The sequence below is a fragment of the Dasypus novemcinctus genome, chromosome 4, assembly GCF_030445035.2.
Source record: "Dasypus novemcinctus isolate mDasNov1 chromosome 4, mDasNov1.1.hap2, whole genome shotgun sequence".
In the NCBI taxonomy this organism is placed as follows: Eukaryota; Metazoa; Chordata; class Mammalia; order Cingulata; family Dasypodidae; genus Dasypus; species Dasypus novemcinctus.
In genome coordinates this window covers 85,688,290-85,760,378 of record NC_080676.1, presented here as the reverse complement: position 1 = coordinate 85,760,378, position 72,089 = coordinate 85,688,290, and the positions used below count along the sequence as shown (strand labels likewise).

Genomic DNA, 72,089 nt, shown 5'->3' with positions numbered 1-72,089 from the left:
ACCTTAACACTCTAGGAGGGTGAGGTCTGGAGCTTGGTTGCCACCCAGATGCTTGATGAGGATGGAACCAAGAAAACGATCATTGGGCAAGCCTGTGGAAAGTGTGGGTCACCATGATGCCCCAGGGAGAAGAAACCACTATCTTAAGAATGACTCTCAGATTTCAAAATCTAATGAAGTATGCCCTACAGGTTCACGGAACTGTGGGGAACCCATGACTCATGATTCCCTCCCAGTTTCTCTTTATGGTAATGCAAATGTTTATCCTTGTCTGTCCATTTGTATATTGGAAACAGATAAATTGTTTTGTAAGTTTCAGAGATTTACAGCTAGACAATATTTTGCCCCAAGACCAACGTATTTCTATAAACTGACTGTGATGTGATTTTGTACTTAGCATTGCTGCTGAAATAAGGTGTTTTGAATATTGTAATGTCTTTTTGGAATACAGAGGATGGAGTGTGGCAGTTTGATATTGTTTATGAATTCCAAAAATAGATATTGAAATAAGTTTGTAAACTGGTCTGTTCCACTGGGCATATAAGATTGTATTAACTGCAGAGATTTCACTTTTACTTGATTAAATTATGATTAGTGCTCTAATTGGGCCATGTCAGTAGAACCTTGAGTCTCTGCCTCAGTGGGTGGGAACTCACAGAGAAAAGGATATGGTAGAGGAGAGAGTTGGAGTTTTGATGCTGGAGCCCCAGGAAGTAAACACACAGGAGAAGAACACAGAGGAATATTGATGGCTTCATAGATACAACAGAGGTGTTGGGAAGAAAGAGAGCCAGATAAGCTACAGCTGACCTTGTAGAAAAAACAGAGCAGGTGAGCTCAGATAGAAATGAGCCCCAGGAGAGAGAGAAGACATCCTAGTCTACAGCTGAGATTGGTAGAAGCTGGGACAATGGAGACTTACTAGGAAGAGGAAGGCTGAACCCTTGCAGACATTGGCAGCCATATTGCTCCAACACATGGTGAATGACTTCAGGTGAGAATGTACCTCTTATGGTACCTTGAGTTGGACTCTTTACGGCTTTATAACTATAAGCTTCTATCCCAAATAAATACCCTTTATAAAAGCCACTAGAGTTCAGGTACTTGCATCAGTACCCATTTGGCTGACTAATATAGGTGCCATGTCTACTCAGAAGGGAAAAAGTAGTCTTTCTAACAAATGGGGCTTGAAAAAATGGATACTCATATATAAAAGAAAGGAGATGTACCACTACCTCATACCATCTACAACAGTTAACTCAAATCACTTCAAATACCTAAATATTAGAACCAAAACCATGCAATACCTAGAAGAAAACATTTCTAAGCATCTTCAAGACCTTGTGTGAGGTAATGATTTTTTAGACTTTATAATCAAAGCACAAGCAATAAAAGAAATAATAGATAAATGGGAACTCATCAAATAATTGTTTTCAAAGGACTTCTTTATGAAGATTTAAAGACCACCTAAAGAATGGGAGATGATATCTTGAAACCAATATCTGATAAGACTTTAATAGCCAGAATATAAAAATACCTGAGAAGTGAACAACAAAAAGACAAACAATCCAATTAAAAAAAATAGGCAGGGGAGCAGCTGTAGCTCAGTGGTTGGACACCTGCTTCCCATGTATGTATGATGTCCTAGATTCAATCTCCAGGAACTCCTTAAAAAAAATAGGCAAAAGACTTGAATAGACATTTCTCTGAAGAATTATAAATGGACAATAAGCACATGAAAAGATGCTCAATGTTATTAATCTTAAGGAAATGCAAATCAGAACTACAGTGAGGTACCATTTCACACACACAAGAATAACTACTATTCAAAAAATGGAAAAAAAGCAAGTGTTGGAGACAATATGGAAAAATAAGAGCACTTATTTATTGTTAATGGGAATATAAAATAATACAGTTGTTGAAAACAGTATGGTGGTTCCTCAGAAAAGTAAAGAATTGCCATATGATCTGAAAATTTTACTTTTTGTTAAATACCCAAAAGATTTAAAAGCAGGAATTCCAAGAGATAGTTTGCACACCAATCTTCATAGCAGCATTCCTCACAATTGCCTAAAGATGGAAGAAATCCAAGTGTCTATCAAGAGATGAATGAACATACAAAATGTGGTAAATTCATATGATAGAATAATATTCAGCTATAAAAGGAATTAAGTTCTAATGCATGCAACAGTAAGGCTGAATCTTGAAGACATTATGTTGAGTGAAATGAGCTAGACATGGAAGGGCAAATAATGTGTGATCTCACAGATATGATTTAATTAGAGGAAGCAGAACCATAGGGTCATAAACTAAAATATAGGTTACAAAGGGCTAACAAGGGAGTAGGGAATGGGTAGTTAATGTTTAATTGTATTGCATTTCTATTTGGGATGGTGGAATACTTTTGGTAATGGATGGTGGTGATGGTAGTACATCATTTTAAATGTAATTAACACCCTGTATTTGTCAGTCAAAGGGGTGCTGATGCAAAATATCAGAAATTTGGTTGGTTTTTATAAAGGGTATTTATTTGGAGTAGGAGCTTACAGATATCAGGCCATAAAGCATAAATTACTTCTCTCACCAAAGTCTATTTTCACATGTTGGAGCAAGATGGCTACCAATGTCTGTGAGGGTCCAGGCTTCCCAGGTTCCTCCCTTCCAGGGTCTTGCTTCTCTCTTTGTTCAAAGTTCCTTTCTTCCCAAGGCTTGCTTCTTCCCAGGCTCAGGGTTCCTCTCTTCCTGGAGCTGGCTTCTCTTTCCTCTTTGAGTTACTTTCCAGGGCTCCAGCTTAAGCCTTCAGCATCAAACTCCAACATCAAAAACCCTCAACTCTTTCCTTTGCCATGCCTTTTATCTGTGAGGCCTCACCCACCAAGGAGGACCCACCCACTTGGTCAGTGGGGACTCAACTCCCTAATGATGTGGCCCAATCAAAGCCCTAATTATAACTTAATCATGCCCAGGTACAGACCAGATTACAAACATAATCCAATATCTATTTTTGGAATTAATAACTATATCAAACTTCTATACACCCCTTATTGTATACTTGAAAGTGGATAAAGTGGGACATTTTAGGTTGTAGGTACCTTACCAGCATGAAAATTTTAAAAAATAACAACATAGAATTATAGAACACAAACAGTGAACCGAATATAAACTACGGAGTACTTTTAATGGTATAATTATAATATTGTTTCATTAGTTGTAATGGTAGTACTACACTAATGTGAAGTGTTAATAATAGGGAAAAGTCATGTGGGTAAAGGGTGTTATATGGGAACTCTGTATTTTCTGCATGATTTTTCTGTAAATCTAATAAAAAAGGATTTTCCAAGGTTTTTTAGGACATAAAAATATGGAGTTAAATTTAAACATAAAACAATAAAATGTTTTAGAAATAAACTTAGAAGAAAATCTTCAGGATGCAAGTGTAGGCAAAGTTCTTAGTCTTGACATCAAAGCATGATTCATAAAAGGAAAAAATGATAAAGTGTACTTTATCAAATTAAATTTTGCTCTACAAAATCTCCTGTTTAGAGGATATAAAGGTAAGCTACAGAGTGGGAGGAAATATTTGAATGCCAGACTTCCAATGAAGGGCCAGTATCTAGAATATATAAAGAATCTTCAAAACTCAACTGTATGAAAGCAAATAATTCAATTAGTACAAGGGCAAAAGACATGAAAAGACATTTCACAGGATAAAATTTTCAAATGTCAAATATACACATGACTGGATGTTCAACATCAGTAGCCACTAAGAAAATGCAAATTAAAACCAAAAGATATAATTACATACATACTAGAAAAGCTGAAATAAGTTTTTCAACTTGTTTATTGTCAACACTATAAGGCTGGAAAGATGTGGAGAAACTGGATCACTCATACATTGCTCTTGGGAATATAAAATGTTATAGCTAATCACTTTGGTAGTTTCTAAAAATAGTAAACATGCTTCTGCCTTATAACCCAGCAGTTGTGCACCTGGGCATTTATCATAGAGACTTAAGAGTGATGTTCATGCAAAACTTACATATTAATGTTTATTATAACTTTATTCACAATAGCAAAAAATTGGAAACCACCCAGATCCCTTTAAATGAGTGAATGGTTAAATGAACTGTGGTACATTCATGTTATAGAATACTAGTCAGCAATAAAAAGGAACACACTATTGATATACACAACACAGATATATCTCTAGAGAATAATGCTGAATGAAAAAAGCCAATCCTCAAAGGGTGCATACTGAATGATTCCATTTCTATAGCATTCTCAAAATGACAAAATTATAGAAATGGAAAAGATAATAGTGGTTGCCTGGTGTTAAATAGACAGTGGATTCAGGAGAGAAGAGTATATGGCCATGTTTTAGTTTCATAGCTCAAAGCATTACCATGAAATGGGTTTGGCTTAAACAATGGGAATTTATTTGCTTAAGGTTAGAGTCCAGGGAAATGTCCAATTCAAGGTATCATCATGGTGATGCTTTCTTCCCAAAGAAAAAGGCTGCCAGTGATCCTTGGCTTCGTCTGCTACAAAGCAAGGAATGTGGGAATGTCTGCTCGTCTCTCCTCTCTTCTGGGTTCCATTGATTTCTGCTTCTTGCTTCTGTGGCATTCATTCTCTCTGTGTGTATGCATATTGTTTATAAAGGTCTCAGTAATAAGATTAAGACCCATCGTAAATGAGGTAGATCACACCTTAACTGAAGTAGCCCCATCAGAAGATCCTACTTACAATGGATTTACACCAACAGGAATGGAGTAGATTTAAGACATGGTTTTCTTGGGTACATTCAGCTTTAAACCATCAAAGGCCATAAAAGGGTAAAATGAGAATCCTTGTGGCGATAGAAAAGTTCTCTATCTTTATTGTATCAAAGTTAATATCCTGGTTGTGATGTAGTATTTTAATTTAACAAGATGTTAACATTGATGGAAACTGGGTACAAGGAATCTTTCTGTATTATTTCCATCTGTCTATTTACAGATCTCAAAATAAAAAGGTTTTAAATTATGTAGCTTATATGCAATAAATACTATGTATCCAATACTCTCTCTTTAAATTCCTAAAATATGGAGTAGAAAAATTAATCTTAGTATGTTTTTACCTGGTTTCAAATGTTCTAGTCTTACATTCTCAACTAATATAAGCTTCTTGAGAGGACACATCAAGTTGCAGGTAGTACAGTGCAGAGTACTTGGTAGGGATTCAGGAAATGTTTTATTGAATCATTAGGCTATTTGCTTCAATTTGTTTTACCTGCATAGACAAACTACACCTGCAGAATTGTTACACTCAGCTCTTTTTGCCTCTTTGCAGTTCTGTAGCATTTTGGCATTACTGGGCTTCTTCCTCCTTAAAATTCTTTTTTTTCTTGACATCTGAGACACATTAGTCTTTTGAGTACCCTAGTTCTTTCAACTATCTTATGATTCATTCTCTGGTCCTTCATCTTTCCAAACTCTAAATTTTACTTAAATAATTTTTGCATTGACTTCTTTCTTTTTCCTCTAATTTCTACTGATAATCTCAACCATGTTTCTGACATTTCTAAAAAGACATCCTTGCAGAGGGCCTCCTAATTTTTGGTTTCAGGTCAGGCCAAGCTCATAGTCCCTTATTTCTAGCTGCCAGGTGAACATCACCATTTGAACTTCCCCATGGCACTTCTAACTAAACATTCTTCAAAAAGAACATATCTTTTCTCAGCTCATTACCCACATTCCTTTCTTCTCTTGCGCCCCCTATTTCTCATAAGGGCTTCACCATCCTCAATAAAAAGAGCCCCATATGTTCAGTTTTGAAAGTGACCAGGAAAAAATTCAGATTTTCACCAGTAAAGCTTGCTAACTCTTTTCTGTACTGAATAGGACTTCCCCTTCTGACAGCCCAGAGATTATGAACATGGGCTTTGGAGTTATACAACTCTGATTTCAAGACAAAAGCCTATGGTTCATCCTATTTGTATTGGATACCCGAAATGTCCTCCATCACATCATCTTGGACCACCTATTAATTGCAGCCATTGCCACAGCAAACAGCTGCTCAGAGGTGTAAGCTGACAGGGCCTCCAGTCAACTTCACCACAAATCTCTCATTTCCTGTGTCTCACAGGACTCCCACGCCTTGTGGGACTGCCTGCAGAAATTGCCCACAATTCTGACACAAGCATATGGGGCAACTTTTGACCAATGGGAGTCAGTGGATAAATATCCACCTCTTTTGTCTATCAGGCAGACATTTCTGTGAACTATTCTCCACAGATCTTCAGAGAATCCCCAAGAGGAACAAGACCCTGTTGCCTACAGCAATAAACAGTTCAACCATCCATTCTTAAATTGGCAGTTCCTTTCTGGTCTCACTCTTCTCAGGTCACCGTTACGTTCTTAAGGATACGTTTCAAAAATAAACTATATGCATTCTGGCACATTATCTCAGGGGACTCAAGGCTAAGGACCCACCCTTTGGAATGTCAATGTAGGCTACTTACATTTTATTTTATAAAAGGAGACACTGAAAGATTTCAATCTATATGCATGTCGTAGGACAAACTGGATAGTAAAAATTAGGGAAGACTTTTGTACTAGTCAGGTAGTGAGAACCCAAACAATTGGATAATAATGTAGGTATTGTAATATGGGACATTGTGTGGGACTTGGGGGACGATCTAATATTGCTGTGGAAGTTTGGAGAGGTAGCTGACAACGATATTTTGCAGCTTTGATTCTGAGAAACTAGATACCTTTAATATAATAAGAAAGGCAGAAGGAGAAGCCCAGCTGAGGTGAAGAGGGATATGGAGGTAGAAGACAGTGCTTCCATTTTTGGCATACCTGATTCATTAAAAATAAAACCTAGAGACATGAGTGCAAATTGGAATTTTTGTGTGATTGGGCAGGTAACATGGAACCCATTAATTTAGTTGGAAAAGAAAGCATGATGTGAAAAGGGCAGAACTCATCCTCTGCCTGTAACTAATGAATCTGCATTTGAAAAAGCATGCTCACTCCCTTAAGCCTCAGATGGATAGAGAGGAACCAATTAGGTAAATTGGGTGAAATTCAGATAAGGAATTTATGAGAATGGAGGATTGGCTTTGAGCAAAGATGAAAGGAAAGAAATATACTTAGCTAGACTAAGTGATGATTAAGTGGGATTTAATGATAAGGAAATCATATTTTAAAAGTGAAGCTTCAAAGAAGAAATAAAGTCATGCAAAGAAAAAAATATACATTGTACCAGTTTTATTATAAAACTTGGAAAATATTTTTATATAATAAAATGGGAGAGGTTTTTATTAACATGTCAACAAGGTGAGTAACCATAAGAGAAACATGAACACATTGGGTAACAGAATAAAAAAAATGTTACCATTAAAAAATAAAGGAAAAATTAAAATAGGAAAAGTATTGTGCAATATTTGATGGGTAAAGTATTAGCATACAAAAGGTATAAAATGTTCCTAATAGTAAAAAAGGAACAATCTAATTTTAAAATGGGAAAATTACCTGAAAAGACACTATATTATAGAAAACAAATGACCAATATATCTTTGAAAAGATACCCAAATTCAGTAATAATCATAGTATGCATATTAAAACTATAAAATATTTTTTACTTATCAAGTTGAAAAAGTTTTGAGAGACCCCAAAATACTTAGTTTTGGTAAAGGTACAGGGAAATTGGTACTCTTACACGTTAATGAAGGGATAAAATGGGCCTGGCCTCTTTAAAGCCAATTTGGAAATAATTTTCAAAAATTTAAATGTGCATATAAATTGATTCAGTCAATTAATGTGTAAGAATTTATCCTACTTCTACAAATACTTAAAGAAATAAATACAATGATATTTGCTGCAGAATTGTTTGGTTGGTGAAAAATTAGATACCACCTAAATGTCCATTATTAATTAGTTAAATTAATGATAGAATGGGATACTTTGTGGCCATTAAAAAGAATGAGGTAGATTTCTTTCAAATTTTAATGATCTAGGAGGATGCTCATGACATATTTTTTAATTGGGAAAAAGAGAATGACAAAACAGTGCTAACAGTTGTTTTTTAAAAATAAACAATACATATATATTCATTAAAAAAACTTAACCCTGCTTAGCTTTAGTAGGTGAGATTATGGGTGACTTTTACTTCCACTTTAGACATATTTGTATCTTTTGAAATGCTTATAATGTGAATGTATTTCTTTCAAAAATATATTTTTTTAAATGGGGCATTAGAAATCCTAGTTGGAAAAACAAAGCAAAGCAAAGCAAAGCAAAGCAAAGGCAGATGCTCCAGGAATTGCTGCAGGACAAATGGAAAACTACTATTGAGAAAATGCTTATAAGTATGAGATGCTTGGGGCAGACATGAAACTTCATGTAGTTACTATTTTTTAAAGATCAGTAATCTCATGAAAGAGTTTTAGCTTGGTAAATTAGGTCTGCTATACTTTTGATTTGACATTTGGAGTTTCCATTGGAATTTTGTAATATAAAGTAACTTATTATTTTTCCAAGGCAAACTTGGAAAAGTTTGAGTTAGGTACTGAAAAGCTGGTATATGAGAGCAAGTCCCTTACTATGAGTGAGATTTGCTCAAGGACAAACATCTTCATTTCACCAAGGCTTTGACTTTTAAAAAAATTGTACATACTGTAGCTCATTAAGTAATAAATTCTCACTTTGTGAAAATGGCATTTAAGAGGAAAATAAGGAATTTGCAAATGAGACTATTCCCTCATGAATATTGTTAGGTCATCATGTCAGCCTTTAGATTAGAAGGAAAGAGTCATATTTCTGTGGTTTAGCTATTATTTGTGTTTTTCTGGCATCTGCCTGTTGCAATCAACTTACAATAGTTCTGCATGAAGGGAAAGCGACATATAACTTTATCAAATAAAAGGACAGAGAGAGAAACACAAGAGAGGAGCTAAAGATGGGACCAGGGAACTCACAGCTTCTGGAACTGAGAGCCTCCACCCTAGTTTCCACATGTATTTATTTGGAAACTAATGAGCACCTGTTTGCTATCAGAACTGCAACATCATTTACAATAACAGGAAGCAACAGCAACATCTACAATAACAGCAAACAACTGCAACATCTTCTACAATAACAGGAAGCAACTTGCAACATTATCTACAATAATAGGAAGCAACAAATAGGTAAGCCAGTTTCCCAAAACACCTGCCTCCCTGTTTTCTCCTGCTTCTGGTGAAAGATCCTTTTTCCCTGGCTACACATATGAGCACATTGTCAAGATTTAGACAACCTAACACCTCATTTTCCTGATCACAGTAATTAATTAAGGCTCAGGACAATCAGAATCTGTCTTAGATTGGGTTCTTCAGAAGTAGATCCTGAGATGAGTGGTATGAAAGGAATTTATTAGGAAATTTTCCCAAGAAAATTCTAGAGGAGAGTTGAAGAATGTGAAAGTGATCCTGGGAAGGAAAGAAGGCCACAGAAGGGTACTGCAGCATCAGAGTTCCATGAAGGTACTGGGCCAGGGTCCCAAGACCATCTTCAGTTCGATGAGTCACTAGAAAGACTCACAAGCTTCAACATATAGTCATACTCATGGTTATGATTTATTATAGCAAATGGATACAAAGCAAAACCAGCACAGGGAGAAGGTGCATAAGGAAAAGTCCAGAGGAAACCAGGAACAAGATTCCAGTACTCTTCTCCCAGTGGTGTAACATAGGACACACTTAACTACTCCAGTAGTGAACTCTGACAACACATGTGAAATGTTACCAACTTGGGAAGTTCACTAGAGACTAAGTGTCCAGGGTTTTTATCAGGGACTTGTCATATAGGTACCCTCTGCCTAGCATGTGTAAAAGTTCCAGTCTCCCAGAAGGAAAGAAGGGGCTCAGCATCAACCAGATTGTTTGCACAAATAGTTTAGGCACAATAAATTACTCAGGGAATCATAGGAACCCTCCTGAATTCCAAGTTCCCAGTGGCCACTCAAGGACCAACCCTAGAAACAGGCTCTTTTTTGCACAGATCCCTTTGGCTCAATCCCACAGGAAAACTGAAAACTGTGTCAGTAACATCTCAGTGTTGCATCAGGGAGCTATAGTTTATTTCCACCTCTTCCAGTCATTGTTTAAAAGTTACCTGCCAGTGGCATAGATTTCCAGGTACTTCTGGAAATCTGTGTGTGCAGACCGAGCCAGTTCCAGCTGCCTAAGGAAGGGCAAGTCCTCTGACAAAGAGATGCAGGTGCCAGCTGTTTGGAGAGGGACAGGACACTGGAAGATGTGTGCATGAGAAAATGGACCTGACCCTGAGGGGTATATGTTTGAAGTGCTGACAACATTTGCTACAGAGAGTCTCCCTGGGATTATTTTTTATTTTTTCTTTTCTCTCCCCTTCCCTGCCCACCCCGCCCTGCGCCACTGCCCCAGTTTTCTGCTGAACCTGGGATAGTGGACCCATCCCCTTGAAATGGGTAAGCTGGAATAATGCGAGCCTGAAGCTCTCACCATTTGGAGAAGACCCATCTACAGTGGCAGAAAATGAAATCTGCACTCAGAGAAAAGCCAAGAGGAGAATGGGATCGAAAATCTTGACATTGTTTTAGGTCCCACTTGAAGCCAACCCTAACATCAATGCCACTACTTCTCTTAAATTAGCCAATACATTCCTTTTTTTTTGATACTACTAATTTAAGTTAGGCTTTGTGACTAGCAACTGTTCAAGAAAATACTGGCCAATATACCCTGTATGTTATCGACTGAGATGAACAGATCATGAGTACCAAATTCAGTGATATCCGATGGTTTTATTTCCTTTTGAAGAGTAGGAACCCGGTTTAATAAATGTTGCCATCTAAGGTATTTCCTAAAACAGATGTCCACAAACTATGTCCACAGGCTAAATCAGACCTCCCCCATCCCCTCTCTGTTTTCATACCACCCACAAGCTAATAATATTTTTACATTTTTAGATGGTTGGGAAAAAATAAAAAGAACAGTAATATTCTGTGACACATAAAAATTACATGAAATTCAAATTCCACCTTTCATAAATAAAGGTTTTAATTTCATGAATAAAAAATGTATGGAAATGTGTTTCTCTCTTGCTATAGAAGTACGTACATCATATCCTTAATCTTGACCTTTTCTGGACCTTTTCAAAAAATATTTGCTAATCTCTGTCCTAGAACAATGAGTGTAAAATTATCTAACCCTTCTTGAGGGAAGGGATTGGGTCTTATTTTTTATAAATAATTATGTATAATAATACTGAAGAGTTCTCTGCAAACAGAAACATGGAAGAGATTGGACTGACAAAACAGGATGGCATGTAATGCCTTGCCCTGATGGTGGCAGTGGGAGGGTGGCTTATGACAGTGACCACCATCCTGACAATGGACGACTACAATGATTCTGAATGAAATGTTACCAGTTTGCTCTTCAAAGCATAGGTAGGGAGAGGAGAATTGAAGAAACCCCTCCTTTTTATTTCCAAGTTTAAGGAGTCATTTGATTACTGAGGCTTTATAAAAGATAACCGAATCTAAGATTCTGACAGCTCCAAAATCAGAGGTTCATGTATAAATTAGCCCCTATTTTAAATGTAGATATGCCTCTGAGGGTATTTCTCAGGGAGCATCTCAGTCGTTTATACCCCAGTATGAATAGTATTCACCATGATAGATTCACTTTTTGTTCAGCTGTTACGGGGAAAGTAAGATGTAAACAGAAGAAGAATGGGAGAGAGAAAAATAAAGTGTAATCTTGGACCCTGATACATTTTGGAGGAGGGTGCCCCCGAATATAGACCCACATTTGTGGGCTTTGATTTTTGTCAACCTTAGTGCTGTGCCTAAAAGTGAGAGGAAATAGTGGAATGAAGAGTTTACTTTAAGATGTTGGAGAAGGACTCAGAAAGAAATGTGGACAGTAACAAGAAAACTTGCTTCACATCACAACTTATTGTTTTTAACTTTATTTCAACTTCAAAAAATAAAATAACAGACCAAAGGAAATTTAACAAATTATGAAAGCATTAATTTTAAAAATTCTGTCCAGGCACAGTTATCCTATTTAATCCTAAGAGCAAACTCAATTGTTTTTCCTGTGTTCTGAAAGATGAGCAAAATTGGTTAAGTGACATGACCAAGGTCTCCTTGTTAATGAAGAAAATGAAAAAACAAAAACAAAACTTCATCATATTCACATCTCATAAAACTAAGTCCCATATTTTTTCTTTTTGAACTTTAGCATTGATATAGTACTTTTTTGCTTTTGTTACCAAAAAATAAGTATTATAATATCATTATTAACTATCTTCCATAAGTTATATTAGTTGTATTTTACCCATGTTTCACCATACTCTTAAAACCTTGTAATAGAGGAACATTCTTTTATTTGTATTATTAACCACAATCTTCATCTACCACCAAAATCACTATATTATACAGTCCCTAGGTTATTCTCCAGCTTTCTTTTAATTAACATTAACCTCCCTACATTACCCCTTTCAGCCACAATCATATTTATAAAGCAGCAGTTAGATGGTAACATATAACTCTCATTATATGTTACCATCAACTCTATCAATTTCCACACATTTACAATCTTATTTAACATTCTACATACATTCAACATTAGCCTCCCCTTCTCAATCCACATTCTGTCCCCTACTAATCTATATTCTATACTTTAACTCCGTAAGTTTACTCATCATGCATATTTCATATCAGTCAGACCAACAATATTAGTTCTTTTTGTGTCTGGCTAATTTCACTTAACATAACATCCTCAAGGTTCATCCATGTTGTTATATGCATCCTGAATTCATTTTTTCTCAAAACTGAATAGTATTCCATCATATGTATATACCACATTTTGTTTATCGATTCATTGGTGGACAGGGACTTAGACTGTTTCCATCTTGGAGCAATTGTGAAAAAAGCCACTATGAACACTGGTGTGCAAATAGCTGTTCACATTTTTGCTTCAGTTCTTCTGAATATATTCCTTGTAGTAGGATTGCCAGATCATACAGCAGCTCTATATTTAGCTTCCTAAGGAAACGCCAAACTGTATTCCACAGAAGTTGCACCATTTTATATTCCCAAAAACAGCAAAAGAGTGTTTCTATTTCTTTGCATTCTCTTCAGCACTGGTAGTTTTTAAAATAATGGCCATTCTGTAAGGCATGAAATGATATCCATTGTAGTTTTGATCTGCATTTCCTAAACAGTTAGTTACCTCTCAGTTTTATCGAGAGACTAGCTTTCCTTTTATGCCTATGAAATTCATGTTGCCTGCGTGTAACTAGAAAGCAATGGGCATCTGCTATTATCTTAATTTTGAAGCAGAAGATACTTCAATAGATATGGAGTGGATTCATTTACATTTTATCATATATATCTATGATTGCATCATGTCCTTTTTAAGGTGATTACTTGAGATTAATAATGTTTTAAAAGGCTTTAATGCTCGATTACTTTCAAGGAAAAGCTCTTATCATTATGCAGTGGAAGACAGAAGCAGAGCTGGTAAATGAAGATAGGAAACCATAAACACAATGATTCTTCCTATTTTCTCAGTCACCTGATGGAAGGAGCTCTTTGTGATCTATAATGTGGAAGAGATCTAGATCAGTTTCTCAAAGGGGTCTCCGTGGCTTAGCAGACACTTACTAAATGACAATCTTAATTTAGGGAATCTAGTATGTCTTAGGTTCAATTCCAAACTAAGGTTTTCTGTATAGTTCTTTCAACACAGCCGTATGAAGAGCCAACCATTTTCCAAGCACTGTCCTCTATATTGGACACAGTAGTAAGCAAGATAGAGAGAGGGCTTGACTGCATCATGCCATCATCTGCCTGCCATCCTGTTCCTTTATAGAATGCCACCTCCCTCCCCCAGTCTTCAGCAATTAGTTGATATCTAGCATTAGCACATTTTCAGTCTTCAATACATGTTTATTATATTAATGCCCACCTCAGACTGCTCTGTTAAATAAATGAATTATGAAACTGGGTTCAGCAGGGTGAAGATAGAGACATTTTATAATGGTAACAGCTAATTTTATTAAACATTTAATAAGGGGCAGGGCATATACTAAGTGGTTCACTTGCATTATTCCATGTCTTCCTCTGTGAGGTAGGTAGTACATTCCTCCCATTATACAGATGAAGAGCCAGATGCTTAGAGTCACTTGACCAAGGTCACACCATGAGTGAGTAGCAGAACAGGTGTTTCAACACATTTCTGATTAATTTTAAAGTCATACAGAGGAAATACTGCCTGTCTATAAGATTATTGCCAGGTGCTACTTGGCTCTCATACAAATTTGTGTCTTACAAGACATTAGAATTAGCTAAAAGATCATTGATTGGGCAAATCAGTTGAGAGATTCCATTCTACCTAGATGGAAGGGCAGACACTGAAGAGGTAGAACTTATGTAGGGGTGGGGCTGAGTGGAAGAGCACATCCAGAATGAAGAAACTTTCTTGACAACACTGATGGGCCATGTTGGAAAGACAGAGAAATGAGGGTTAGATAGATTAATGCCATATGTGGAAATCCTTGAAAGTATTACATAAGAGTTTGAATTTAAAGCAGCAGACACTAAAGTGCCATTATTCTTACAATAAAGCAATTTGCAGGATATTCTGGGTTGGCCAAGATTGTGTGGTTAAGTTGGTTTTGGGGAGTGGTGTTTGTTCGAGATGAAGAGTGTACACAAGTGGGAGGAGAGAAGGGAAATTTAGTAGGAAAGCTTTGGGTTCATTGAAGTCAAGGTGAATTTCAGATGTCAGTGGCAGGTTCTACAAGTCAGTATGCTCAGTATACAGTTTGAATTAAGATACAATAGTTGGACTGATCAGCATTGGATTTGGGACTTGGGGACTATATCGAGATGTTAGTTGAAGACAAATTAAGGGTAGACAAAGAAGAGCAGTAGGCTGAGGCAATAGCTTTGGTGGGAAGCCTCAGTTTGGTCATGGAAGGTGTGAGAAAAGCCAGCAAAGAATACAAAGAATCAATCATCAAGATTTGAAAATAAAGGAAAACCATGTGTTAGAAACCAAGAGACAGACAAACATTAGGAAGAAGCAGGTGCTCAAGACTCTCAGGAACCACAAAGAGGTCAGAAGGATGAAAACTGAGGAGAGACTGGATTTGATAAACAGAAGGTCATTGGTGACACTTGAGAAATTAATTCAATAACATGGGAGGGGTAGGACAGACTACAGGAAGTGCTTAGGCAGGATTGTTAAGGCAATTAACATGGTTCCAAGCTTAAGAGCTTTGGCAGGAAGAGAGAGAAGTGATATGGTCTAATATACCTCTTGTTTCATAATAAAAACCAAAAGAAACATAAGATTCATCTAAGAGAATTTCACTTTCCAGCAACATTTGCTGGAACCTCTATAATCTTTGGGGCGAGAGAAAACAGTAGTAGAAATGTGTTTTTTACTACCAACAAACTCAACAGTTTCTAAGTTGCTTTTCCACCAGCATTAACTTTACATTTTTCTTAACTTGTCATCTTCCTGTGCTAACAGTAGGAAGAAGCAAAACAACATGCTAATCTACTAAGATAAAAGTGGAATCCCCAAGACTGTTGATCTACATGATTTCTCTGGAGGCTCTTCAATGGCAACAGAGTGTCTAATGTTGAGGGACCAGAGGAATCAGACGGCAGGGTGCCTGCCAGCTCTCCCTGGGACAGAAATAGGCTATGAGATAAAAAGAGGTTTAATGTGGTAGCATTCTGCACTATGTGGGTGTGGAGGGAAGCAGGACTCCTCTGATGGAAGGGGAGTTTGGATGCTGTGTGACTGTAGTAGATAATGATGTTAGAAATGAATCATTTCAAAACATGATATATTTTCCCCATATACTGTGCCAAGGTAGCAGGTTGTTTAATTGTGTAAGATCTAACACTGAGCAGCTCCTTTTCTCTCACCTTCCAAAAATGCTTATGCTTTCAAAGAGAAAAGTTGGCATCAGTTTCCATTCACTTGAAAGGACGAAGAAAGGTTATCGTAGGGATATATTGATCTTTGGAAAGGTCAGACGCAGATCCATAGGTTAAGGGTCTACTTCCGAATAGCCAAGATGTTCCTTTAGGAGGTGAACCACAGGAAGAAACAAGAAAAAACAAAAGAATGCTGCAACTAAAATTAGCTAGGTTTCTTTGCTTTTCTTTCTAGAGAACAACTTAATATTATCTTCATTTACTTTAAAATTAGAATCAGAGTTCAAACAATGTATTCAGTAATTACAAGAAACAATTAGAAATATATTTCAGTTTCATAGTGTCATAATGAAGCCTTGAAGTTAGGAAAAGAGAAAAACATAGAGAAGGTCAAGGGAGGTAGATAAAAGGGGGAAGAGAGACGCCAGAAGCTGGAGTGAACAGGCTAAGAAAAAGAAAACAGGAATGGAAAGGGAAATTAAAGAAAACATGAATGGGGGAAAGAAAAGGAATAGAGGAAGAGGAGTGTGGGGAAAAATGGAGAGAAAGAAATTTACATATATGTAGATGTAAATTTTGTATATATAATCTTCAGGGAATATCTACTATGTTCCCAGAACAATATGAAGAGCTAAAAAAAAGGAAGATAAGCAAAGCAATGGCAAAGAAGTTCTGAAAAATCAAATCTAAGCATGTTATGAGATAAGTCTTTGGGTTGGAGGTTATGTACCTTTTTTACACAATGCTCTTTGCCTGGTCAAGAGCATCTGGATAAGAATGCCTACAGGTCATTACCCTTCAAAATTAGAATTAGTTTACCACAGTCCTCATTTTATTTTCAAAGTTCAAAGTAAATTTTTGAAATAAAGTTTTATTTTCTTTTAGGATCTTTGAAATTTCTTAAGTGTAATGGAATGACTACTTTTAGAGGCTTACTTTGGAATCCCAGGGATACTGGACAAGTTACTGGAGGAAGTCATTTGACATCCAGAAAACAAGATTGTTGCAGTCCCCCACCTCTGATGGTTTATTTTTGGAACCTATTGGAAGCTATTATTTCATTATTTTTGGAACCTATTGGAAGCTATTATTTCATTATTTTGGAACCTATTGGAAGCTATTATTTCATTATGCTGAGCTCTTCTCATCTCCCCACCATTGTACATTTAAGTCCCTCCACTCCTTTTTGTGCTTTAGGTATGTCTTGTGGGAATAATACCCAACTGGATGCATCCATCTATCCATCTTCCCTAAAGCAATACCTACTCAAGTTCATAGCTGTTTAATTGATTTTCTCAACATGCCACAGGATTCCAGAGGGAGTACATTGATTTCTGAGCTAACCAACCTAAGTTACCTCATCCAAAACTGAGCCAAATCAATCAGCATGCTGCACATACTACATCTCAACTCTAGCTCAGTTGCTGAAAATGGATGCGCATATTATTCTACACTTTACTTGGTTCCTTCTAAAATGGTTGCACCAAGGTCAACCACCACCTGCTGAAGTATTGAAATATCATGCTCTCCCATTTTAAAGACTAATGTAATACAAGTTCCTTGGGTAAATGATTTTGTTATCTATTAGATGACTTCCCCCAAAATGTGGAAAAATAGTGCCCCTTTTAATATGCACAGTGACCTAATGCCATATGTCTGTGAAATAATCTCCTTAAAAATTGGATACACGTAACTTCCAGTTTACTGCATATATTTATGTATATATATATGTTTTTATGGCTGAATTCTCTCTCTTGGCCTTTGAGAGATAGCACACCTGCCTGTACTTTTGGCTAATGAAATTAGCACATTTCATTGCAAATATTCTTAGTCATTGAGGATTTTCCATGTTATCCTAAGATGAATGTGCATTGTCAAACCTGTTTTTTTCATTGTGGCCTTTTCCCCTGTTGTTTATTTTGTCTTCTGGGAATAATTTTGGGCCCATATGGCTGACAAAAACTTTGCACATAATGGTCCTTCTTTGAAACAATTCTAGTACTATGTCACTGAATTTTTTAAAAGATTTATTTATTTTTTTCTCTCCCTTTGCCCTGCCCCGCCCCAGTTGTCTGTTCTCTGTGTCTATTTGCTGTGTGTTCTTTGTCCGCTTCTGTTATTGTCAGCGGCATGGGAATCTGTGTTTCTTTTTGTTGTGTCAGCTCTCCATGTGTGCGGGGCCATTCCTGGGCAGGCTGCACTTTTCTTTCACACTGGGCGGCTCTCCTTACGGGGCGCACTCCTTGAGCGTGGGGCTCCTCTGCGCCGGGACACCCCTGCGTGGCAGGGCACTCCTTGCGCTCATCAGCACTGCACATGGGCCAGCTGCACACAGGTCAAGGAGGCCCGGGGGTTTGAACTGCAGACCTCCCATGTGGTAGATGGACACCCTAACCACTGGGCCAAGTCCGCTTCCCATGCCACTGAATTTTAACATACAGGTTTTACAGAGGCTTCTGTAGTCATCTTAAAGGAAACAATCAAGAAAAAAAGGGCAAAGGACAGCAGACATTTAGGAATTGTTAGAAATTTATATTACGAAAGGCTTCATAAATGCCGAACAGTTATATGTAAGGTACTGGAAGAAACTGTGGCTGAAGAGATGAAGTGGCTTTAGGAGCAGTTCCCAATGAAAGATGAAGAGACCACACGTCCACAGGGACTAAGTTATAATATTGCACTCTAACACTGCTTTGCTTAGTGCAGATTCAGTTAGCAGTTCTAGCTTCAGATATGCATTTCCCAGTCTACATAGATTATGCCTCTAGAGGAGGGATTGGAAAATGACAGCCTGACAGACAAATTCAGCCCATTGCCTGTATTTATAAATAAAGTTTTACTGGAACACAGTCATGTCACTTTTTAACATATTTCCCATGGCTGCTTTCATTCTATAATGACAGTGCTGTGTAGTTTTGACAGAGAATGTATGACCCACAAGCCTAAAATATTTAGTATCTGAACTTTTACAGAGAACATTTGCCAATCCCTGTTCTAAACATGTACAAAAATGGGCTAAAGAAATGCTTGGACATAGAAATTAGAGAAGAATTTCATTAAGATTCTTAGTACTAGTGCATTTTTTTAAAAAGACTTATTTATTTCTCTCCCTTTCTACCCCCCACCCCCACCCCAGTTGTCTGTTCTCTGTGTCCATTCGCTGTGTGTTCTTTGTCCGCTTCTATTGTCATCGGCACCAGACTGTGTTTCTTTTTGTTGCGTCAGCGATCCGTGTGTGCGGTGCCATTCCTGGGCAGGCTGTACCCTCCCTCATGCTGGCCGGCTCTTCCCATGGGGAGTACCTCCCGCACGTGTGGCTCCGCCGTGTGGGGACACCCCTGCGTAGCACGGCACTCCCCGCGCGAATCAGCACTGCGCATGGGCCAGTTCCACCCGGGTCAAGGTGGCCCAGGGCTTGAACCGCTGACCTCCCATGTGGTAGACGGTCACCCCAACCACTGGGCCAAGTCTGCTTCCCTAGTCAGTGCATTAATTTAGGATGCACCTTACCTTGAAAAGTCTCAGCAGTAGATGGGATGGTAGAAATAATTTAGTCTAAATCCCTATTCTACGAATGATTGACCCACTTAAGAAAACTGAGAGAACAACCTACTTATAAATACAAGAAAATGTGATATAAAGAGAAACCAAAAATGCTTTTGCTGGGGTTTAATATACTAATTATAAACCATTCTTCAGCTCTAATTTATTTATTTCAGTGGGTCCAGTGCTGGGCAAATACGTTGCCAAATTTGAGTTCCTCTGGATAACCAAAATCCATAAAGCTCAATTTCTTTTATGTGTTATAATCCAAAATTTTGTAGTCATATTCTCTTTCCCCCAGAAACTCTGAATGAGTGTTTTGTTTTAATAAAAAGATGAAATTCTATTCTCCATCTTATATATCTGGTGGTCTTTCTACAATTCTACAGTGTAGGGAACTGTAAGGCTTTACTGGTAGAAAGGTAATAAGAATCAGGGCACAATTCAGTCTTAATTGCCAAAGATGATAACAAGTTGGCATGTTTATGTACACAGTTTTGGGAAAACATTGGGATTTGGAGAAATGTACAATGCTTATATTTTTTGTGCAATGCTTTAATTTTCCTTTTGCGGTTTCATTAACTGTCATTTCCAGGTGACTTAAATTGTCTAGGGACATAAGATCACACACAGACACAGAGCATACATACACCTTGGATAGCTCCTAAAATATACTTAACATATTAGCTTTAAGAGAAAAAGGTATTATTAAAAATTAAATTACATAATTACAATATTATAAGTTATTTATTTTTGTTGGTTTTCAATTTTTATTACAACCAGAATGATAAAGTGATGATCTCTAAGCTAATGTATATCTCTTAGTAGAATTGCAAATCATTCAAAGAAAAGAATTAGGAAAAAACAAGAATGAAAACAAAGTACATGAATTCATTGATTACATCTGTTGTTTTCTCATTCTGGGATCAGTTACTGTCTTCATTTACAGCTTCTTTCTCTGATTTATTGTATTTATTGAGTTCTGAAAAGTCAGCTTTTGCTTGGAAAACAGCTTTCCTCAATCAGCCAATATATTTTTCTGAATTTTACATACGACCACAAAATAGCCCCATTTCTTCCATGTGCTAACTAAGATGTAAAACTGTAAGGTAAATGAGGAGCAGAGGAGATAGTTGTTTTTGGAAGCGAATTATGCTAAATCCTACCTCACTCTCTTAGTCTGGTACCTTTAAAATGCCCTATGTTTGTATCCTAAATCCAAAGATGTCATTTCTTTTGAAATCAGGTAAATGTAGTCTTAGTGTCATCATTACTTATGTAAAACCTGTTTTCGAATAATGAAGATGTGATGATGTCAAAGAGGGTATCTATTGTGATGATCCAGAAGATGGAATAAGAACAAGTAGTGCTGACAGTTACTGAGAAAATGAAAGAATTTTCTAGGAGTTAGATCTCGGGCTGCTTTATGAGTTAATGGATTCTTTAACCCAGCAAATGTTCAAGCAGAGGCTTGATAATTTTTGCCAGAGATGTAAAGATGATTCTTGCCTGCCGTAACGGTTTGAATTTTGTGAATCCCAACAAGCAAAAGATTATGCTTGAAATAAATCCATTCCTTTGGGTGTGAGACCCATTTGACTGGATTATGTCAGCAGAGCATGATTCATGTTGAGTCTGCACCCCTTGCTGGGTCTGATGCAAATGGACTCAGTCAGACAGAGGGGTGGGGAAAAGGAAACTGTCATATTTGATTCTGCAATGTGAGAGAGAGGATTGCTCAAGCACAGGGCCCCCAGTGGCTGGGCCCACAGAGCAGCTCAAGAGGAGACCAGCCCTGCTATATGCCTGATAACTTACTGCTGAGCTTGGGGAGAGAGTTGAACAGCTGAGACTGATACAGGCAGCCTGGAAAGAGACAAGCCGTATGCCAGCTTGCAGCTGAAATTGTGAAGGAAGTAGAGCAGCTGAGCCTGAGAGAGAAAGCCCAGAGGGGAAGGCAGAGGCCAGGCAGAGATGGCCCACCATCTTGCTTCAACACATGGTAGCTGACTTTGTGAGAAAGCACCTCCTATGGTGACTTGAGTTGGACTTTTCATGGCATTGGTGCTGTAAGATTTTACCCCAAATAAATACCCTTAATAAAAGCCAACACATTTCTGGTAGTTTGCATTGGTAGTGCTTTGGCAAACTAAAACATCTGCACTGAGCAACATGCTGGCCAAAGACCTTTTGTCTTTCAGCTAACTAATATTCCATAGTTTCATGTTTATTGATTTTAGTTCTTGGGATAAATAAAATTTTAGTTACATGTATTTGCTTTCGCGTACTGAATAATGAGAAGTGAAACCCTTATGAAACAAACACAAATAATCCGGGTGTCAGCTGAGACAGATTCTCAGAATGAGTTGTTTATTACTCAACAGAAATCACTGAGAAAAATACACTGTCTGATTCAGATATTATGAAAAACTTGGTTGTAATTTAAGAAAGTTCTGCAGGTAAACCTAGATAACATGATCACTAGCAAATATTCCTTTAATAAATATTTATTTGTGTCTCTTTTATGTGAGGTGTTGTAGACTCTGGGAAGCCAATGGTAAAGGAGAAAGACACAATCTTCTGTAGCATATAATCTAGTAGACTATTCTATATGATTAATTAACAATCAAGTGAATAAAAATAATTGCAAAATACGATAAATATCAAGAAGGAGTGCAACATTGCACTAATATTAAAAATAATGAGCACTGGGTGTGCCACCTTAATTAGAGTAGTTTGGAAAGTGCTTTCTGAGGAAGTGAGATCTAAAAGACCTAGGGCAAACATTCCAGGCTGTAGGAACAGGAGGTGCAAAAGTGCCAAGGTGAGAGGTTGGAGATAGTGAATGAAGGCCAGAGCAGGAGAAGCCTGGTGAGCAACGGCACAAGAGACAAAGAGGACACTGGAGTCACGGGCACAGGGAGAATATCATGGGGCCTTGGTAAAGCTTTGAAGTGTGTTCTAGGTGCAATACAAGGCTATAGAAAAATATCAAGCAGAGGATTTATATGACCTGATTTGCATTTCAAGAAGATAACTCTGGATACTGCTGTAATGAAATGCAAGGGAACAGGAACAAGGGAAGCAAGGGGGTGGTTAGGAAGCTGTTGCCCTAATTCCATAAAGTGAGCCTTAATTCCATAAAGTGATGGGGGCCTGGTATAAAGGGAGGAAGGGACAGAGAGAAGAAGGGACAGGTCAGGGGTGGACTCAACATGACTTGGGAAAGGAAGGTGACAGAAAAGACTGCTCACTATGCTTTACAATACATTAATAAACTCCCAAAGAATTGGGGGGGGAGGCGTGGGGAGGAATTGTTTTTTAGTCTTTTTTCTTGCTACTCTGTTTTATTTTCTTCATTTTATTCTTATTTTTGATTTTTGATAAATCGTTTTGTGTTTTACTAGAGAGTGAGGATCTGTTTTTCTTTCATGTCTTATTGAAGACAGTGTGACAATATCTATAAATATGTTGCTTTGGGGGTTTTATTTGGATCTTCTTAACTATTAGGTTGCATGATGTTGCCAAACAGGTGTTGCCCATTCTGAGTAAAGTGAAGGTTTTTGTCTGCTTTTATCTGATTTGCCTGCTCAGGAAACTACCTGGATACTTTGTCTCTTCTTTATCTGATGGGGAAAACTATTTTCCCAGTTCTCCAAGGTGAGAACCTGGCAGGAAAGGAGGTGGGGGAAGGCAAGAATGGGGCCAAACTCCTAGAACAGGCATGCACAGGAGGGTCTGACGCGGGTCACAACAGAGCAAGGAAACCTCATTTTACTAAATTTGTGGCTGAGATTCAGAGATGGAGCTGCAACAAGAATGATGTGATACTCATATGCTGATGTAAGATAACCACAGGAAAATAAACTTATAAATGGACGTTAAGTGGTATCTATTGTGAAAATGGATCAGCAATGCAGATCATTATGCAAACATTAAACTATAGTAGGAGCACATTTAATAATGGTTTTCCCTCGAGTTAGTGGTGATTTTATCAAGAATGACTTCTAAAGGTTATGAAGAGATGGGAACAAAGCTAAATATCGCTTGCTCTCCTTCATTTGGTCTTTCTGAAATTATGGCCTTTAATAAGGAGGTATTATTGTCTCCCCCCACCAAGTTCTTTTGTGGTTTCCACGATCATGAAGAGAGAAAACAACTAGAACTCAACTTCTTTTATTTTTCTATCCTGAAGTTTATAAGAAAACTAGGTGATGAATAACTTGCTTCTAATCTCAGTTGTGGAAGAAAGGATTTTATTTTTACTGCCCACTTATTTTATAGCTTTTTGAGTGTGGGTGCAAAAAGAGCAAGAGTCTTCCCAACCAGCTTGAATTCAAAACTTAATAAAAAATAATCAAAAAGCAAGAGAGAATCCCGAAGTCTTTTGTGAAAATGGTAGTGCCTTCTGGTGGTAACAATTAATGTTATTAATCAGAGTAGTGAGTGTATTGCTTGTTGTACTGAACATGGAGGTTATAAAATTCTAATAATATGAATAGACCAAGACCTAAGTCCAGTGAAATAATCCAAAGATGGGAAAACAAAGGAAAAAAAGAGAAAGAAATCAGGAATCAGAGATCTGAATAATACCTAAAGTAGCACATTCTAGATAATAATGTTAACTAGCAACTAACTAGCTTTTTAAAGGTTTGATGTGTTTTCATGCACATATATTTTAATTATAAAATTATATCCATATTATGAATGCACATTTATAGTTTTTATATTTTTACTATTTATTCTAAAATTGCTCATTAACATTAGGTAATTTTAAAAATTTAATTAATTTCATTGTTCCTTTTTCTTATCTTCCTTCTATTCTTAGTTAGACTTATTCTCTGGTCAGGCTTTTGACTCCTTTGTAAACATCAGTACTTCTCTGCTGGAGAATTATCCAATGCTATCCATTATATCTGCCCACTCTCAGAACGTTTATATATAGGTAAGTGATGATATTCCCTATAAATTCCAAATGCTAAGTAAGCACAAAGATAGCTGCTGATTAGTCATATCCTTGGCATCTTTAATAAAAGACTCATTTAAAAGTGCCTGTAAAAGTTTAGACAAATCTAGTCCAGAATAAGTTACAACTATTTCTTTATGAAAGTCATAGCCCAACTGCCAGTAGTTGCGGACTCTTCCTATGACTTCATCTGAAGAGTATTGAGCTTGTTGAATTAGTTATCCACTGCTGTGTGACAACAGTACAACAAACTCAGCAGCTGAAAACCACACACATTAACTATCTCACAGATTTTGTGGGTCAGGAATCTGAGCATGGCTTAGCTGGATCCTCAAAAAGGCAGCATCTGAGGCTCAGCTAGGGAAGGATCTGCTTCCATCCTCACGTGGTTGTGGGCAGCATTCAGTTTCTTGTGGACCACCAGACTGAGGGCCTCAGGCTGTTGCTGGCTGTCCGCTGGAGGCCACGCTCATATTCTTGCCACATGGCCCTCTCCACACACAGCTCACAGCAGGACAGCTTGCATCTTCAGAGCCACAAGAGAGAAAGGACCTCCTAGCAAGAGAGGCATAGTTACCTTATGTCAGGAAAACACATAAACATACTTACATATATCCCATTACCTTGGCTGTACTCTATTGGTTAAAAGTAAGTCACAATTCCCATCCATACTCAAAGACAGGACACTACACAAAAACATGAATACCAGTAGGCAGACACCATAGAGGCTACTCTAGAGTCTGTGTGCCACACTTGTTTACCCCTATCCTGCGGATGCTGAAAACGTTACTTAATTTTTCTTCATTTGTTGTTTTCTTCTTATGCAATGAACTTTGACTGCAGTTCACGATATATCCTTAAGCTCCAAAACTTAAAATTAGAGCAATTTCCATACAAATCATGATTTAATGGCAAGAATGTTCTATAGCTTGATTTTAGCTTCAATGCATTGTATTTATTATGTTTATTACATATTTCCTACCTTTCTAATTGAATTGTAAGTAATTTTTCTTTTTCTACATCCTGCATACTATCAACAACATTTTAGCTTCCAATTTATATTTAAGAAAGTACCACTTTGCTTATGTGTCTTATTGCAATTGCTCCTCATTTGGAAATTGACTCAGTCTTCAGCCTCCTCCTCCTTCTTTCTGGCACCTTTCCCAGTTCTCCCCTTCAAAATCAGACATACTTGCAAATTTCCTTCACAATCCCTTTTCATAGCTGATACTGTCATCACTTTGCCACTTCACCCTGACTTCTCTCTCCAAGGTTGTTGGGTTTTTCCCCTCAAAAAGAAGGACTGTGATTATTCTGTGTAGTTCTCAAAGACAGAATGAAGATTAATAGTTGGAAGTCAGAGTAAGAAAAATTGTAACTCAGTTTGTGGAAGACCTTTCTAATAACTATAACTATGTGACAGTCCCTGGACCGGCCCAGGTAGAGCTGGCCATTTGTCAGTGCCCCTGGAGAAGGAATAGCAGCATTGCAGGAGCATGCTTTAGAGGGCTGCTTCCTTCCAGATCCCTCTAACTCTTAAGAGTCCATCATTCAGAGACCTTTTTTTCTCCCTAAACATATTTTTTTCCATCTTTTTCTCCAAAGTCTAAGTAAAAATAAAATAAAATTAAACTTCCTTGGCATAGCCTCCAAATTAACATCTTCAGGATGCTTGTGTTTCTCCTTCTGTGCCCTACACTTTGTCTTTGCACTTTGGACTTTGTTCCTGTCCATCCAGGGTTTATGTCCCTCCTGTTATCACCAGTGCTGTCAGCTACTAGGGCTATGATTAGTTTTAGCTGCATCCCAAATTTCATTTTTATTTTCCACTTTCATTTTATGGTTAGCATGAACTGACATGGAAATATGAAGGACTACATTGGCATTAAAATTAAAGGGAAACCTTGCCTTATCCCCATAATCTCTTAAATTTCTTTTCCCATCTACTCATCCACCAAGTTTAAATACAATTTATCATATATCTCTACAAGCTAATTGTAGCAGCACATTATTACATGCTTTCATATCAAAGGAAAAACCCCTACTTTGTTAGAGGCTTTCCTTGATTTAAAGATATAAATGTACATCCTGCCTTCCCTTTTTTGGTTATATTTAGTGTCCACAAGAGTCAGCCATTTTCCATCCTACTGAGAATGCTCTACTATGCTCTATTCTTAATATAAACTCTATCTTTCCAGCCAGTCTTTAAACTCCATGAGACTAAGCTCTTACCCTAATATCTAATATCATGTAACAAGAAAGACAATGGAAATTCCACCTAAATTGGAGAAAGTATAAGAGTAAGATGAAGGCGTTTAAGAACAGCTACCTTTGAGAGAAGCATTAAATAGTGTGTTGATCGTCAATGAATGTAAAGGTTTTAAAGGTGAGAATGATGTGTTCTTGCAAAGATTTAATGTTTGGTGTGAGAGAGCATAGATGACCTAGGATAATCTCTATCAGCTGCAGGAAGGTGCTTACTTATCCGGTGTCAGAATGACCCCAGTTGTTAATTAGTCACACAGGACCTGCCCTCGATGTTAAATGTTAGCTTCATAAAGACTTTCATGGCTAATGTCACATCTAGATTGTTATTGCTAGTACATAGTTTGTGGAATCACTCATGCTCTTTATCAGCCTAGTAATTCCAGTATAAAGGACATCACATATGCAAATGCCAATGCAGTAATTGGCACACTACAGACACTCAGTACAAGCCAGGTTTCTTCTCTGTCTCGCCACCATTCAGTATTTTTCTATTTTTGCCTAAGTTGTTTAGCAATAAATAATACACCTGAAATGAAAGAGAAATAACAGCCATTTCCTTTCTTTTAAGGTGGAAATTTGGTATTGAAGTTCTTTTTTTTTCCTGAGAGGCTTATCCTGCATTATCTATTTGAATGCAAAAGCTCTGCAGAGGCAAGCAAGACAAAAATGCTCTATCAGCCTTTTGTATGGTCTTCTAACATCATTAAACCTGGAAAAACCTATTTGGTCTATCAAATTTACATTTGCCTAGTAGCTCATATTTTCCAGATTGCTTTCCCTCCCAGGAGTCAAATTTACTTTCCTATATTGTCCTTGATGCTTTTATATTAAGTGAAAAAAGCAACAAACATATACATAATGCCACTACCTCCATCACCACTACCACATACACACCCAGACACACACTTTCACCCCTTTCTGCAGATTTGCAAAGATTATATCATACTTGATTTCTTTTATATCCCTGGTGAATCGGCATGTTAATTTATTTTCAAGGTTACTTATATGAATGAATAGATGAAAGCTTGAGAAGAAGTTGTGATTTATCTGTGTGTGTCAGCAGGGGTCAGGGAGGTGGGGTAGGAGCAGGGATGATGCCATAATCAGCTTTGTAGGAAGCTAATGTCATAATACATACTAGCCCCCACAATCTCCAACACCTATCAAATTTCTAGTCTCATGATAAATGCACATCTTAGGGATGCTTAGTCTTTTCCTTTCTTTTTTTCTTTTTTTTCCTTGAAGAGAAAAGACTTTAAAATGAACTCTTGAGCTGAGAGGATAAATGGCTGCTAAATTATCTCAATGAATGCAAAAATAACATGCCTGTTGATCAATTATTTGAATAAGTTGTTTTCTCCTATCACTCTAATCCAGGGAGGTAGGAGTGTAACGTCTTAGAAAGAGGAAAGATATATAAATCATTTGGGGGACTGCTTTTAGCAAAATATATTGAGTAGTGAAGTCCAGGAATATAACAATGAGCCAAAGTAATAAGTGGGTGTAGTTGCCGAGAGGGGAGCCGAGGTAAAGGGAAGGGGTGCTTCTTGTTTTACTCTTAAAGAGAAAGACTGAGCATTGGAACATTAGACACAGGGCTGTTGAGGGCATGGGAAAAAGAGACCAGAATCCCACTTTTCTACCCTAGTCTTCATATCCAGGGATCACCTGGAGGCTTGGCATTGGCAACCTAGAGTATATAAGTGACTTTCAGGGGCTTCTTCAGGGTCATAATTTTTTTTCAAATGAGAAAATCTTGTACTTCCCCCCTACCTCATTTTTTCAGATCCCTCTTCATTTCTCCAAAATCCTCACATCGTTTTTGGTTATTCCAGGGTTCCCATTGGGATGCCCCACCCAGGACCCCTGCCGTCTACTGCCAAAGTCCCCACTCACACCCACTTCCCCACACACACTTTTATCCCAGAGGAACCAGGAGTCACAGCTAATGACTTTTTAACTCATAAGATATATATGGTAAGAAATAAATGCGTTTTAAAAAGCATATGTGTCTTAGAAAAGCTGCTATTTAATATAAATAAATCAAGGAAATCGATTAGAAAGCATCTGAAGAAACTTTTATCTTTACACATCCATCACAAACATCTGGGAATTTTTGAAAACAGAAAACTTTGCAAAATACATTAAACCTTAAATATTTATTGATGGGAATATAATAGATTCCTCTGCTTATTAATTCTCACACCAAAAATCAGAATTACAATGCCCATTCATTTCCTTAATCCTTACAAAAACTATATGGAAAGGTTTTTAGGGGAATACCAATTTACTAAGAAATCCTGGTCTGTATATGGGGCTGCAGAAAAACCATTTACATCAGCATCTGTTTATTTACACCCCTGGCAGGAACCGAGGAAGATATATATAATTATTAACATCATTTTAGGAAAATTTTATGGTTTAGATGAATTTTATGTATGTACTTCTGGATAAAAGAGCTTCCACTCTCCTCTTCCAAGTTTCTGGATGGATAATTGAGAAGTATCCTTATGAAGCAGAAGCAATCTTTAAAAAACCAGTTGTTTAAATTACTTAGCCTTGTGATATTTTCTACTACCACAAATCCAAAATAAAATTTGGAAATAAAATTTATTTTTGAGAATAAGATTTCATGTTACTAATTTAAATTCTTTCTTTTCATAAAAAGTCTTATTCTCATTAATGGAATTTATAAATTATTGCTACAAATTTGATCTTATAAAATAATTTAATATTAACAAATACAGCAAATTCGTTTAAAGGAATTTCTATAAATTTTATTTTTAAAATTTCTTCTGCTCTCAAATACTGTTTGAAATTAATGTTCTACATTAAAAGGTGAGTAAAGAATTTGTTCATCATTTGTATTATAGCTCTCTGGGTTTGGGATAAAATAAATTATCTATATTTTAGTGAACAAAGTTTATTCTGATGTTGTTAATTTATAATCTATTTATTTTAAAACATGGGCTTATTGACAATGTCTGAAGAAATATATTTACTAAATATTTTGATAAAGAAAACATCAATACAGAAGAGTATTTTCACAACATTTGCTCTTGTCTATTGGTATACAAATAGGAATATTGGTTAAAAATGATTCTCACCTGTTTATTGAAGCAGTTCCAGAGGTTTGATAAACATACATCAAAACAAATTAACAAATCCAATGAAAAAAAAATAACCAAAGTAATAATATCAAACCTTGGGGGCTATTAGATAATTTATAGGTCAGCCAATCCAACCAATCCTCTGACAGTTAAGCACCTATTACTGCTAGGTATAGGACACTTTGGCCAATACAAATAAGAATAAAAATGATTTTGTTTTCAATGACTTTAGATTGGACAAGTAAGGTAAAAAATATGAAATTTAACTAAAAAGATTTAAATCACAGTTGAAGAATCTACTTAAACTGATGCCCCAAAAGAGCATTTTATCAACTGTGCAAAGAATTAATTAACAATCCAATTATTCTTTTCAGAGGAAGCCATTCAATCTATTCATTGATTGTTACATGGAAAGGAGTTCCATATATACTCTTTAAAAGCTACAATACATTCATTTTAAAAACTCAATTCAGCTCTCTCTTAGTTTAGGTGTTTCAGTGACATCACCATATAGTGCATTCCTTGAAATACAACACATATTTCAGGACGTTAAATCAGAGTTTATATTAGGATATAACATTAGACTCTCTGATGCAAGTTCTTTTTGATTCGTGTGGTAAGAAGAGCCAGTAAGATGTGACTAATATAGAAGAAATGGACAAGAAGGAGATTTCAACTGAAGCGTTCTAACTTTTGCAGATTACTGGTTAAATCTAAGTTACTGAAGTGCCGCATTTAAGGAAATAATTGCTAGTAAGACTATGAAATGGTGGAGATTTGGGGACAGGAGTTATATTGGTTCCTCTAGTCAAGGGTTTTGAGCTCGGAATCTTTCCTCTTCATTGCTCTCTTTTTCTAACAGTACACTAGGATGAGGAAAGCCCCTCCCTCCCTCTTTCTCTTTCCCCTTTCCCATTATTAATTCTGCCAAAAAGAAAGTTCACTTTTTTGGGGGATGTTTCTGTTGCCACAACCTTGAGTACAATGTTATTTATCCTCCAAAAGTTTTGACCCTGGGATTCAGGGTGTTTCCCTCTTTGATATCTCTTCAGATATCACTATCTTCTGTTGTCTCCTGCAGTATAACACATTTTATTGTAATGAGCATAATTACTGTAAAGGAATCTCAGGGTTGCAACTATAATTGGATCTAATAAGTTACAGCTATGCATTATTCACCTACTAAGTCTGTCTTCTAAATGCTGCAAGCTAAACTCCAGTCACAGCCATGCCCTCTTCTTATTTTGTTCATTAAAGAACTTCTTTGTGAATCCACTTTTGCCCCACACTGCCAACATTTCAGTTCTCAATATTAAGAAACTGAAGATATTATTCTTCAAAATACACATACAAACATGTAATCTTAGAGATAGAATAGAAAGAATATTAGAGGTTATCTACTCTATCCCTTTCCTTATAAAATGGGATGAGAACATTCAGATCATTGGAGGTAGCAATCACAAAGTGAGATTAGGCAGTAGTCAACTAGCCCCAAAGTCAGTCTTCATAGTCTGTACTCCTTTATCATAAATACACTAGCATTTTCTTTTCTCTTCTGTATTAAATTGTACAAACTCCAATAATGAATACAGGAAATTTTGGCACTCTAGCCTGGAGTAAGATTTTCAGGAGTCTGTTATTGACTCACTCTGGTTTTTTGGTTTCTTTTTTTTTTTTTTTAAGATTTATTTTTATTTATTTCTCTCCCCTTCCCCCGTTGTCTGCTCTCTCTGTCCATTCACTGTGTGTTCTTCTGAGTCCACTTGCATTATCTGGAGGCACTGGGAAACTGCATCTCTTTTTTGTTGCATCATCTTACTGAGTCAGCTCTCTGTGTGTGTGGCGCCACTCCTGGGCAGGCTGCATTTTTTTCACGCGGGGCGGCTATCCTTGAGCGGCACAAACCTTGCACGTGAGGCTCCCCTACACAGTGGCACCCCTGCATGCTGCGTGTGGGTCAGCTCATCACACAGGTCAGGAGGCCCTGGGGATTGAACCCTGGACCCTCCATATGGTAGACGGACACTCTATCAGTTGAGTCATGTCCGCTTCCCTGGTTTCTTTTCAGGAAATAGAAAATTAGAACCAGGCATGAATATCCATTCTTTAATCATTAAAAACAGATTTTTTTTTTTTATCCCATAGTAGGGAGCTCTGAAATTAGACCTCAAAATTCTGAATCATCAATGGCTTAGAAGCAGAGACAAAAGAGTTATTCCAAAGTTTCTATACATTGACCTCCTCTGTTTCTGCGACAGAGGCAGGAACTTAGTGAAGACTCAATTCTGGGAGGGATTTCTCTGGGCAGTTCTCTAGGCCAAGCAACAAGTTCCTGCCCTTTATCCTTGGGTACTGCTCTGGACATTCATGAAGTAATTCAAATGCAGATTTTGCATATTGGGGTGGCAAAGATGTTGTCTGGCAATGTAAAAGATTGTGCACTAATTGTGGTGGTGGGGAACCTCTTGTCAGAAGGATAGGTTTTCCAACGTAAGCACATTAGTTTTTACATTGTCCTTTTTTCTTGGGGATTGAGTTGGGAGGGAGTCTGAGAGTCTGGTAGAAGAGGAGATGGGAGAAGAGGCTTGGAGCTCAGCAGGGGTGGTGGATCTGTCAGAGGTGGCAGGCACATGACTCCTCAAGACAGAGTGGGGTGGTAGAGTATCACTGGATTTTTGGAGCAATGATGTCTGATTTTTATAGCTATGTATTCACTTTGCAGAACAAAGAGAAGAGGACTCTTTCTAGAAATCTAAAGATAGAAAAGGCAAATTACCAACTGAAATAGAAAACCTTTTAAATTAACTTTTTTCTCACTATTATTTTCATCCCACCTATTGGTGGTCTAGCTTCTAGTATTTTGTGGAGGATATTAGGAAACTCTAGCCTAAAGTTTTCCATAAATTCACAGGAAAAATTTATGCTTCTTTGTATCTTTTACCTGTGGATAGTGTGATGCAACAAATTTTCAAATGAATATGGATTCTAAATGGGAGGGGTATAAATCTTTTCAGCTTAATTTGCCATTGATTAAATTATTTTCATCAGGTAGAAATATTCGGGGTGTTTTTATTGATCTGTTTGTCAGAATTGGGAAGGTATGGAAAATGAAGTTCATGAAAAGTAAGTGTGTCAAGCAAAGGAGTTTGGCATTTAGTATTATATATGTATGTGTTTGTGAGAGTGGGTATCTCTATATAATTTGATTTAAAGTGTGGGGTAAAGTTGAACAAATGCCTTAACTGGTGAATGAGGGATACCTGGCTTTTTCTTAAATGTGCACCTGGTATCATGAACTGATAATGTTTTGGATGCCTGAGGGCTTTATTTTAATGATTCCAGACACAAGCCTTTATGTTTAGTTTCAGGTTCAAATCCTGGCTCCTGCACTTACTAGCCTTGGGGCCTGAGGCAATTCTTCTAAATAATCTATTTTTCAGTTTCTTCTTGGAGGAAATAGTAGTACTTTCCTTCTAGGGTTGTTGTGAGGTATTCATGAATTAATGGTTTTAAGGTGCTGCATGGCCATAACTGGGGCATAAGTATTAGTTACTACTCTTCCTAGTAACCATACTGCTATCATATTATTTAGCCTCACAAAGACTGTGCTTCTAACACTGATTAGCCATCTTTCATACTTCTGGCCACAAGGTGACCAGATAAAAGAATGAGAATGGTAAGTAAAAAATTTAACCATCAAAGTATATGCCCTGTCGATAACATTTCCTAAGGACAAACATTGTTATTGGATCAGGCAAATTTGTTATAGGCAAGGCGGATAAATAAGTTTATGGATTACTGGCAGGTTAAAAACTTTTTGAGGAGGTCCAGAGACCCCTAGTCCTAATGTGTAAATTTTAGATGTACGAGGTCCTTTTTCTGGGCACAAGATTGTGTGTATATCATCAGATTCTCAAAGGAGTGCACAGCCTCCCCTATAAGGCTCGTACGTCCATGGCTATCAAGGCTGGACTTTTCCTCCAAATATATACATGTTCAGTGGAATAGTCACCACTGGGCCTGGAATACCTTCCCTTTTTCCTTTTCCAAAGCACATGCCATAGTTATTTAGGAAAAAACCTTCCTTTCTTTTTCCTCCTCTTTCATAGCTTCCATTTCCCACTAACTCTTGCACCTGCCTGCCATTTCCTAAATGCCAGTGTGAGTAATGAGTGCCAGAGGCAGCAGATGGGAAGGTAAGCTTTCCTTGTCTGCATTCATATATTAGCCAGTAGGATTTCTTGTTTCTTCACATAACATACCTCTCAGTTGACCACTAAATAGTCAGATAAGATGTGAGAGGCATTAGGTACTTGTTCAGTACTACTGTCTGAGTCAAAGATTACCCAAGACTCAACAGAAAACCTCATTTTGCATTTACTTACTATTCTCACTTAAACCTCGGGCATGAAGGTACTTTTGGAGCCCTCCGATGAGACATTGCATCTGGAACTCACCTCTCATGTTTTGTCCCAGACCTGGCTATTGGAACTTTGTTAGAATTGGTGCAATTTTACTGTAAATCTACCCTAACCCTGACCTTAAAATTAGTTTCATTATGTTATAGGGCTTTTCAAATCCCCACCAAATTCATAAAGAAATCCATCCTTCCGATTGTGTGAGTGGCTCTGAATTTTGGGAAGTGTATGGTGGTCATACATTCCCTAAAACAGTCTGCTCTCAATTATTCAGGGATTTGTTCTCAGGCAGAGGACTGGTAGGGGTCTTTAGATGGTTCTTTTTTTCCCTTCCTATAGTAGCATAACTTTTGGCCATTTGCTGCTCATTAGAACCACCAATAGGGGGTGAAGGAAAAAGAAGTAAAAACCAGTCATGTCTATTTTGGTGGTAGTGGATAGCAAAAGAAGCTACTGCGACAAAGGAGAGAATATGGAAGCTCTTGTTTATAATGAGGCTTATGGGGTGTCTCCACATCCGTCAAGGCTCTCCTTACCACTGTGGAAACCTGGGAATTGCCCTATGTAGAAGAATGTTTTCACTTTTGTATCTGCCTTTTTTTTTTTCACTATTACCTTGACTGTTAATTTTTTTTTTTATCATAAAAGTTGTGGTAATAAAACTCCAAGCACCATACATAGGTATGAAACTTTAAAAAGCTTGTCCTCACTCTCAAAGTCCCACTCCCAAGAAGTAACCCATTTTAGATATTTTATTACCAGATCCCCTATTAGTGAGTTCCATTACTCTAAATAATATACTTACATCTTAAAACTTTATTAACAACTTTAAATTTTTTTCTTCACTCCTTGTACTCATTTTAATTTTTTTAGATCTCCTATCAGTTACCTTCATAAATTAAAATGATAGATCTAAAGCTCCATTTAAAATACATATATATCTACTATAAACAGTATTTCTTGAATTCACAATGTAAGGTAAAAAAAATGAGCATCAATCACATCTGTGCTTTATGGAGTTGATTATAAAATTGAAATTCAAAAAAATGTATAAATGTTATTAATTTAAGAATGAAGTAATGTGAATATACTTGTGGAGAAGGTAATGTTTTCTTGGCTTAATAAGCCAGAGCCCCTTGAAGAAGAATATCTCCAGCAGAGATGCATCTTACTTTTCATCAAGTAGTCTAAATCACGCCACATTTTAGTTTTCTTCATATATATGTATATACACACTAGGGCTTTTGTATTTTTCCTGAATTTGTAATTTTTCTTCATGGTTTTATTATTGTTAAAAAGAATAATAAAACATTACTTCATCCCTAAATTTCTTAATTACACTGTTACAGAGAATCCATTTTCTTCTTGAAAATACCTTTTTTTCAAAAGTCCTCTAACTACCTGCTCTAACTCAGCTCCATTGCTTTCTAACCTTATTTCTCAGCAGTCATCTTGGAATTTTTCCTTTCTTACACCCCTGGTTTACACCCATAGCTATAGAAGCCCCTGACCCACTGTTTCTTGGATTCTCTTTCAGTTTGCTGTAGTGTTCCACAAGTAATATTTTTTTCACAAATAATAAATTAAAGGTTAGGTGTCTGTATACTTGCATGCCTAAAAATGTTGGGGCTTTGCCCTCTTGCTTTGTTGTAATTTTAATGATTACAGAGTATGCTATGCTTACACTGATTTTTTTTGGTAAGCTCAAAAGCATTTGCTGTATTGCCTTTTAATATCCAGTAATATTGATTAGAAGTAGAGTGGCAAGCTGTTTATTATTCCTTTATTAGTAAAGCCCCTCCCTTTTTTTTGAAAATTTTATGCTTTTTTTTCTCTATCCTTGAAGTTTGAATTTTTCAGTCACCCTGCTTGTCATTCTGCTGGCCTTAAATCTGAAGACTTGGATCCTATCTCAATAATATTTCATTATTTTAAAACTTATTCTTCCCTTCCATTTTCTCTATTTCCTCATTGTAGTACACTTATTAGATATGTGTTGCATATCCTGCAATGGTCTCCTTTCAACTTTCCTATTGTATTTTCTATCCTTTAATATGTTACTTTACACTCTAAGAAATATATTCAACTGCTTATTATACTCCTTTTATGGATCTTAAAAACATGCTGTTGATCACATTGTAAATTTCCAAAACCCCTTTCTTATACCTAGATTTCTTTTTTTATATCATTGCTTTAGTTTATAAAATCAATATTTTTTTAAATCTTTCTGAGCATACAAAATTAAATATTTTCATGTTCTGAATTACTTCTATCTATTCTAAAGTCAGTGGCTTTGTTTAGCTTTTAATTCTTCTCTCTTGTGCTTTTGGTTTTCCTCAAATTTTTATTTTATTAGTTGTAAGATGCTCATTCTATTTTTTCAGATTTTAATAACTCTGAAACCAGGATGCATCTTGGAATCAACAGTGTGTCACAGTTTGATTGGCAGTGCTTTTTTCTTTAATAATTTATAACAGAATGTGTTCTCCAACTGATATCATCATAGTTTCAATGAAATATATTATTTGTTAATTCATAGTTATTAATATTCATAAGGATTAGGTCAGCTGACATGGGTTCCTTGTACAGGTCTTTAGGCTTGTGCTGCAGGTACACGTGTGAGCTATTTGTTGACAGGTTTCATTTTAGAACACATCAGTGGAACAAGCAGGTAGGCATGTATCCTCTCACCCCTTATCCTAGTACTAAATTGAACACAGTTTTACTTTGGTTGTGGCATGCCTCTGAGACAGTCTTGTTTTTCTGAGGCAGATCGTTCAATATTTTAGAGCAGTTTTAGTCTATAGTAAGGGACAGAAGATGGAAGGTGGGCATTTACTTTAATCACTGTTCTCTAGAGAAGAGAGTTTATCATCTTGATTTTGCCTTCCTTCCATTCTTAATCTGAATACTATCTAACTATCCTTACAGGTTTTGAATTTTACTAGATCCCACCTGGCTGGCAGCATTTTTCTGTTAATGTTCTGGACTCAGATTTCTTCCACTTTGGTTTGTCCACCGATATGATAATATTGCCCTGTGCTGTTTCTTCACTTAAGTCTAGATCGGTGTTTATCAATCCTGGCTGCTTGGTAGAATCACCTGGGGAACTTTAAAAAGTATTGATCCCTGAATCCCACTCCCAGAGATTGCATATGGCTTGGTTGATTCTGAGGTGCAGTCAAGGTTAAGAGCTACTGCCCTAAGAGCAACTCTAAAATCTAAAAACCTCAATGGGGAGGCTGTATTACAAGTACGGCTTCTGAAGTCAAACTGCCTTGTTTAAATCCCAGCTCTACCACTTAGTAGTTTTGTGACCACAAGCCTCAGATTTCTGCATCTGTAAATTGGAGCTTTTTCAATAAGATTAGTTGATGAGGTTGTTAGATGGATTCACTGAATTAACATTAAACAATACTTAGATCATAGTGTTACTTAAATATAAAATAAGTAAAATGCCACTACTGAACACTATTCCTCCTATCTCTTAAGTTCTTAGTTGCTCACTCTCCAATACTTTGAAACCTGTCTTTTCCTCTGTTTCACTTAGCTCCTAGACCGCAGAACCCATCACTTAATTCCTATTTGGTAAGCATCCTGAATATTCTAGCCCTGTTGTCATTCTGATTATGCAAACCACCATGAATCATCCTTCAATTGTCTTTCTCCACCTTTCACTTGAGCTAGTGAATGCTGTTGAGAGAAATGGTGCCATTACAAATGCATGGTGTGGTATCCTACTTAGATTCTCCTTACCACTCTGGGTTTTCATGTGTCCCCAGTGATTCTTTCATTCTTTCTAGTGAATTTTCCTTACAACTTTGCTCTCTACAAACTATTTTGTCTACTTTCCTTTTCAGCAAACAACTTTGCCTCCTACTTCATTAAAAAGTTAGAGGCTATCAGTTGAGGACTTCCTCATTCTACAGACAGACAATTAGTGCACTCAACCTTATCTCTGTTCCTTCCAGTCTCAAGGAAAAGAAATACCCCTGCTCAAAGAGAATTCAAGCACCTGTGGTGTTAGGCATTCTCATTCCCACCCCACTCTCTCTCCTGTGTTTTAACCTTTTCATATCCTTCATTTAGATTCTTCCCATTAGCTTATAAAAATATTACTTCTTTCTAAAGACTAAAACTTATTTGTACTTCACTTCACAGTCAATCTATTCAAAATAATACTGTATAGCCATTTCCTTTACTGCTCAGATTCTCTCACACTTCATTCCACTGAAATTAACAGTCTGTCCTAACACTTGCATGAAGCTCTTAGGTGACCTAACTGCCAAAATTAATGAACTCCTCAACCTTCATCTTGTTGGACTTCTCTGTAGCAATGAACACAATGGATCCTTTCATCATTAAAAGGAGCTCCTCCTTTGGCTTCTGGAACATTGTTCCCTTCTGGTTCTCCTTCTTTGATACTCCTTTCAGTCTTCTCTGTGGGCCTCTCTTCATTTATCCACCCATTTAATATTGATATACCACAGGTTCTGACCTTGACTTTCTAACCCTGGACGTCTCCTTAACTACCATACTCTGATACTGCCATGTATATAAGGCATGGCTCACAAATCTTCGTCTACAACCTAGAACTCACCCCTGATCTCTACTTCTTTAAAAGTAGACCTTTCCCATCTGGATGTCCTAAGGAACTTCAAACTCAATTATGTCTAAAATTATACTCATTTTCTTTTCTTCAATTCTGTTTTCCTTCATATATTACCAATTTTAGTGAATGGCTGTCAAGACAGAAATCTAGGAATCACTCCAAATGTCATCCTTATTTTGACCTCACATTCTCTATTTTAAATCCTGTTGCTTCTAATTCTAAAACTACTCTCGTTTCTGCCCTCTTACTATTGTATTAACTCAATTTTTGGGGCCAAGCTTACAAATGTCTACTAACTAGTTTCCTACCCTCAATCTTGCTTCCTACAATCCATCCTTCACAAGATAATTCTTCATGAAACTTGTATAAAAGGAAGTGTATGTTTAATGTTTACCTGTTTTAGAATAAAAATTGAAACTCTTTTGTCTTATTCTTCACAGCATTATAAAGGGTGATTTGACCCATTTGATCATGTGAGCTCCCAGGGAATAGAGATCAAAGAATTATGTTTTTTTACAGATACAGTCCATCCTGCACTAAGGAAAGAGAAGCCAGTTTTCCTCGTGCTAATGATTTGAATTTTTGAACTCCAGGTTTAATGGGCCATCAAAGTTCCTATTTTAATAGAAAAGAATATAATTTTCAGGATGGCAGAGATTTTTCTTTTTTAAAATCTTTATTTATAGTATCTAGAATATGGATCTCAAAATGTGTTCCCCAGACCAGCAGCATAATCATTATAAATGCAAAATTTTGGATCCCACCACAAATCTACTGAAACAAATTCTGGCGCTGGAATGCTGGCAATCTGTGTTTTAAAAAGCTAACCAGGTGATTCTGACACAAGCTGAAGTTTGGGAACTCTTCACCTAGAGCAATGCCTCCACATAGTGCATGTCGACTAATTTGTTTAACAAAAGGAAAATGTGGGTATAAAAGGGTAAGAGTCTTGAGGTTGCTGGGTTGCTATGAAAGATACTGAGAAGCCTCCCAGGAATCTTGCTGAGTCAGAATTCTTTCCAGATAATCACTGTCTTCCTATGAGAACTTTGAGTTTGACTTCACCTAGACCTGAGCCCCTCAATTGTCTAGCCTTTAAAAGAGTGGGCCCATCTCTTCTTCTTCACCAAGGACTTTCTTTATAGAAACTTTTAGACACCTGTAATTCCAAGAGCAGTCCTTGGGCATCATCAGGGAGGTGGCAAGGAACTTCGGTTGGGGAGTGGCACTTAGTAGTCTGAGCTGGGCCAATGGGGGGTAGACACCATCACAAAATATGGGCACCATTTGTGATAGTGTTAACATGGACTCTGCTGCGGCTTAGGCTATATCACAAGCATAATAGCACAAGCAAACTGGAGCCAAGCATTTTTCCTTACATCACTCTTACCTAATTCTAGGTGGTATTGCATTGCCAAATTACAGTGGCTCAGGAGAACAGAAAGAAACCCTTCTTAAATGCTTGAGATGGCAGAGTAACCTGCAATCAGTGATTAAGAATAGAAAGTAACGGGCATCGTAAGAGCTGAATTAGAAGCACTGAAGACATATTCTCATGGCTAAGAGACCAGAGGGGTAGTGACTCTGATTCAGTGTTTGAAAGGTACACCAGTCTATTGCCCGTAATTGGTTTCCCTAAGGGGTTCGTGAAACGTATCCACAAATCCATCCCTCTTGATATAGATTTCTTAAAAAGAATGGCATCATTTCTAAAGGGAGAGCCCTAGACCCTGGCTAACATAGTAAATATAGTTGGGGGAGGAGCCCTGTTTGTAATTTGTCAGAACTCTCTACCACTACTCTTAAGGAAAGTTTTCTTCCTATTTCTGAGGGAAAAAATTATAGAAAGTTGAAATTCGAGGTGGGGTGGAGAGTGCTTCTCTCGTGCCAGTTAGAAAGTGTGCAAACCTTAACTAGGGAATGCCACTGCAATGCTTCACAATACCAGGTTCATGAGCCCAGTAAATGCTGAAAGAAAACGGGATTTCTCAGAGTGCCCCATGTTGAGGTTGTTAGCATCCACAGAGTGATTAACACTTAAGCCGTGGTTCTTAATGTCTAAGCATCATTGAGCAGGTGCTTGGACAAGAAAAGAATTGGAGAGTTGGCTAAGTCACCTTCCTGCATATTTGTGATGCTAGTGAAAGGTGAAGTGTATATGTCCTGGGAAGTGGATTTGGCCCAACAGATATGGTGTCCGCCTACCACACTGGAGGTCCAAGTTTCAAACCCAGGGCCTCCTGAACTGTGTGATGAGCTGGCCCACGTGCAGTGCTGATGCGCGCAAGAAGTACTGTGCCACGCAGGGGTGTCCCCCATGTAGGGGAACCTCATGCGTAAGGAGTGTGCCCCATAAGGAGAGCTGCCCAGTGCAAAAAAAAAGTGCAGCCTGTGCAGGAATGGTGCACACACGAAGAGCTGACACAGCAAGATGGTACAACAAAAAGAGACACAGATTCTGGATGCTGCTGACACAAGCGGACACAGAAGAATGCAGAGCAAATGGACACAGAGCAGTCAACTGGAAGTGAGCGGGGGAGAGAAATAAAAAATAAATCTTAAAAAAAAAAGTATGTATGTCCTAATACTGGAGAACTGGTTCAAAAACACTACCTAAGGGATGGTTAAGCATAGGCGATGTTATTTAGGTCTACCTGGGACTGATATGGGTAGAATTTTTAAGTGAATTCTCCATCTTGCTAGAAACTGAACTCATCCCAAAACTGGGGGAAAAAAATTGGTCAGGGAAGAGAAAAAAAAAATGTCCATTCTGGCAAAAAAATTTTCTCTGCCCACTGACCCACAGGAGCATAGGAAAACTACCACAACAGCTGAAAACCCCAAGCATGGCTCTATAGACTTTTTGGGAATTGGCTGCTGGTGTATGTGACCACAGACTATTTGACAGCTGCTGAAGCAAGTGGATCCATATATCCCCCAATAAGGAACACACTGCTCAGCCTGTTCTCAGGATTGTGGTACAGAACACCTGCAGCAGGACTGTGATAATGAGGGTTCTCCTGGCCCAGTATCTCTAGAAGTGTGTGGACAGAGCATAAACTTTCCGGGACAACTTCAGAAGAGGTCCATACTGGGTTTCCTTTTGAGCTAAATTTCTCCCAGGACTCCTGGGGCTTCTGCTTGGAGGCGCTAGGGTAGGGAGGAGGACTTTGGCATTCTTAGTGGGTCACAAAAAAAACCCTGCATTCAAATTGTTCCATGGAAAATATGTATTCTGAAGGCTAACCTTACCTAGGTCAGAATGAGGCGACTGTTAGGCCAGAATTTCTTGAAATGAGAAGTGGTTGGTGGTCAGTGGTTGGAGACAGTGATTTATAGCCAGAACTTTGAGGTAAGCGCATCCTTTTTAAAATGCTAGCCTGCAGGCTTGGAAGCATGCAGACTCAGAGGGCCTCCATGTCTTCCCTCTTCACATTCTGTACCTTGATGTCTAAAAAGAATCCCAGGTACTCACTGTGACACCTTATTTCTTTTCTAGAGGTTGTACTTCCCAGATACCTCACATTAAGCTTCAAGTGCTTTGATTTCAGGGACTTCACAATATCCAAAGAGTGGAAGGAATTGGAGGAAAGAAGTTTAAGCCAAGAGTAATGCTTTTTCTCACCATGATTGAAATATAGAATGTGTTCCCAATGAAAACACAAATAGGATTGAGTTATTCCAACCATTTGGAAAAAGGTCTAGAGATATTTCATATGAAGTTAAAGATCTAAGAGCAAATAAATAAAAGGGTTGCCAAATAAAGGCATAACCTCTCAATCCATGTAATCCTTTTGCGTTACACACCATGATGGTGAATAAGAAAGCTGTTCTGAGATACTGATCCTGTATCTTTCTACTCAAAAATACTTCAGACATAATGGCCAAAATCCACGCACAGTATCTAAGGCCTTCTAAAAACTAAATCCCTACAATCTCTGCACCTTAGCTCTCCTTATATGTGTAGTTCCCCAAATAATGCCTGGCCCCTGGTGAACACTCTGTACAAAGGCATGTAAGGTAAAGCCTTCTGCTTGGGAAACAAAAAAACAAACAAACAAAAGACCTAATCTTTGAAGAAGTATCTAGGCTATGAAGGCTTTTCCCATTCTCCCCCTTCCCTAGATATAATAGTGATTATTACACAGTTCTATAACAGTAACTACTAAATTTTGAGCTCCTTTTGTAAGGACCTTATCCTTCCACACTGAATCTCCAGAACCTAGTACAGTCCCAGGTATTCAGGGAGTACACAGTAAATATTGAATGCGTGAGTGAATGAATGGATAAACAAGAAGCTGAAATACACGGATGCATAGAGCCTTAACACAGAGCATTTAATAGAACCAAGACCAGGACTGAGAATTTAATATAAAATTCCCATGCTCTCCTCAACCCATGCTCTCCTCAACCCCCACCACAAATTCTGTTTCATGAATCCCTTTTTTCTCCTTTGTTTTGCATTGAATATCTATAGCTATATATAAAGTGAACGCCTGGTGAGTGGGTGGATGGTGGTGTTCACTCTTATTTAGTGGAATGTGAATATGTCAGAATCACAGAAAATAGAAAGAAAGAGATTTATGCAAAGCTGTCATTTCTCAGGCCTGTTTTTAAAAAATCTGAGATGGTGCCGAGATGGTTCAAACTTAATATTCACATCCATTTTATCACATCAAATATGATCATTAGCAAACAGTGTTTGAATGGTAGCTATTTCCTGATTGACAATAGCCATCCGGTGGTACCCACTTTCCCATATGCCTGAGACTGATACAATTCAGAGAATCTGGAAAACAGTGGAAGGAAGGAAGTAATTTAAAATGAAGGGAAAGCTGGGCACAGGGGACAGGCACCAATTTTATCTCACACAAGAATATCCTTATACCTATTTTCTTGAAAGTCAAGGGTAGGAACAAAAGTACTATTTTTAAACCTATTTTATATCCTCAAGTTGGCATACAATCTTGCCCATAGAACAAATGTTAGGAAAATCCTGAGGGAATGGGCACTGGTGTTTAAAACAATCTTAAACTGATAGACTAAGAAAACAAGAAGAAATTGGCTCTGGAATACTGTGGATGTGAAGGAAGTTGGAAAAGTGGGCAGTGGTAAACTAATTCAGTGTCCTAAGAAACATTTTGCAACTGGTTTCCCGGCACCTATCCACCCCAAGCAGCACTTCACTATCATCAGCAACACCTTTACCATTTGGGGTGTGGGAGAGAGGAAGAGGTGGGTGGCGGGGAGGGTTGACATTCAGGGTCTCTAAGCAATTCAGAGGCTTCGTGGGCAACAGCTTCACCCAGAAAGACAGAGAAGATACTTGGTAATAATTTGTGAGCACTGAGGATTCAAAGTAAGAAGGCTTTAAATGCATTCTTAATTTTAGGACTACCGGTTGCAGAAAATGTCTGGCTGTACCAAAGTCAGTCCTGTTCTTCCTGGGCATTCGGCTGGATTACATTTCCCAACCTTTCCTCTTACCTACTAGGTGGAGCTAGGTCCTGAGTTATGGCTGGTGGAATATGGGCAGAAGTTTGGATGTCATTTTCCAGGCCTGGCTCATGATTTACTATTTTCTCTTCCCTTGTCTATAGATGGAAATGGAAGGGAATCTGTGCCTCTGGAGGAGGAAGGCACCCCAAGACAGATAGGGACTGGACCCCTATAAAAACTACTTTTAATGTGGAGTGGGTGTAGCTCAATGGTTGAGTGCCTGCCTCACATGTCTGAGGTCCTGGGTTCAATCCCTGGTACCTCCTAAAAAAACAAAACTACTTTTAACCTGACCTTCCAAACAAAACTCCCCAGCCCACTCCCAACCACATGTCATTCTGTAGGGACGCTGAGCTTTCAGAGCTTATCCACTGCAGCAGAGATATAGCTGCTTCCAAACCTTTTGCAACAATGACCCAAACTGTGCTCAAAGAATGACTGAAATGATGAGGTCACAAATATGTGGTTACACCAAGCATCAGTGATTGTACACTTAGGATGGATTTATGGTTTTTTAATATGTATCAATAAAATTGATTTGTTTTTTTTTTAATTACCCAAACTCTTTTATATACCATGTCCTCCAATGCTTTCTGTCAGTCTCAAGAGCATTTCTTGCATGTCCCCACTCCTCCCCCCCAATTTGGTCATGCAAACAAATCGTTCATTCAGAATGTCTAAAACTCATTTGTGACTAGAATAGTAATGCCATTTAAATAGCCAATAAATCAACAGAATGACTTTTTGGAGAAAAGGTGTGAAGAATTGAGGGGACATAATGAGCAACACTTTTAGTCATTGTGGCGGTTTTTTTTTTTTCATCCATGCACATGTGTAATTTCAATTAAATTGCCAGGTCCAAATACACCCACCTTCCTCATTCTTGAAAGCTCTGGGATTTAACTAGGATAACGGGGGGATTTAAACAGCTTTGGATTCTCAATTTAAAGCTGAGATGTAAAGGAAGGTTATTAAACAAATAAATAGACACACACTGAATATCTATAACTGGAGTGTAATCATGAGAGGTTGGAAGCTGGATAGGGATTGGAGAAAAAACCAGGATGCTTGGGGGTGAAGAATTTCTTCAAGATGCTGTTGCACATTTGAATCTTAAGCCAGCCACACAGCCTTTCCCCAGGTGCTGTATTAGTGTGTAGTGCTTCCGTCCAAGGCAAGGGAACCTAGGCTGATGGCTCCTATAGGCACATCATGGCCATGCTTGCTCTCAGTCTACCTTTTCTGATGCCTCTCCCCAGGGATAAAAGGGAAGACGATATCCTGGCTCAGTGTATTTCCTTACTTTTCTCCTTGCCTTGTGGTACTCTGACCATGTAGCAAATGTCAAGATAAAAATTCATAAAAGGCAGAACTATCTGCGATTAGAACAAAGGAATAGGTATACCCACACAGGGTGGGGTAACTGAAACACTGGGCTTCAGGAACACAGCCAGCTGATCGGTCTCATCGGGATGGCTGGGATAGAGGAAAAGGGATCTGTATATTAATCCTTCCCTAGGCCAGTCAGCGAGCTGACAGGAACAGAAAGGCAAACCCCAAATGACTCTTCCCTACCTGATTTTGAGGGAGATTCCCCCGAGTGATCCAAATGTCCTGACCCAATGCACGATGTTTTGCAATTTCCAAGCCTTTGACCTGTACCTCTTTCTTCCCTTTATGTCTTTTTTGGAACTGCGTTTGGATTGAGAGCTCCCTCCCCCATATAAATATCTTGTGTTCATTGTTTTCTAGCATTTTTCCTGTTAGCTTCCTATCTTTCCAGCTCGGAGAGACCCTAAGCAATGGTGCTCCCCAAAGACGGAAGATCCCAGAGTCACAGTTTGAAGAAACATTTCCCCAGAAAACATCTTTTTATAAGTTATTGTATAACATTCTCCACCTCCATTTACTAAGGCAGTGCATTGCAAGCAGAGCATTGTAGTTTTAGTGTACATTATTGTCATAGCCAATAAAGATAAACTTGACTTTTCTTTTTACCTTTATCCTAATTTATCCCTACATTAACTAGGTACAGTTTCTTAGCAACATAAGTTTGGAAGGAAAAAGATGCTTTCAAGTTGGCATTGCAACCTGAATATGCTTTTTTAGATGACCTCTACATTCTTAAGAAACTTTAAGATTTTCCCTATTTCTCACTTGAATCTTTTGAATTATTCTCTCTCCTTGATTCAAGCATAGGTCAACCTCTCTAACTGCTTTTCTCTAGTTCCTTCTCTTAATTAGACCCAAGATTTCTTATGCTAGCTGTGTTAGCTTTATCCTTCGGAATTCACTTTTCTTATTTTAACCCTTCCTTTTAATCTCTTTCTTTTAGACATCTCCCTTTTCTGCATGTATCCAAGTTAACAATAACCTGTACCATTCTACTATTGGGAGACAGCTGTCCATGGATCTCTTGCATTTCTGCACATCTTACAAGCAGAGCTACTGACACTTTTTGCTCCAGACAATCTTTTCAAGGATGTTTTTTATATAAGCAAACCACCTTGAAAGATAAACATAATGCCTTCCTCTAGATCAGAGGGCAATTTATTTGCTGAATAGTGTAATAATTTATTTGCCCCCTGGAGCAAAGTTTGGATGGGTTTGCTTGAAGTTCACAATAGGTTGGGGTGTCCTAAACTTAAGGTTCTTCAGCTGTGACAAAAGACAATAGCATTCATATAAGTCCATCTTTGTCACCCTCTATGAGACTTAAGAGGCATGAGGAACTGGCAGGAACATGAATTTCATGCTACCTGCTGTCATAATAGTCTTTTGTTTCTGAATGAGGAGTCTCATGTTTTTTGCCAGCATCCATAAAACTGTGACAAAATAACTTGTTAGCTTGAAAGCAGGATAAAATCTTGGAACCATCACAGTTCTTGACATATATCACTTTCTGGAACCTTCTCAGCCCATCATAAATTAGCACCTGTAAGTATCATGTTTATATGTATCATATATAAGATACCTCTTTAAAAAGTTGTAAAACTATAATGTACCCACAATTCACACACTAAATTACCACTGTATCCCCAACTGTTTAGTACAGTTCCTTGGTCAAAAAATAATAATATTGTTGAATGATTGAATGAATTTAAAATTGGGAAAGGATTGTACATGGTCTGGTATAGAATCATCAACCCATTTATACCTCTAGGTGCTAGTGATATTCTCAATAGAAAAAAAGAGGGAAAAAAAGAGGGAAGTCAATGTTGACCATAGGTCTCCAAAATAGCTACCCAGATCTAGTCAAAATTTCCCCATTAATGGATATTCTGGTTTTAATAAAAATGTATGGTGGCATCTCACCCCTACCATGCAAGGATTAAGGTCAGGGTTTTGCCACTCTCAGCAAATATTTTTGACTCATGCACCATAAAGATGGATTCTTGAGTACCTCATTCAACATAAATTTTTCTATCACCTACCTTTTGTAAAAGGTACAACGTCCTTTTGATTTATACATATAAATATGCAAATTATAATATAAAATGTAGTAAATTATATAATACAGTTTAAAATTGAGGAGCATAGTGAGAAGCAAACAATTCTAGGAATTGGGGAAGAGTGTGGTTTACACAAGACCAGTATTGATATCCCAACCCAATTTGGGGGCCTCTTCCACTTTTGTTTTACAACTTCTGGCTCCTTGGATCTTGATTTCACTGTATTGATGCAACAATCCATTCCTTTTTTCTCTGTTGAGTCACTCTTCCAGCTTTTCCCACCAGCATTTGCCTCCCATAAAAGCCCTTGATTTGGTTTCTATCTCTCCTAGAGTTTCATATCAGGTAACTTATTTTCATTTTCAGCCTGGCTTTCTGGTGCTGGCCACACAGGGTGACCCCTGTTTGGCTTCAGTGAAATCTGGGTTAGTGTTTATGGTCTTTTAAAAGCCCTCCAAGTAATTCTAATGTGCAGACATGTTTGAGAACTCCTGTTCTAGGGTTTTCTACAACCTCACAAATTCTGAATTGAAATGCATTATGCATATCTGTTAGCTCACTTTAGTTCCTGGTTTTGGCCCAGTTAGTTTCACAACATCTTAGCCTAGAACAATTTTCTTCCTATTTTCACTTTACTGGAGAACAGGCGAGTGCTAAATAGGACTGTATGTTATTCTCCTTAAGGACTAACAACCAAATTCCAGAGAAAGAATTGGAAGTTAGACTCACAAGGTATTCAGAATCACAAGTGGGATTTAGGGCTAACTTCTGTGCTTCCTACCCCCAGTGAACAAGTAAAAGGAGAGGCAAGAAGAAAGGGGAAAAGATTATAGCTTTCCATTTCTGCTGGTAGAATAGTGTACATCAAATATGGAAAAAATGCTAGAGGTTCCCACGGCAGCTTGAAGTTCCCCACAGAAACCAAAACCTTCCTTTTCCAGAATGGGAGAAGAGCACTCTTCTCAGAGAGTCTCAGCAAATACAATGGTGGTTTCAAAGACCACCCTGTCCCAGAGAGAGAGTCACTGGACTCTCCATTTTTGCAGCAAGCATCACACTCCTATTAAGTGTGCCCAGACATCCAGTGGCTAGGATGCCCAACCAAAGAAACCCACCCATTTCTTTAAAATAAATAACTATAAATCAGTTGTACTCTTCCATTTCAAACATACAGTTGTATCAAAATTCAAGCAGCTAAATTATAATCGTGTTGCCGTAATCAGATTTTTATTTCAGTCCTTTAGTTTTAGTTTCAGTCCAACTAAATGTAGGAGATAATTCAAAAAACAGAGAAAGTATCATTACATGGTGGTATTTTTTATTTGGTTATCCAGGCACCCCTAAAAGCATTAACTTGAAGCTCCCTTCCAACTTGTTAGTGGAGTGTTGTGTGCATTGTATGAGTCCTGGCATTCCTATCTACATAAAATTATAATCTGAGACCTGGGGCCTGCCTCATTAATAATTGCCTGATCAACTGATTAGTAGATTCATTAATTCATAAAATATTTATTGAGCCCTATGCTAAGTCATAGCGATAGAAAGATAATTATAAGGAAAAAATCACAATTTTAGTGATTTTTGATGGGGAGACATATAGCTATGGTTGCAAAATATCTAAACAGAGGTCATCAGGGGAAGAAGCATAGGTGTGTACAGAGGAGGGAATGCATCTGTCTGCTGAGGGTGAAGAGATTAGGGTCGGGAGAAAAGATACGGCCTCCTGCATGGTTTGGCAGGATTTGGTAGGATTCTTTCTGTTGCAAATTGTTGGGAAGAGTGTGTCAAGCAGCAGGAATTATACAAACTAAAGGTGTATGAAACCATATGGTACAAATGAGACATATAGTTTAGAGTATGCATGTGAGATGGAACACTGGTGAGAAAGAGTTAAGAAAGGAAGTAAGAGGCCAAATCCAGGGGAACCTTTGTCACCCTGCTAGAGAGTTTGGATATTGGTCTGAAAATGTTAGGGAGATTTTAAAACCAGAGACAGCTTTGACCAAGTAATGTTTTTATTTTATCATTTTTCCCAGAAACGTTTCATATTTGTGGGACTCATAGTCATTGAGGGGCTGACCCTGTTTGAAAGGTGATAGGTAAGAAGACTACGACATATTTGGGTGGTGGAATTTGGAGATGTGGGAAGATATTTCTGGGAATCAATATGATAAAATGATTATTTGGATGTGGGAATGAGGAAAAGAATGAGCTTTTATGTTTTGGCTCAGGTATTTGGGTGAAGGAGGTGTTATTTACCAAAACAGGGAACATGGCAGGGGTTGGAGATAAATGAGATTTTTGAATGGGTTTTGATTTCTGATGGAGAACTCTATATATGAATCAAACCTCAAAGCGTGATCTAGGCTGAAGATAAAAATTTGGGCTTATGGCTAGAGCTGGAGTAGGAGAGCAGATCTTCCAGGAAGTATATTAAAGGCTGAAGGTAAGAATTCTAGATCGGTGTTTCTCAAACTTTAATGCATGTACAAGTCAACTGGGGGGTTTTCTAAAGTGCAAATTCTTAATAGCGCTGAGGCGGGGGCTAATATTCATTATTTTTAACAAGCTGCCAGGTGACACTGATTCCACAGTGTTTTTGTTTGTCAAAGTGCTGCCAATGCAAAGTACCAAAAATGGGTTGGCTTTTATAAAGGGGATTTATTTGGAGTAAAATTTACTGTTCCAGGGCCATGAAATGTCCAGATCAAGGCACTGTCAAAGATACTTTCTCACTAAAGTCAGCTGCCACATGCTGAGGCAAGATGGCCTCTGATCTCTGTCAAGGTTTGAGGTCAGCTGAGGGCAACCAGGCAAAGGGCTTGTATTTCCGGACCTCCTATATCAGTCTACACTGTTCCACTTTCTTCCCAAGTTCGGCTGTAGCCTATCAGACATATAGCAGGGCTCCTCTCTTCTTGAGACTCTCCACGAGTCCGGCCTCTTGGGACTTCATGCTCAAGTGACCCTCTAGTCCTCTCTCTTACATAGCAGGATCAAACATGGAGGCTTCCTTTTCCTGTGTCTGCATGTCTCTCTGTATTTCTGTTTTTATCAGACCCAGCAAGAAGGCGGAGATTCAACATGAATCACACCCCACTGACTTAGTCTAATCAAAAGCCCTAAATCAAGTTCACCAGGTAATCTAATCAAAGGACCCTCAACCAAATTTAATACAGTCAAAAGGTATCACACCCACAGGAATAGATTGCTTTACAAACATTCATGAGATTCATAACATAATCTCAAACAGTCACACACAGGTTTGAAGACCACAAATCAAGTAGCAAGGCTCAAGAAAACACTCGTGTTTAAGGGACAGGCAAATGAGGAGAAGTCCACAAAAAGACTGAGTATAAGTAGGCAGAGATGTAGGAAAATTTGGGGAAAGGAGGGGTATTATACTGAATTCAAGGGAAAAAAAAGGTTCATGTAAAAGAAAATGTTCAATAAAGTGAAAGCTTGCTGACAGGTACCCTGTATTTTTGTTGCTTTGCTTTTTTCTAACTAAGCAGTGATTTAAATCACTGAAATTAGCCTCTGCTTCTTCTTGAAACTCACCACTTGCACTCAGTGTGACTAGAAAGCTGTCAATTCTGATGTGGATTACTCACCATTCTAACTACCTTTTCTAGTCCTGTCACTTCCAGAAATCCGAAAGTTTCTCTCTGGACCACTGCTTCCGTAATTCACAATTCTAAGGCAGCAACAATGTAAAATTTTCTCCATAATATTCTGGAACTCTGTGCATTCCTATTACTTTCCCAAAATAGCTCCTAGTGTGATGAACATATTTATTTTTGTGTTTTGTTTAACAGGGAATATCTACCTATTTTGAATTTCCTGACTCTATATTAACACTTTATAATACAGTATCTTCTCTCTTCCTCTTAATCACATTCTATCCTTTTATGACTAAGGACAGTGATCCCATCGCTCATGAAGTGTTCTTTTTTTTTTTTTTTTTCATTGTGGCACATTCATAGAATTTGGTGAATACATTCTGGAGCACTGCTGCACCACATGGATAATAGTTTACATTGTAGTTTACACTCTCCCCCAGTACATTCAGTGGGTTATGGCAGGATATATAATGTCCAGCATCTGTCCCTGCAATATCATTTAGGATAGCTCCAAGTCCCAAAAATGCCTCCACATCACATCTCTTCTTCCCTCTCCCTACCCTTAGCAACTACCGTGGCCACTTTCTCCACAACAATGCTACAGTTTCTTTCATTACTAGTCACAATAGTTCTATAGTAGAACTCTAATCCATAAAAGAGTTGTCTGTGACTGTGTGGTAGAAGATAGATGATGAACCTTTCAGTTTTGAACATGCTGACATCATAATAACCCATGTAAAAGTAGTTAGATATCGAAGATCAGAGATACAGAAGATAAGTGCTCCATGTGGGGGGACATAATCATTTAAATAAAATATTAATATAACATCAAAAAAGAAAGCTTGCTGACAGAGTTAGAATGGACTAGTGAGTGTTGATTGAAATGAACAATTTGAAGGTAATTTTGCACTTTGATGGGACAGTTTTTATATCATGGAGTAGTAGAGACCAAATTGTAGTGGGGAGCTAAGTAAATGGTAGGTGAGGAAATAGATGGTACCTCTAACTGCTGTGTGTGTGTGTGTGTGTGTGTGTGCAAAAAGGCAAAAAAAAAAAAAAACCAAGCAAACAAAAAATACCTGGTCAACTACTGGAAAGAGACAAACTTGCTTAAGAGGGATAAAGGGTTAAAAAAGAGTTGTTATTTTTAAGGTAGAAACTACATGAGGATTTTTGTAAGCAGAATACTGGCCCCCAGAGATGTCTGCATGCTAAACCACCATACCTGGCAAAAGGGACTCTGTAGATGTGATTAAATTAAGGTCTCGAGTGAGATGGAGAAGTTATCCTGGATTATCCAGGTGGGCTCAAGGAGAGTCAGAGTCAGAGAAAGAAATATGCCTACCACCACAGAGATTAGATGCTATTGCTGGCTTGAAGATGGAAGATGGCCTTGAGCCAAAGAATGTGGGCAGTTTCTAAGATCTGGAAAAGGAAAGGAATGGATTCTCTATTATAGCTCAGAAGGGACATAGACCTAACAAAGCCTTGATTTTAGTCCACCAAGACAGTCTTCTGATCTCTAGAATAGAAAACAATAAATTTGTGTTGTTATAAGCCACTGAGTTTGTGGTCAACTGTTGCAGCTTCAATAGGAAACTACTTCAAGAATGTTTAATATGCTAAGGAAAGGAGCCAAAGGAGAGTTAGGATGTGATCTAGAAGAAGAGAAGGGGAAATAGAGATTCTAGCAAGATACAGCTACTTTGGAGGCCCCAACAGTTTCCCCCAAGACTTCCCATCACTTGTGAGACTCTGGACAGAGTAACTTACATGCCACCCTCTCAGGTGCATCACTCCAAGAACTTCGCTCCGAGTCCAAATCAAATCCCCGTTGGTGCTGTCATGGAGAGCAGGTACCGTTGCTGCTTTCCCCAACACACTCATTTCCAGAGGAACTGTGACCTGGCCTAGTTTTCTTGGATATCTACTTCTGTCTTTTTGTTAACAGGTGTCATGGTTATTTATTTTCAGTGAAGAAGTGGGAGGTATTCCCTTGCAGTAAATTCTTCATGAAACAAAATATAGGCCAGGAAGTATAGGCTATAAGCAGGAAAGAATATGGACTGTGGGGATCACAGATCTGGGTTCAAATTTCTGCCATCATTAAGTATTAGCTTGGAAGAGGAACTTAGCACCTCTGAGCCTGGTGCCTTGTCTGTATATTGAGGGTCATAATGGCACCTTTGTGAGGATAAAATGAGATAATATATGTAGAATGTGTAGGCACACGGGAGGAAGGCAATAGTCTTAGTGCTCTTACCCATTTTAAGTGCTTTCAGGGAAGAGTGTTTTGTTTATGTTGGGTGAGGTAGCTGCATCGTTAAAACTCATTCTTGAAAGCGGATCCCCTAAATAAGCTCTGAGTTAAGCTGAGCACTATTTGGTAGATGAGAAATGAGAGTGGCTGGGACCTGGGATTTCTTGGACTGTTTATCCCATTGAGGGCTCCTGGGCTGAAGCCAAATTTGAGACAGAATCTCACTCTTTAAATCTTCCTCTACCTCAGTTTATACCGACTCTGTCTTAATGCTCTTCAGTCCTTACCTGATTCACATCAATAAGGGCAAGGCTTCCTTGCAGCTCCCCCAGACTCTGCTACGCCTCTGCGTGGGAATCCGCGCAGGCTGCAGGGACTGCGGCGCCTCCGGGTTGCCATGGAGACCCTATTTGATGTCAGCGGCGGCTCCGAGCGCGGGGGAAACCGGAGTTTGTATTTCAATGAGGGAAAGTGGGGGAAGGGGAAGTAAAGAGGAACGGGAGGAACCCGGGGTAGGGAGGAAGGTGGAGGAGAACCCAGTGGGGCTCGAGGACTCAGAACGCGGCACGTTAAAATCCCTTTGAATCACTCCCACACGCCACGCTCGCGGGCGCAATCAAAGAGGAGGCAGCAGGGGGCGGAAGGGGTGCTTATTCCTTGGGTGTGATAGGTCTTCTAAAGTCTCGTGTTTTATTTCAGGGTTGTCAAGGGCAGAATTCCCCGGGGAACCCCTTTCCTTGTTGGCGGCTCTGAGCAGGTAGCGCTGCTGGGTTTCATTTCCAGGAAGCTAGGGGGACTTTTCCCTTCGGTCAGTGTCTCAAGTCTTCGTTCGTTGTTGCTTAGGAGGTGTCATTCCTCTATTTTCCCTTTTCCTCCACCGCCTTTTCCCTAAAAAGCCATTAAATAAAAGCTTTAGAAATGCGAGTTCCAAAGCTTTGGTCTCTGGATTACTGTTTTATTGGCTGAAATTTCTGGCAAGAGGCTGGAGCAGGGCAGAGGAAGGGGCTGGGCAGAATCCATGCTAAGAGGGAATTGCTCCAGGCTTCAGAAAATGTCAGTTCGACCTAGTGAATGTGGCATGTGGCCGAGTGAATCCTCCGAGAGCCCGACGGCAGAAACCTCCGTGAAAGGGCCATCCGGCCCCTTTGAAATACTAAGCAGGTGGCTCTGCTGATCTCTGACTGCAACTCCCAGACCGCTGGTGGGATCTCGGCTTTCGGCTCTAGTCGCTTGAACATTGCTTACTGCCCTGGATAACTGAGGGTCACGTGGAGTCTGTACCAAAAAAGGAAGTCTTTGGGAAAAAACACACAAAACATCATAAGCCATAGGAGTGCCTGCCAGTCTTACAAAGTAAAACCAATTCAATTTAATAAACACTTTCTGGGGTCTACTATGAGCAAAATTTGTGCAAAAGAGTAAGCTCTTCTTTGCCTTCAAGGCACATGTGCTCTCATTGGTGAGGCAGATATGCTCATAATTAACCAATAGTGCTGTACGGCATGTGACAATTTCGTGGGGACTCTGAGGAAGGTGAAATTAATTATAAAACAGGAAAGGAATGGATGGTTTGTATTAGCTACTTCTGAGGGCTAGTCTTAGTACAGGGAAAACTTCTGTAAGGATAGAATAGATAAATTTAACAAATTGTGGTTTGATATAAAATGCCAGTTCTGTAAAACTGTCTGATAAGTGACATAGGGAGTTATTTTTCCTATATTTTTCTCTCTAACGACATAATTTCTATTGCTACAATTTATAATATAAGAAGAGACTTTATGTTGATCTTACCTTGGTCTTTATTCTATTTTTACTACCACAGCATGTTGGTTTTAGAAGTTCAAGGTTTAATGGTTTCATTGAGGAATAGACCCGAGGGCTAGAATAATGAGAAACACTACTTTGAAAAGTGTTTGGGTTCAGGAGCATTAAGAGCCATGTAATTCTTAAGGGAATTGAGAAACTTGCATAGTTGAGATAGATTGAAACAAAGAAGGTATTTGTACCAGCCAGAGATCCTTTTCAGAGGCAAGTTATCTAGGAGGGAAGAGTGAAGTAAGAGAAACTCCACTGTTGGAAACATTTTTGACATACCTACCACTTATGGTTTGAGTTTAGTGCAAGTTCTTTAGCCATTAGTCTTTTAGTTTTCATTCTCAAATTAGGCAAAATTCAGCAATAAATTAAAGAACATGGAAACCAGAGGCTAATTCGTGGTTTTAAGCCTTTGGATGGAAGACATCAGGAGGTAATGGTATTAAAGGAGGGCGATTATTTCTTAGAAAGGAGAGAAAAGGAAGGCCATACGGGATGTTTATAGATTAGTTTGTGGTCATAGTTTCTTGTGTCTCTGAGGTTTTGTTTCTAAAGGTTTCTTTCCAAGGACTTTCTTAAGGTTGATTGAGGAAAATAGCTACAATAAAACATCTCCCCAGAGTTTTGGCAGTGTGAGAGAGTATTAGCCATTTTTGGATGAAAAAAAAAAAAAGCAACTTTAAAACACAATACCAAGAATCTACTTATTTCATTCATTTCTTTTCATTCTCATAGTTGCATGGTTAATGGGTTCCTAGTTCACTTTCTTTAGGGCCATGCTGTCACATTTCTGGATAATGAATAAAACCCCCTGGCTTCTTAAACTTCAAATAAACACCCACAAGACACATGGATACCACATTCATAAAGAGTCAGAATGCACTTAGATAGTACCTTTTTGTAGTGGCAGTAAATATGGAATGACAGTTCCTAGAAGTGAGTTTGGAAATTTAATGAGTGTTCACTTGGCATCACTAACAGCTAGAAGCAGAAGCAAAGGAGACAAAACAAAAACATGAAAGAGAAAACAAGTCATAAATAATAGAAAGGTGACAAGGAAAAAAAAAGTGGAGAAACAAGAGATTAGGAGGAAGAATTAAATAAAACAGGATGTCTTAAGTACTTAATGAGTAGTTTAGGATCCCGCTCTTTACTCTCATCTTGATTTAAGATAGACCTTTTTAGAACTAAAAAGGATCTGTTGATCATCTGGTCCACATTTTCATTTCACAGATGAGAAACCAGAAGATAGGAGGCTATGAGTGACTTTAATATCGGATTTAATTAGAAATGAAGCTAACATTAGGACCCAGGTTTTCTAATTCCTAGTCCAGTATTAGTTCTACACTATTTTTCATACCTATCAAGACTAACTGAATCCAAAGTTGTTTGGGATTTAAATACCTTCCCATTTTTCCTTTAACATCTAACAATAATTTTACATTTATATTGTTTCTTTACAGCTTACAAAGTGCTTCATCTTATTTAACCTTTGTACCAATTCTGAGAGAAGTAAATATCAACTATAAAATGGCCCCCATGGGACTTACCTAATTTTGATTTATGTTTGACTTTTTATTCACAAATATTTATCCAATTTCATTTTTGTGGAGTACAGAGGTAAATTAGAAATAAATATATCATATTGTTTCTACTCCTTTAAGAACTTACTTTAAGAAAATGAAACATGTAGAAGTAGGAGGGATGAACAAACTGACAATAGAAGCAAGCAAGCAAGAAGTGATAACATGGGTGGCAAAAAACAAACACATATTTGCAAGTTGTTGGCATGGATGGCAAGGGTTAACTTTGATGATGGTTCTAGACATTTATGTAAGGGGAAGCACTACCTCCAGTTACTTCTGTAATGGCGATCCTTGTTATCTCAAGAAAGTTCTCTTTGAGGCTGATGAATTCAGTTCCCAGAAAAAGACCTAGGACTGGTGGGGAATAAGAGTGCCTCCTCCTCCATGAACTGTGCTTTCAGAGGCCCTGCATCCAAGGCAGGATGGTTTCAATCACTTCTGCCCTGCAGTCATTGCTGACACTACTTGGCAGCCAGCCTGCCTCTAATGGAATGTGTCCTGCAGCTGGGAATTAGGTCATCAGTAATTCACTTAATAGCATTTTATGAGCTGGGCTCTGACACAAGAGAGTGATCTGGCCTTACCAGCAGGAGCTTTCCTTGATGTTCAGAGAATGAAAGAGGAGACTAGATCATCCTGAATAAGCATACACTACATTTCCAGAAAGTGGTGGGTGAGGGTGAGAAAACCTGGATATTTCTTCAGGCTTTCTGTACGATCATACCAGCTACATGATCTTGGGCAAGTTCACTTCCCATTTTTGGACTTTCATTTCTCTAAGGTCTCTTCCAACTCTAGCATCTTATAATCCTGATTCCATAGGACTCTTTATGGAAATTAAAAATGCAGGATTTGTTAGATCATTCCTTACCTCCCTGATGATTCTCTACGGACAGGAATATGGATGAACCTGCTCTTCTGCCCGTAGTGTTTTCTGAAAAGAAAAGTCTTGTCGTAGGTTGCCAGTTTCCATGGTGCGAATATTTTGGATGTGGCAGATTTCAAACTATCAATTGTTTAACAACTGGCTAGCAAAATTACTGGAAATCAAACATTTGGCTCTCCTGAGCCAGTATAAGCTGGTCCAGCACACCACTGCTTCTCCCCCACCTGCATCATTGAACAGCTTCACATGCCTGGATGGACACATGATTAGCTTTATCACACACCAACATATATAGGATATGTATCCTTGTTTTGGTTTTGGAAGAAAAGATATTCATAATCTATCTTCTTTGATTCTACTGTAGCTACTCTTAATTTATGCAAAGCTGTCTCAGAACTATGTGGAGAATTTTCATTAGAAACATGTCCATACTCATATAGCACTTCACATGAATTCCCATTTCTTTGACCACAGCTCCAACTCCTCCAAGGGATGTTCAGGGAACCATTTGACTCTTCTTTTATTTTCTCCTGACCCCTAGGACCTCACATCCTTCTTATTGAGCAACCCAATATGTATCTCATGAATTGTTCAGAGGGGTCACAGCTATACCTGGCTTAGAAGTTGAAAGAAAATCACTCAAGTCCTTCTTTCTTTTCACTTGATGTGATAGCTGCCCTTCTTCTGGGTCCTGGAACTTTATTGTGCAAAATCTTCAAATTCTAGGAAAATTCAGATGATTGGGCATGAAATTAGCACCTGGAATGGTGATGAATAAAATTATGAGTCAGTTTCTTTTTTTTTCATCTCAGTTGAACAGTGTGTAAAGAAAATATTCAATTCACTATCTACTGAGCATTTATTACATTTAGCACTGCAAAGTATTGTGAAATATTAGAGAAAGCATAAGCTATGACACCAGCCTTCAAACTTATCATCTGGTTGGGGAGATAAGATTAACATACACAAATTAATGAAAATTAATTTAAAACACTTTATAATCAAGTATTCAATTATGTGGCACAAATTCTAAATGCAGCAGAAGTTTAGGGAAAAGTAAAATTACTGGAAGCAAGCATTGTCCAAGAAAACTTAATGATGGCAAAAGGGCTTAAGCTATCCTTGATGTGAGGATAATATTTATACAATTGGGGTAAAGGTACAGGACAAGCCTGGCTGGTATCAAGAAACAGAGGTGGTAGAAGGTGGAGAAAAAAGTGAAACCCTTGACCTAACACTGCAGTATGTATGTGTGCATGAGATGGGAGACTATATATTTACATAGACAGTAGTCAGAAAGCATATAACAATAGAATGCAGGAAGACAAACCACAACCTCTATAGCAATCAGCCAGAAGGCTCAGAATTTGGTCAATGACAGCCAATTTCCCTAATTTTTGCCCCCAATTCCAACTCAGTATCAACCAGAGAAAGCCAAATATGTTCCCCAAACCAACCACATAAGATGCCCTGCTCCTAGTTAGTCAGCTTCCAAGTTCCCTATGCCAACAGCCTCCAATAAGAGCGTGCCTGAAGACTTCTCTTTCTTTTATTCTAAAGCTTTCCCATTTCCTTGCCTGTCTGTGAGTCTCTGCCAAACGTGGTGGTGGCTGACTCCTTACTATAAGAAACTCTGAATAAATAAGCCTGTTTGTTCTCATTTGGGTGGTTTTCATATATTTCCACAAGGCAAGAGGGCATCTGCATTTAGTTTTGTTTGTCTCCTATTATTACAATGAATTTACACATATACACACAAAGTGTCTTTCTCTGTCCCTAACCTGCTCTATCCCTCCTCATCTCTACTGTTTTTATAGGCTTTCTTACCAATCTTATTAAAATGTCCATAAAAAAAGACAAAGGCAAATGTCAAGTGAGCTATTACCTCCAGTTCTGATATGAGAAAAATGAGGTGTTTAGAGTAGGCAAAGCTGAGGATACTCTTGCATTTCCTTTGGTTCTAAAGTGGGAGCTGAGTGTTTCAATCCTCTTCTGACTTTGACTCTGGCTAACCTTTTCCTGAACAAAAAGTCCTTTGTTATTCTTTTAATAATAGTTCCCACATTTTAAAAGGTTTGGTCTAATATTTATTAAACAATAATTATTTTTCTTGTTTATTTTTAATTTGTCATTTTAAATGGTTGATCAACACAAGATAACCAGCATCTCCTTCATACTAAACAATATATTTTCAGTCAAATCAAATAACATGTTTTAAATATTCAGTGCAACATTATATCTTTAAAAATGTATGGATTCTATGAGGGCATTTTGAAATGCTAAAAATAGCTCATTAGCCCCCATCCCCACTGATTCTTCTGAGGATTTCTTACGATTCTTGGTATCTCAAATTAACAACAATGCCTTAGATGACATTGTAATAATTCAGTCACAGAGATTTTACTAATTCCTGTAAGATCAGCCTTTTATACTGTGCTCCAAACCCTAAGGCAAATTGCCTTCTAAGAGGCCCCCAACATCTGAGAAAGAAAGCCCCAGACTGAGCAGCCCAAAGCTGAAGGTAACATGGCCCGGAGGAGAAGGCAGGGACTGGCAGAGGCACCACTGGGCCCTGCCACGGGCACGAGTCTGGGATCACTAACCCCTAACCTTCCAGGAGAGAGCTTTGTCTGATGCCTTGGCTTGGACATTTTCCCAACCTCAGAACTATAACCATATAAATTAATACATCCCCATTATAAAAGCCAATCCATTTCAGGTACATTGCATTGGCGGCCTTTAGCAAACTATATAAAACACTTTCACATCTAAGATCTGATTTTCAGGTTTGTTTCCTTAGAAACACAATTTTTCAGCTCATCCTTGAGCAATTATGCTTAAGTGAATTTCATCACACCCTGTTATATGTTCTTATCTTACTCTTCTTTCACTGCACTTACTCCCAGCACCTTACTATCATTAGCAGAGATCTCCAAATCACTCACCGGGAAGGGAGACATTCCTTTTGAGAGTATCTCTTGCTGAATATGACTCCCTTCCATGCATGTTTGACCTTGTTAAATGCAGTCACAGAGGGTTGGCCTTTCTTTACCTAGGGATCCTGTCTTCTTCCTGAATTGTACTCATTTATCTTTTGTCACAAGTCTGGGTGACCATCTGATTTGGGGGACTATATTAGTTAAGATGAACTAAGCTGTTGAAACAAACTGACCCAAATTACATAATGGCTCCACTCAATAAAAACTTATTTTTTGTTCACCCAAAACTCCAAAATCACTGTTTCTTGTTAACAATTAGTTTTCTCCATGTGGTAACTCAGAAATCAGGCTTCTTTGATATCTCCCATCTTCCATTTTCTGAATAAAGATGAGAAAGAGAGAGTGCAGAAAGGACAACTGCGTCTTAAAATGCCTTGGCCCTGAATAGCACACATCCTTTCATTCACATTCCTTTGTGAGAACTAATGCAAGGGTGGTTAGGACAATTAGTCTATCAGGAAATTTAGTTTATCTATGGGCCAGGAAAGAGAAGAAAACAAAAATTTGAACAATTAGCAATCTCTGCATAGTCTCTGCTTTCTTCTTACTATCCACTAGAGATATTGGAATATGATTGGGGCTGCGAACAAACCATGATAAATATGATCTTCCTTTCCCTGGTCTCACTAATCTAATCAGTACATAATGTCATGGTCCTTTATTGGGAAGAAGAATTATAGTGGATCAATTATCTCAAAAGTTTGCTAGTTTGCTTGATTAAGAAGAGAAGGGAAATCTCAAGTATATAATGTCCTCAGCCATTCTCTCCTTTCTGCTACTGTGACAGTTGTTCTTGGCAGAAGCTCCTTTTAGCTCAACCTTGCTGGATGTGAGAGCCTTCAGCAGTGGCATGGCTCAGGGTTATGCATTCAGTGCTACAAACTCATGACTTCTGGGCCATTTGATCATTTTAGGGCCTGCTACAGTATGGGGCCCTTCTTTAGTTGTTAACACTAGGAAGGTGCAGGCAGGGCACCTGCTCCTGATTCTTCTTGGAATTCTAGGGTAGCAGGCCTATCCCTATCTCTCCTCTTGAACTCTCTGCCCATAGTCATGCTCAGCAAGCCATCCAGGCAGAAAATGATTTGCTAACCAGATTCTCCCTAAGTTTATAAATAATTGCCTAGAGCCTAATAAGACTTTGCTACTTGAGAAACATTTCCTATTTACAAACAGACAAAGAGATAACCCTCTGTCATAAAGTTAAATTACGTACCCCAACAAACACATGTTTTTAATCTTAACCCATGTGACTGAGGGTGTGAACTCATAAATAGGGCCATGAAGATATTATTTTGAGGTAAGGTGTGGCAAACTGAACCAGGGTGGGCCTGAATCTGGTTTTCTGGAGGCCTTTTAAAGAGAATCCGCAAGTCAGAGAAACAGGAAAAAAGAAGAGGATTTCATCATGTGGAGGGAGGCAGAGACACAAGCCAAGGAACTCCAAAGATAGCTAGCAGGCAGCACCAGAAGGCCGCAGTCTTCCAGGAGAAAGCAATCTGATTTTGGACTTCTAGCCTCAAAAGCATGGTCAAATAAATTCCTATTGTTTAAGCCAATCTTTTGTGGTATTTGTCATAGAAGTTTGGCAATCCAAGACAATCTGATAATGGTATACTAGCAATATGAAAGATGTGTAATGTGTCATTCTTTGCTAGAAATATTTTATTCCTCAAGTCAGTACATTATGATGCCATCGGATGTTATGCATGTCCCATCTTTTGGTAATGCCCTTTGTTACAATGGCCCGCCACCCATGTTTTCTACACATGGGGAACCCCTTGCATGCAGTCGTCCATTCAATGATTCATTTATTTATCCATTCTCCATTTAGAGAAGATGTAGGTTTACAGAAAATTCTGGCAGAACATACAAAGTTCCCATATAACCTCTCATAAACACAGTTTACCTATTATTAACAATGTGCATCACTGTGATATCTTTATTACAATTGATGAAAAATATTATTTTTTTAAGATTTATTATTTCTGCTCCCTCTCCCCCCCCCACCATTATATGCTCTCTGCATCTATTCACTGTGTGTTCTTCTGTGTCTGCTTGTATTCTCATTAGGTAACTCTAGGAACCAATCCTGGGACCTTCTGGAATGGGAGAGAGGTGCTCATTCTCTTGCGCCACCTCAGCTCCCTGGTCTGCTGCATCTCTTATTGTCTCTCCTCTGTGTCTTTTTGTTGCATCATCTTGCAGTGCCAATTCTCCACGTGGAGAAGCTCTCCACTTGGGCCAGCTTGACGCATGGACCAGCTTGCCTTCACCAGGAGGCCCTGGGTATCGGACCTTCTGTATGGTAGAGGGGAGCCCAATGGTTTGAGTCACATCTGCTTTCCAAAACAATATTATTATAATTACACTTTTAATTATAGTCCATGGTTTACACTGAGGTTCATTTCTGGTAACATATAAAATCTAAAATATCACCTTTTAGTCATATTCTAACATTTAATTCAGTGGAGTTAATGACATTCACAATGTTGTGCTATCATCACCATCAAAATTTTCCCATCACCACAAACAACAATGCTGTACCAACTGACCATTAATTCTCCATTCCCTACCCTCACCCCAGCCCCTGGTAACTTGTATTCCAGTTTGATTCTATGAAATTCCTTATTCTAATTATTCATATAAGTGAGATCACACAATATTCATCCTTTTTATCTGGCTTATTTTCCTCAACAAGATGTCTTCAAGGTTCATCTATTATTCATATGTATCAGAACTTCAACATTTTTATGGCTGAATAATATTCCAGTGTATGGATATATCACATTTGTTTATTCATTCATCTCTTGATGGACACTTAGTTTGCTTCTACCTTTCGGCAATTGTAAATAACAACACTGTGACTACCATGTAAATATCTGTTTGCTTTCCTGCTTTCAATTACTTTGGGCATGTACCTAGAAGTGGGAATGTGGGTCATACAGTGTTTCTATAAGCAACTTTCTGAGGAAGTCCCAAACAGTTTTCTCAAGGATGAACAATTTCAAAATTCCCATAAACAACAAATGAGTGTTCCTATGTATCCATATCCTCTCCAACATTTACTATTTTCCATATTATAAATCAGGAGTTCTTAACCTTTTTTGTTCAATGAACCCCTTTGCCAGTCAGGTGAAAACCGCAGACCCCTTACTAAGTCCACACTACACTGTATATTATTTAATAAATACATCACACCTGCACCAACGCATCCACAAGAATAATGATTTTTTAATTTAAACTCAAGCTCACGGGACCCCTTGTTAAAAATACCTGTTTTGAATAGTAGCTATCCTAGAGGGTGTCAGTAGTACTTCATTGTGGTTTTGATTTGCATTTCCATAACAGCTAAAGATGTTAAGTATCTTTTCTTGTGCATATTGGAGAAATGCCCATTCAAGTCTTTTCCCCATTTTTTAATTGGGTTGTTTGTCTTTTTGTTGAAGAGTTGTAGGATTTCTTTTTCTTTTTTTTTTTAATGATTTATTTATTTATTTATTTAATTCCCCCCTCCCCCGGTTGTCTGTTGTCTGTGTCTATTTGCTGCATCTTGTTTCTTTGTCTGCTTCTGTTGTCGTTAGCCGCACAGGAAGTGTGGGCGGTGCCATTCCTGGGCAGGCTGCACTTTTCTTTTGCGCTGGGCGGCTCTCCTTACGGGAGGCACTCCTTGCACGTGGGGCTCCCCTATGCGGGGGATACCCCTGCGTGGCAGGGCACTCCTTGCACGCATCAGCACTGCACATGGGCCAGCTCCACACGGGTCAAGGAGGCCCGGGGTTTGAACCACAGACCTCCCATGTGGTAGACGGACGCCCTAACCACTGGGCCAAGTCCGTTTCCCAGGATTTCTTTATGTAGTCTGGATATTAAATCTTTATCAGGTATGTGGTTTCCAAATATTTCTCAAATTCTATACATTGTCTTTTTATTTTCATGGTGAAATTCTTTGATGTGCAAAAGTCTTGCATTTTAATGACATTCCATTTATCTATTTTTCTTTTGTTGTACATGCTATTAGTAAAAATTCTAAAAATCTATGGCCTCACAATGTTCTGAAGATGCTTCCCTATGTTTTCTTCTGGCAGTTTTATACTTGTGGTACTTATATTTGAGTCTTTGATCCAGTTTGAGTTAATTTTTGTATATGGTGTAAGTTAGGAGTTTACCTTCATTCTTTTGCATATGTATATCCAGTGTTCCCAGCACCATTGGTTGAAGAGATAATTCTTTCCACATTTGGCCAGCATGGATCCTTTCTGAAAAATGGTTGACCATTGTATTAATCAAGGTTCTCTAGAGAAACAGAATCAACAAGAGATATCTGTCAATAGTATGCGATTCTATAAGAGTCTTTCATGCAGCTGTGGAGATGGACAAGTTCAGGTTCCGCAGGCAGGCTGCAACCTGGGCCTGCAATGAAAGTCCAGTGAAGGTTCTTGATGAGTTCTGGGAGATATTGGCTGTCCAAAGAAGAGCTGGGGAATTCTCTCTCAATGCTGGAATCATTCCCCCTTTAAGGGATTCAACTGATTGGGTTAAGCATCACTCATTGTTGATGGCAATCTCCCTGACTCATGTAATTATAACTAGTTATCTATTATTTACCACTGCAGTAAAGTCAATGGTGACTAAAGTCCATAAATGCTCTTGTATTACAGTTAGCTCTTGTATTACAGTGCTTGCTTGATCAAACAACTGGGCACAATTACCTGACCGAATTGAAACAATAGCCTAACCATCACAGTCCACCCCTTGTCAACTCAGCAACCATACACATGACCTTAAATCATACTTAGTCTCTAAGTAAAAACAATAATAGACATGTGTGTGTGTTTGTGTGTGTGTGTGTATATATATATTCTGCCTAACAACTTTCAACTCTCCTGTGTGCAACAAGAAATACATTAATTCCATACAGAACAGGGTGCAAGTTCTTGGGTAATATTCACTCTCAAACTTGACATCCTAAAATATTATGGCATGAAACAGATACAACTTGTTATATGATAAGGGGAATGTTTGGGGAAGAAGCCTAAGAAACTCATTTTGCATACATATACAATCATCATCATAATGAAACAAAGAAGAAAGATTCATGACCACTATAGGCCTCGTTTCTGTAACTGGTCATTTGTTTGAAGTTCATATTTATCTCTACCTTATTCCACTATCCATTCCATGTTTCCATTACCCTCAGCAAGCACTTCAGCTGGCCGTGGTTCTTTGCCTAGTGGGGTGAGCCAAACTTTCATTTCTGAAGATTCTGGCCATTGTTAGTCCTGCTTGGATGGGGTTGTTGCAAGCATGGCTGTACTAGGAGATGCCCTGAGGATCTCCTGTATTCCAGGCAAACTCTTCTTTACCCCCGTTATGTAGATAGAGTCTTATTTCCCCCTTGATATCAGGATCAATCATCCCAGCCAGTACATTAATTCCCTTCTTTGACTGTTGATTCAGAGGTAAAAGGAGCCCAAAGTGGCCTGGTAGCAGTTTTAACTCCCAGCTCAATGGAATCATTGTTATATTCCCTGGTGACAGCACTCCTCCTTTTGGGACAAAAACCTGTAGACCAGCAGAGATTGAGGTTGCAGGGACAGGAAGCAAAAATTTTGCTAGTGGGTAACTAGGGGTAATAGTGAGTATACCACTCCCATTTCCACCTGTTGATTCCTGGACCCACGGATCCTGGTTATGGGAGAAACAGCACCATAGAGTGGATGCTGATATAGAGCACACACAGCCTCCTGGAGTACATTGCCCCAGCCCTGCAAGGTATTGTCACCTAGGTGGTGCCGTAATTGAGTCTTTATAAGGCCATTCCACCATTCTATCAATCCAGCTGCTTCAGGGAGATGGGGAACATGGTAAGACCAGTGAATTCTATGAGCATGTGCCCATTCCTGCACATCATTTACTGTGAAATGGGTTCCTTGATCAGAAGCAATGCTGTGTGGAATGCCATGGCAGTAGATAAGACATTTGGTAAGTCCATGGATGGTGATTTTGGAAGAAGCACTGCATGCAGAAATGCAACCCATAACCAGACTGTGTGCCTATCCCAGTTAAAACAAATTACTGCCCCTTCTATGATCGAAGTGGTCCAATGTAGTCAACCAGGTAGCAGGCTGGTCACCTTGAGGAATGGTGCCGTATCAAGGGCTGAGTGTGCGTCTCTGTTGCTGGCAGATTGGGCACTCAGCAGTGGCTGTAGCCAAGTCAGCCTTGGTAAAGGGAAGTCTGTGTTGCTGAGTCCATGCATAATCTCCATAGCTACCTTCATGGCCACTTTGTTCATGAGAACACTGGGTAATGACAGGAGGGTCTGGGGAAAGAGGCTGAGCATTAGTCACAGAGTGGGTCATCTTATCCACTTGATTATTAAAATCTTCCTCTGCTGAATTCACCCTGTGCTTAGCATTCATGTGGGACACAAATATTTTCATGTTTTTTGCCCACTCAAAAAGGTCAATACACATACCTCTTCCCCAGACCTCTTTGTCACCAATTTTCCATTCATGTTCCTTCTAAGTTGCTGACCTTCCAGTCAAACCATTGGCACCAGCCCATGAATCAGTGTACAAACGCACCTCTGGACATTTCTTCTTCCAAGCAAAATGAAAAACCAGGTGCACTGCTTGAAGTTCTATCCACTGGGAAGATTTGTCCTCATCACTGTCCTTCATGGATGTCCCAGAAAGGTTTTAGAGTCCTGCAGCTATCCACTTTCGGGTGGTATCTGCATATCATGCAGAACCAGCTGTAAACCAGGCCCAAGTTTTCTTTTCCTCAGTCAACTGATTGTAAGGACTCCACAAGAGGCCAAAGCTGTGGGCTGGGAAAGAGAAGGTAATATGGCAGGGGTGGTGACCATGGGCATTTGGGCTACTTCTTCATGTAACTAACTCATGCTTTTAACACCCACTTGAGCTCTACCTTGTATATACCACTTCCACTTTATTATGGAGTGCTGCTGTGCCCCCAACTTTATGGTTTGGTGGGTCAGACAATACCTGGTTCACGATAGGCAACTCAGATCTCATGGTAACTAACTTACTGGCCCATGGTTAAGCATTCAGTCTCTACTAAGGCTCAGTAGCAGGCCAAAAGCTATTTCTCCAAAAGGGAGTAGTTATCTTCAGAGGATGGAAGGGCTTTGTTCCAAAATCCTAAGGATCAGCATCATGATTCTCCTAGAGGGGCCTGCCAAAGGCTCAGACAGCATCTCCATTTGCCCCTGAAACTTCCAGCACAATTGGACCTGCTGGGTCATATGGCCCAAGTGGTAGTGCAGCTTGCACAGTAGCCTGGACCTGATGCAGAGCCTTTTCTTGTTCCAGTCCCCAATCAAAACTGGTAACTTTTCTGGCTACCTGGTAAATGTGTCAGAGAAGCACACCCAAATGAAGAATGTGTTGTCTCCAAAACCCAAAGAGACAAACTAAGCATTTTGCCTCATTTGTGGTCATAGGAGAAGCCAGATGCAACAGTTTATCCTTCACTTTAGAAGGGATATCTCTACATGCCCCACACCACTGGACACCTAGAAATTTCACTGAGGTGGAAGGACCTTGTATTTTAGTTGGATTTATCTCCCATTCTCTCTCATGCAAATGCCTTACTAATAAGTCTAGAGTCTTTGCTACTTCTTGCTCACTATGTCCTACCAACATGATATCATTGATATATCATTGACCAGTGTGATGTCTTGTGGGAGGGAGAGATGATCAAGATCCCTGTGGACAATGTTATGACATAGGACTAGAAAACTGATATACCCAAGAGGCAGGACAGTGAAGGTATACTGCTGGTCTTGCCAGCTGAAAGCAAGCTGTTTTTGGTGGCCCTTACTGATAACAATTGAGAAAAAAGCATTCACCAGATCAACTGACACATACCAGGTACCAGGGGATGTGTTGATTTGCTCAAGCAATGATACCACATCTGGGACAGCAGCTGCAATTGGAGTAGCCACCTTGTTAAGTTTACAATAATCTGCTGTCATCCTCCAAGATCCTTCTGTTTTCTGTACAGGCCAAATAGGAGAGTTGAATGGGGATGTGGTGGGAATCACCACCCTTGCATCCTTCAAATCCTTGATGGTGGCACTAATTTCTGCCATCCCTCAGGAATCCGAGGTTTACTATTTTGCTAGTTAGGTGCAGTTCTAGTGGCTTTCACTTGGTCTTTCCAACCATAATAGCACTCACTCCACAAGTCAGGGATCCAGTGTGGGGATTCTGCCAGTTACTGAGTATGTCTATTCCAATTATGCATTCTGGAACTGGGGAAATAACCACAGAATGGGTCCAGGGACCCACTAGACCAACTGTGAGACAGACCTGAGCTAAAACTCCATAATCACCTGCCCTCCATAAGCCCCTACTCTGACAGGTGGACCACAGTGATGTTTTGTGTGTCCTGGAATTAATGTCACTTCTAAGTCAGTGTCTAATAATCCCTGAAATGTCTGATCATTTCCTTTTCCCAATGCAGTTACTTTGGTAAAAGGCCATAGATCTCCTTGGGGAAAGGTGGGAGGAAGATTAAGAGTATGAATTTTGGGCAGTTTAACAGGATCCTTCCCCAAGGAGATCAGGCCTCCTCCTCATTCAAGGGGCTCTGGGTTTGCACAGTGTCTCAAGTTGGGGAATTGATGAAGGGCTGTGATTCTCTGTCTGTAATTTGAGTTAAGGTTTTATTCACTCCACCCAGAATGCTTCTGTTTATGCAGATCCTGAAGAATATAGTAGATTGCCCGTCTATTTCACTGGTAGGTACCCCATGATGTATTAACCAATACCATAACTCTATATAAGTCAGACTATTTTGAGTGCTTTTTTGAATCTGCCTTTCATGGCGACTGCCATGCCCACCTTGACTTCGGTGATCAACTGCTGATACTTGACTTTTACCAGACCGATATCCAATCATCCCCGTAATGTTTAAGGATTCTAATTTCATCACAGCCCTCCCTACAGTAATATCTGGAGTACAGAAAAGAGCAACCACAGAGCTCTTCAGGGAAGATGGATTTAGTCTTACAAATTTATTCCTCACAGTACTGCTTAAAGGTGTTTCCTCTGGACATTCCTGGGGTGGGTGGGCAGTTCTCAGATGGTAAATCCATTCTAGCATTACAATCTCCCTAAGCCTTTGATTCCCTCTTCTATTGTGCACCAGGGCAAATCGGGCATCTCAACCTCAGACATGCTAGGTCATCTTTTGGCCCATGTCTCAATCAGTCACTCAAACAAACTCTTAAAGCCTTTTCTAACCCCTTGAGCTACAGTGTTGAATCCAAAATTTCTGCTTAGTGGGCCCATATCAATATATTCAGCCTGATCCAACTTTATATTCCTTCCACCATTGTCCCAAACCCTTAGTATCCATTCCCACACATATCCCCCTGATTTCTATCTATGTAGGTTCAAAAACTCATGCAGTTCTTTCTAAGTATACCTCACTTCTTCATGGGTCACACTTTGTATTTCACCTTTGGGGGCTTGTTGTATTTTAGTAATAGGTCTTAAAGACAAGACAGATGGTGGGGTGGGTGAGGAGAAGGGTTAGAAATGCCTTGCAGGCTACTGACCTTAGGGCATTCCCTTGCATTTTCTTCTGGTGAGACAGGATTAATCTCTTCAGGCAGGGATTGGAAGGTAGTTTCCTCAGGGCAGACTGGAGGCTCAGCAGTGCGTGTTGGAGTTTGGCTGATACATGCCTCAGGGCAGGAAGGAGGTCCAGACTCCCTAGGACAGGCCAGAGGTTGGGCAGGGCAGACTTCAGTTTGGCTGGTACCCACCTCAGGGCAGGACGTTGTTTCAGACTCCCTGGGGCAGGCCGGAGGCTGCATGATACAAGGTTGACAATGTGTGACCTGGACAGGGAAGGCCATGGCAGGCTTATGTGGTAAAGTCTCAGCAGAATTCAGGGTTCTAATATCTCCATCAATATCATCATCATCATCCCATATGTCTCCATCCCAATTCTCTGGATTCCACTCTTTTCCAATCAATGCCTTCACTTTAACTGCAGAAACCCTGTGGGGTTGAGAGTTTAGTTTCCTTTGTAACTCCACTACTCGTACAATGAGAGTCTGAGTTTGGTTGTCAGATATTTTGAGCCTGTGGCTACAGGAGACAAGATTTTCTTTCAGAGCACACATAGAATCTGTAGCATCATCTATTCGATGTTTAAGTTTCAAATTTGAAGCCTTTAACACATCTCTTTCTTTTGTAACAATATCCAGAGTATCTAGGAGGAGCCAGCCAATATCATTATACCATGTGACTCCACAAAACTCTGTTAAGTGTTGAAAACACTCTCACCCAGATCCTTGCTTCTTACAAGTGTGGAAGTAGGGGAATCCAGAATGTTATTTTGCGGATCACAATTGCCAACTTGCACTATGGACTGTTGGCAGCCTCTTCGGTATTGGAAAGGGAGTCATCAGTACCCTTGAGTCCAATTAGGGTAGAGAGACAATTGCAAAACTCCCAGAACCACCTCAGACACCCCATGTTTAAGACTCTTTTCCTCAAGAACCACTCCTGGTACCCAGCTGTATTATTCAGGGTTCTCTAGAGAAACAGAATCAACAAGAGATATCTGTCAATAGTATGCAATTCTATAAGAGTCTCTCATGCAGCCGTTCAGATTCACAAGTCCAGGTTCCACAGGGGCTGTGATGAACGTTCCATGAAGGTTCTTGATGAGTTCTGGGAGAAGTTGGCTGTCCAAAGATAAGCTGGGAAAAGCTCTCTCAATGCTGGAATCACTTTCCCTTTTAAGAGATTCAACTGATTGGGTTAAGCATCACTCATTGGTGATGGCAATCTCCCTGATAGATGTAATTTTAACCAGCTATCTATGATTTACCAGTACAGTAAAGTCAATGGTGACTAAAGTCCATAAATGCCCTAGTGTTACAGTTAAACCAGTGCTTGCTTGAACAAGCAACTGGCACAATGACCTGGCTGAGTTGACACAATAACCTATCCATCACAGCCATAGTTATAAGGGTTAATATCTGAACTCTCAATTTGATTCCATTGGTTTATATACCTGACCTTGTACTGGT

The 72,089-nt window shown here is 38.7% G+C and overlaps 1 long non-coding RNA gene across 1 annotated transcript; it reads right to left on the bottom strand.

The window, feature by feature from the left end:
- Positions 1-19,955: 19,955 nt before the first annotated feature.
- On the bottom strand, positions 19,956-54,313 carry LOC131278340 (uncharacterized). Its single transcript, XR_009185686.1, has 2 exons — positions 54,008-54,313; positions 19,956-25,033 (listed from the first exon to the last, which is right to left on the bottom strand). It is a non-coding gene; the product is annotated as an uncharacterized lncRNA (long non-coding RNA).
- Positions 54,314-72,089: the final 17,776 nt, after the last annotated feature.